Below are 71813 nucleotides of genomic sequence, written 5' to 3'. Positions count from 1 at the left end.
AAATTCTCTCTCTCTCTACCTCTCTCTCACTCTCTCTTTAAAAAAAAAAAAAAAAAAAAAAAAAAAAGAATTTTTGCATCTGAGGTCATCAGGGATATTGGTCTGTAATATTCTTTCCTTGATGTGTCCATAAGGCAGTATTTTTAAAATTTAATATACACAAATTCAGGGCTGGAGTTGTGGCTCAGATGTAGGGCACTCACATAGCATGTGCGAGGCCCTGGATCAATCCTCAGCACCACATAAAAATAAATAAAAAAATAAAGGTATAAAAAATATAGTTACATCTTTAAAAATACACACACACACACACACACATACACATTCTATGATACAGCAATTCCATCTCTATGCATTTGCCCAAGAGCAATGAAAATATGTGTCCACCAAAAGACATAAAAGAATACTCACAGCTGATTTTTTTCATATTCATATTTGAAATAATAGTCCAGGACTGGAAACAACCCACTTGTCAATCAGTAGAATAGGGTTCTATTAATAGAATAGAACACTACTCAGAAGTTGTTTTTTTTTTTTTTTTTTTTAAAGGAACAAACTATTGATACAGGCTGCCACATGAATGAATCTCAAAACACTATGCTGAGCAAAAGAATCCAGGCACAGGGTAGAACTTACCTGTGTGGCTCTGTTTGTATGAAGTTCAAGAACAGACAAACTACCCTACTGTGTAGACTGCCTCATGGACTGGGAGGGGCACAAGAAAGCTTTCAGATTTGATACAAATGTCATCTGTTTTGATTTGGGTGACGGTGGCATGAGTGAGTTTCATTTGTCGAAACTCATCAATCTGTACATTTAAGATCTGTTCGTTTTACTCTATAGGAAATAAACTTTTTTTTTTTAATGAGAGAAATGGCTATGACTATTTAAGATCATAACCCACACCTTTTACATGTGCCACTAAATGGAAAATACAAGAAGAGGCATTAACGGTGTTCCGTTTGTCTCCTTGTTCAACTCTTCAAGAATGCACTCAAATCAAAATAATTGTGTTTCCCATCTTGTTCTGGCCCCCCGTGGAGGTAATCTGAGAAAGCATGGAGTTCATTAAAGGCACTACGCTTTCAAGAAGTTTATCAAAATGCAGAAGAAATAAGAAATGGAAGAGGTGCATTTTTTAAGGAAAAATATTTTCTTTGTGCCATATGTCCTCTAGAATATTTTTCATGGTTTTAAGTATACAGAATCTTGGAGATACCGAATTATAAATTGGGAATTTTGGTGTATTCTAAAATCCCTCCCTGAACTCTGAACTCTCATTTTTCTAAGAACATACTTTGTTCTTAAGGATTTAAAAAAAGAGAGAGGCTTGGGTCCTTCTCATACCTTATACTTAAATGGCCCTCAACGGCCCTGAGACTGTAGCACTGGATTTCTGTGGGACAGTGTGTCCAGAACTGAGAGGTCTTGTGATGTGTTCACCCTAATAAAACCTAGAGGTGCTGGGGGGTGCTCAAGTCCACCACACCCTGCTATTAAGTCCTCAAGATTGATGCAAAGTCAAAGGAACTGCTTTGAAGTTCTTGCTGAGGTCTCCACCCTCAGCTCCAAAACCTACCACCTAACCAAGGATGTGCCCAGGTCCTCCCATTTCAGATCAGACCAACCTTCCGCCAGCTCCACCATCGTGGATCAAGGCAGAAGGGGCCCAAGTCCTCTGCACAAGACCTCCCCCAGCTCCAGCAGCAGCAGCAGAGGGGGCACTGCCCGGTCCTGTGCATGGCAAGGCCTGCGCCTCTTGTGCCCTCAACATTCAGGATCTGACCACCACCTCTGCTTTGACCTCAGCAATCTCATCCCACTAGTTAGCCAGAAATCTAGCTTTCCCGATGTTCTCACATCCTCTTAAATATAATTTGAAGCAGTTCCGGACATTTCCTTTTATTCCTCCCTCACTCAACCCTCCCTGACTTCTGAAATGCTTCCTCTGTGCCTTCTGACATTTACACCCACAAGATGTTCACCATCCTCATCCTTCTCTTTCTTCCCACTAAAACCTGATTCTCTCTGAGGACACTGCTTCCTCTGTGACCCTCCTGCTCACCCCACACGACTGGACTTGGTGAGGTGCAAGACGGGATTCCTTGGTTGCTGCTCTCCCTCCACACACACCCAGCTTGGAATCTCATGCCACTGGACTCCAACACTCACGGCATCGTGTGTCCCCAGGCTCACTCCTCTGCACTCTTTGGAGATGCCAGCTCCTGGCTCTCCATCGCTGTTCGTTTGGTAATTCTTGGTTATCTTAACACCCACGTGGATGATGCTTCTCATACCCTGGCTTCTCAATCCACTGACCTCATTTCCTCAGAGCTCTTCTGCTGCACCTGGGCTGCCACTTAACACGGAGGTCATCCCCTGAGCAAAACTCCTTGAAAGAGTAGCTTCCTGGAGCTGCCTGCAACTCCTTGCCTTGTAATGTCTATTGAACTGGCTCTGATAAGGCTTTGCTCCCACCTCTCTATTGAAGCTGGTCTTGCCAATCTCCTTAGAGACACCATTGTGCTACAGCCTTTAGGCAATTTTCAGATCTTATCAGATCTTATCGAACTTGACCTCTCAGCAGTTTTCAAGGCAGTGGATGGCTGTGCCTCCTTGATACTCTTTCTTCTTTTGGCCTATGAGATCCACCCCCTGCTGGCTCTTGAATGCCCCACCGCCCTCACCTCCTGGAACTCTGGAACTCAGTCCTTAGTTTTCTCTGCACTCATCCATAGAGTGAGCACATCCAGTCCCATGGCTCTAAATGCCATTTATCTACCGGGTGGCTCCCAACGTCTCCAATCCCCGTCTGGTCATCTCGGTTCCAGACCCATAGATCCAGAAGACTGCGGGAGATCTCCAAATTTAGTAAGAACAATACCGAGAGCTTGATCCTGCCCACAAGCTGCTTCTTCAAGGAATTTCAACCCAGTTTATAGGAAATCCATGCTTCCAGTTACTCAGGCCCAAAATCTTAGAGTCACCCTCATTTTTTTTTTTCTGTCACACCCACATTTAGCCCATGAGCAAACCATCTTACAGCCTCCACTGATTTCTCACTGGGGTGACTGCCGTAGCCTCCAGACTGGTTTTTGTGTTTCAGTCATGTCCCCTGTGGTCTATGATCCCATAAAACGTCCATCCAATTGTAGCAGTCCTCTGCCGAAAACTGACAGTGGCCTTCCATCACAATCAGTAAGAAAAGCCAAAGTCCTTACAGTGGCCAACCAGGCCTGTCTGGTCCGGTCCCTCTACCTCTCAGAGAGCATATTTTACTGTTGGCTCATTCCTTCACTCTGGTCCAGCCACACTGTCCTTCTTGCTGTTTCTCAAACTCTCCAGGCTCGCATCATCCCCAGGGCTTTGAACTGACTGTTCGACCCACGGAATGCTCTACACTAGGCAGGCAGAGTGCTTGCCTAGCAGGTCTAAGCCCCTGGGTTCCATCCCCAGCACCAGGAGGTAAATAAATACATAGAGGGACAGCCTTGTCCACCCACACCCTCCTTCCCTGCTTTATTTTTCTCCACAGCACTTACCACCATCTGTGATGGGTTGAAAAACTTGGGCCACAATATTTTGCAGCTACTCCTATCAATCTGGACTGGCTTCATGAATGACAGAGAAAATATGGCAGAAGTAGCCATGTGTCAGCTCCACAGCCCAGACCTCAGGAGATTCCTTGGCTTCTGCCTTCACCCTCTTGGAAAACTGCCCTGAGGCTACGGTGCTTTGAGGAAGACTGTGAGGAAGGGCCACGGGAGAAGTTCCCTAATTGAATGGAGTTCTGCCTTTTCTTTAGCGTAGCCCATGCCGAGACTGGCCTTCTCTTATGGCCTCTGCTGCGTATGAGAATAAGGCTTTCTTTTCTTCACTATAACCAGATGATCTAATACTACTATTATTAAATATTAATTTAAATATTTATTAAAATATTTTCTTAATATAACTCCTTCCCCCACCATGTCAGGGAACATCTAGCTGGGGGCTGCTGGCAGCTGGAAGTTATAGTAGAAATACGGGATCAGAAATTAGTAAAAAACAAACTGAAAGAGTGTTAAGTAAATTGTTAGAGGAAGGAGGCATCTCAGTAAAATCAAGAACAATCAGGGCATACGTTGATACAACACAAAAATGTAGCCCATGGCTTTTTAAGGAGGAGTTGTTAAATATATCACAATGGAACCATCATGGTGAAGATTTAAAAAGAATAGAAAAGAAAAGCCCAGGGACTCTGCCAGATGGCACATTGCCATTGTGGACGTTCATATCTTGTTTGCTTAGTCCAAAGCCTTCAGTTCAGACAATGGTAGAGGAAGGAGAAGACATAATGATTCAAGTAAAAGAGAAGGTCTCTCAAGTTAGTCAGACAGAGGAAAAGATTCAAGTAAAAGAGAAGGCCTCTCAAGCTAGTCAGACAGAGAAAGAAAGTGTAAAACAGAAAAAGCCATCAGGGGGAAAGTTACAACAGGAGACATTGGGCTAATGAATGCCGTTCTCAAACCACCATAGAGGGTACTCCATTATCAAAAAACGAACAAGGACCAGGTGTTTATCCACGATATCGTGGAGAAAGGCATCGGGCTCCATTGCCAAAAAATGGACAGGGGGGCCCAATGCTCCGGGGCCCAAAACCACAAATATACGGAGCACTGGAGGAACCCAGCAACCCCATCAGGGTAGTGCCCAGGACACATTGTCCATCAGATCCCTCATCAGACAAACCAGAGGGAGCGCAGGGTTGGACATCTGCGCCTCCGCCAGAGCAGTACTAACTCCAGAGATGGGAGTTCAAATCATTCCCACAGGGGTGAAAGGACCTCTTCCCAAAGGAACAGTAGGCTTATTATTGGGACGCAGCTCTTCTACTCTAAAAGGACTTATGATAAGTCCTGGGGTAATTGATCCCAATTATGAAGGTGAAATAAAAATTATAGCCAGTTCTCCAAAGGGTATATCAGTAATTTCACCAGGAGATAGAATAGCACAGTTACTAATAATACCCAGCCTACATGATAAATTTTCCAGTCATACTGTAGAAAGAGGTTCCAAGGGATTAGGCTCCACAGGTAGATTGGGCTATGCTTTCTTTAAATTTAGATTCTCGCCCCATGCTAAAACTAAATATTCAAGGACATGAATTTAATGGACTACTGGATACAGGTGCAGACCTTAGCATCATCTCTCGTCAAGAATGGCCAAAACATTGGCCATTACAACAAGCCACTCAAACGCTTCGAGGCCTAGGAGTGGCGACTAATCCCCATAGAAGTGCAATGGTATTAGATTGGAAGGATCCTGAAGGATGTGAAGGAACTATACAGCCATATGTATTGGATCATCTTCCCGTAAATTTATGGGGACGAGATGTCCTAGATCAATTAGGTTTGACATTAACAAATAACATCAACCAAAATGCACCCACTATTATGACTAGACAAGGTTTTAGGAAAGGAAAAAGATTAGAAAAACAAGAACAAGGTATAGCAGCACCAATACAAATAGATCAAGGAACAGACAGACATGGGTTGGATTTTCAGAAAGGGCCACTGAGACAATAAAAATTACTTGGAAATCAGAAAGACCAGTATGGGTTCCTCAGTGGCCCCTGACTAAAGAAAAGATACAAGCAGCCCATGACCTGGTCAAACAACAATTAGCGGAAGGACATATACAACCTTCTGTATCTCCCCATAATACTCCCATTTTTGTCATCAAAAAGAAATCTGGTAAATGGAGATTATTGCAAGATTTAAGAGCCATTAATAATGAGATGGTTATTATGGGACCTGCTCAATCAGGGATTCCTCAGTTGTCTGCTTTGCCAAAAACCTGGTATGTTTTAGTTATAGATATTAAAGATTGTTTTTTTTTCAATTCCAATTCATCCTGAGGATAGTCCACGTTTTGCATTTACTATCCCTGCACTGAATCATGAAGGTCCTGATCAGAGATATGAATGGAAAGTACTCCCTCAAGGGATGGCTAACAGCCCAACTATGTGTCAAATTTATGTTAACAAAGTAATCCAAACACTTAGAAATCAAAATCCTGAACTACAAATATTTCACTATATGGATGATGTATTATTAGCACACAAAGATAAAAACACATTGCTAGAATGTTATGCCACACTTACAAACTTATTAAAAAATTATAATCTAGAAATAGCAATAGATAAAGTACAATTAAATTTTCCTGCCGCAGTCTGGCTGGGCACAATCAGGAGCCACTTGTCAAAAGAAACTAACTTTATTTTTAGAACCACACACGCCAAACAAAACAGCCTCTCAGGAAAAACCCTCAGAGCCTCAACTGCCACCACCGGCTTCCCACAAGCCTCTCTCTCCCACACAAGCTTCTCTCCACCTCCCACAATCCTCCTGCTCTTGAGGCCGATTGGCTGGGTCACGTGGGCGGAGCCAAAAAAGTCCCCCAATGAGCAGCTCCGTGGTCTGAAAGGGCAGGGAAACAGCCCAATGAGCATCACCGCAGAGGAGCCAATCAGCTAGATGTTGCTGGGGCCGAGGAGCCAATCAGCTAGATGTTGCTGGGGCCGCTGTGAGCCAATCATCAGCCAGCAGCTGGAAGTTTGCTGGCAGCTGGAAGTTTGCTGGGGCCCCTTTGGCTGTGGCTCTCAACATTTTCCAATTAATTATTTAGGAGTTCTATTATCCTCAACCATGGTCCGTCCACCAAAAATTCAAATACGAGTAGATCAACTCAAATCACTTAATGACTTTCAAAAGTTATTAGGAGACATAAATTGGATAAGGCCTTATTTAGGTATACCAACAGGAGAGTTGGGACCTTTATTTGATATCCTAAAAGGTCTATCAGATCCAAATTCACCCCGAATGTTAACGCCTGAAGCAAGAAAGGCATTAAAAATCATTGAAACATATATGGAAAATATGCATTTGGATAGAATTGATATAAGTTTGCCTTTATTATTTATTGTACTACCAACAAAAAATATTCCTACAGGAGTATTTTGGCAAGAAGGTCCATTATTATGGATACATTTATCTTATTCTCCTAACACTATTCTTACTAGGTATCCTGAGGCTGTAGGACAATTAATACTCAAAGGAATAAAAGCAGCAAAGGGAGTGTTTGGAATTTCTCCCAATAAAATTATTACTCCATATACTATGAATCAAATTGATGAGTTAGCTAATGAGTTAAATACTTGGGCAATAATCATGTGCAAATCTAATGTTTCATTTGATAACCACTTACCATCTAATCCTTTATTGTCTTTTTGGTCATTGCATCCTGTAATTTTTCCAAAAATGACAAGAAAAACACCTATCATGAATGCTCCAAATATATTCACTGATGGGTCAAATAATGGTACAGCAGCAGTAGTTACCCCTGATCAAACTTTTACATTTTTAGTACCCAACAATCAGCTCAAAAGGTAGAGCTTAATGCAGTTTTACAAGCTTTTGTGATGTTTAAAGATTCTGTATTTAATTTATTTTCTGATAGTCAGTATGTAGTTAATGCTATAGTATCTCTTGAAGATGCTGGTAGGATTTCCCCTTCTTCTACTGTTTTCTCTTTGCTTTCCACTATACAAAGTCTAATCTAGGACAGAAAAGATCCATTCTTTATAGGACATATCAGGGCACATACAGGATTGCCTGGAGCCCTTAGTTTGGGCAATGATTTAGCAGATAAAACTACACATGACATACATATTTTCTCTACACTAGAAGAAGCTATAAATTTTCATAAAAACTTCCATGTCAATGCTAATACTTTACAAAAGCGTTTTAAAATAACTAAGGAACAAGCTAGACAAATAATAAAACAATGTCAAAATTGTGTGACCTTTTTACCACAAGTTAATCTTGGAGTCAATCCTAGAGGATTGATACCTAACCATATTTGGCAGATGGACGTCACACACTTGCCAGAATTTGGAAAATTAAAATATTTGCATGTTACAGTTGATACTTCTTCTGGATTTTTGATGGGCTCCCTTCATGCCGGAGAAAAAACTAAAGATGTTATAGCTCATTGCTTACAAAATTTTGCCACTGTGGGTGTTCCAAAACAGTTAAAAACAGATAATGCCCCTGGTTATACTTCTACCTCTTTTAAACAATTTTGCTCAACATTTGGCATTACTCATATAACAGGAATCCCATACAATCCACAGGGACAAGGCATAGTTGAAAGAGCTCATCAAACTATTAAAATGTACTTATTAAAGCAAAAAGAAGGAATTGGGAAGGGGTATATATTCCCCAAAGATAAACTTAAAATAACCCTTTTTACTCTAAACTTTTTAAATTTGGATTCATCAGGACTTAGTGCTGCGGAAAGGCATATGTGTCCAAAAAATGTACATAAGCCCAAGGTACTTTGGAAGGATATTCTAACAGGACAATGGAAAGGTCCTGACCCAGTAATTGTCTGGAGTCGGGGGTCTGTTTGTGTGTTTCCACAGGGAGAACAGCAGCCGATTTGGATTCCAGAGAGATTAACCAAGGTCCTGACCCAGTGATTGTCTGGAGTCGGGGGTCTGTTTATGTGTTTCCACAGGGAGAACAGCAGCCGATTTGGATTCCAGAAAGATTAACTAAAGCGATTTCTACAGACCAAAAAGAAGATGATTTGGCTCAAATCCATAACAACTGATATCCAAAACTCCAGTTTGGCTATTCTTACATCTGCAACAGAACCAGGATGCTTTTTTCAATATCTATTTTATTATTGCCCTTTGCCATATCATGAAGTTCTGTTTTGTTTTTTGAGCTCATACAGACCTAGGTTAATGTTTTGCTGATCAGTTCTATTTTTTGACTATAGAGTTTTTAAACATTGCAATGGAGATTTCACCTGTAAAAAGTTATAAGGCCTTTACTATAATGTTATGTGTTGTATGTATTATATTATGTGTATACACTTGTGTTTTGTGTTATATGTTTGAATGTATGTATGTCCATATATCGTATAAGATGAGCGCTCATGATAAAATGGATCCAAATATATTTTTTTCACGTGATTTATATGGTTTAATTTAAATTGGGTAAACAACTGTTGAGGATTGTTTTAATATGTAAACAAAAAAGAAGGTTAACAGATCTGTTTGTTTACTTTCACCTTTCCTTTTCATTATATTTAATAATTCTCTTAAAGATAATGTAAATTGTTAAGAAAATTGTTTTCTTTTAGTGCCTTCTGTAATGTTACATAATTTTTTCTTTAGCCATTATTGCCAGAATTCCTATCTTCATCCCAGTGCTGGTGAAGTCAAAGATAAAACCAATCTACAGCTTCTACAATAGCCATCACTGAACTGCTTGCAGAACTTGCCTGGACACATTGTGAGCTCACCTGTATGCATTGTGAACTATCTGTTGGTACAGCGAATTGTGGTAGTGCTGGAGTATTTTTGCTGATGGTGTCACCGGTGGTACAATTTTTCAAAGGAGCCCTCAATTGGCTTAATGTCATGGCATTTTGCATCCTCCTCTACTAGTGATGGTCTAAAATTTGGGGGCCAACAGAGGTGAGGCAAAGAACCTCACCCCCCCACAGGTGCAAAGGCCTATCCACAAGTATGGCTGTATGCTGGACCGGTAGTCAGTGACGGGTATGATCCAATTGCAGTGGTACCAACCTAAGACAGGAGGCTGACGCCTAGAGGTCAGTTCATCCGATGACGGGTAAGGACCATATGTTGAATTGGACTGCCTAACAGGCACGGTCCCTAAGCCACATGCTTGTTGTTTAAACAGAGAGGGGGAGATGTTGAGAGCCACAGCCAAAGGGGCCCCAGCAAACTTCCAGCTGCCAGCAAACTTCCAGCTGCTGGCTGATGATTGGCTCACAGTGGCCCCAGCAACATCTAGCTGATTGGCTCCTCTGCGGTGATGCTCATTGGGCTGTTTCCCTGCCCTTTCAGACCACGGAGCTGCTCATTGGGGGACTTTTTTGGCTCCGCCCACGTGACCCAGCCAATCGGCCTCAAGAGCAGGAGGATTGTGGGAGGTGGAGAGAAGCTTGTGTGGGAGAGAGAGGCTTGTGGAAAGCCAGTGGTGGCAGTTGAGGCTCTGAGGGTTTTTCCTGAGAGGCTGTTTTGTTTGGCGTGTGTGGTTCTAAAAATAAAGTTAGTTTCTTTTGACAAGTGGCTCCTGATTGTGCCCAGCCAGACTGCAGCAGGGGGCGACATGTTTAATTTGTTCATTGTTTGATTTTTTATTTTTATTTTCTTGCAGGGGTGGAGATGGGGCCCAGGGCCTTGAACATACTAGGCAAGTGCTCTACCACAGACATACACCCCAGTCCTTCATTTTTTCTTATAATTCCCTATTAACTCAATTATTTTTATTCTCCACCGCAGGTGGGAAGAAAATAAAAGCATTTTAGAAGCAGACTTGACCGAAATTTGTAGCAAACTCTTAATGCTTCTCCATGGAAGGATACAAAGTTGTGCTAGTCAGGTTTTTGTAAAAGTGACAAAATACCTGTCACAAACAACTTAAAACAGAGGAAAGATGTATTGATTTATTTTGGCTCACAGTTCAGAGGTTTGGGTCCAGGGTTGGCTGATTCCTTGGCCGTGGACCTGTGTGAGGCGGAGCATCATGGAGGAGAACGGCTGGGGTAGCAGGGCTGGTCACCTGGTAGCAGCCAGGAAAGGAAAGGAGGAGCCAAAGAGAGGACACAGGACACGCCCCCAGCGAGCCACTTCCTCCAGCAAGGCCCCGCCTCCTACAGTTTCCACCGCCTCCCAATAATGCTATCAAGTTATTAATCCATCAGAGGATTAATCCACCATCGAGGTCAGAGACCTCATGATCCAATTACTTCCCCAAAGCCCCACCTCTGAACATGGCTGCTACATTGGACACCAGTGAGGTTTGGGGGACATTCCAGATTCAAATCATAACAAAAATGTTTTATGTTCTACTAAAAATAACTTGGATTTTTATCCCCTCATTTCATTCTTCATAACCACAAAATATTTTCCCAGATAATTCCTACATCTGCCCCACAAATCAAATATATGTTTTATGGAATTTATTTTGCGTTTTCTTTGCTGAAATGGTGTTGTTTAGTGTCCTGTAATAAAATCTCTCATTTCCCACAGAAAGTCAGAATCTTTAAATCTCGTTGTGGGGACACAGGCAGTCCATTTACTTTTGTACATCAGCCACAACTCATTTCCAAGGTGACTCTCTATCAAGAAGTATCCTCCATTTTCTTCAAATGTACCAATTGCTCTTCTCCCTCAGCTATGGCAAGAAGAATACCCTGTGTTATTGGGTGTGGGCGCCATTCAACAATTAGACTCTTGTTTGGAGAGGAAGATGTTTATGTTGTGCTATCTAAGATCCCCAGGTTCCATATTTATGAATGTAATTTATGATAGGAATGAGACCCTTTAAGCAGATCCACAGATTTTTTTTTTAACCCCCTACTAAAACACAGGCAGGGGCTGGGGATGTGGCTCAGTGGTAGAGCGCTTGCCTAGCATGTGTGAGAACCTGGGTTCGATCCTCTGCACCCCATAAAAAAATAAAATAAAGGTATTGCATCCCAACTACAACTAAAAAATAAAATATTAAAAAAATAAATAAAACATGGGCAACTTCTACATTAAGTAGCCTCAAAAAGCAAAATTCCTCACCATGTATTCTTGGTATGACTTGTAAGGAAGGCCAGGCTTCCTGCTGATAAAAGGATTTTTTTCTTCAGCTGCACAGTCATCGTCTGACTGTTGACTAGAGGGGAGCTGAACTTGAGGCTTTGTGTCATCTGTGACACCATGCGAGACTTGGAACTAGGGATCTGCTGTTTTAATGGAAACAGCACAAGAACCATTTGTAAGTACAATTCCCATCTTCTTTCTGTGCCAGACTGGATTCTTTCACCTCCCAAGCTGCTCTGTGTCACACAGAGAACAGAGTGAAAATCGTACCCTGAGTTCCTAGTCCCAAAGTGGGACCCCAATCCCAAGTTCTAGTCCCAAAGTGAGACCCTGAGTTCCTATTCTAAGAATAGCACTTTTTTTTTTTCCCTGGTTTCAGGTTTAGGCAAGATAAACAATAAGGTCACAGGCTTTCTATTTAAGTCTGCAATTGCCTGGTAATGATTGGGATTAATAGAAAAATGCTTGATTTTTAACTGATGTTTCCCGAAAACTAGGACATCAGTTGCATCCTAATGGATGCTCCCATTGGACTTGGTACTGACCTCTGGGATGGCTTTAACCATGTTTTGTGGTTTTTACATTAAACTAGACTCTTTTGCCAGGCACAGTGGTACACACCTGTAATCCTAGTGGCTCGGCAAGATCACAAGTTCAAAGTCAGCCTCAGCAACTTAGCAAGACCTTGTCTCTAATAAAATATAAAAAGGGCTGGGGTTGTGGCTCAATGATTAAGCATCCTTACGTTCAATCCCCTGTACCAAAAGACAAAAACAAAACAACACAAAACAAAAACTGAGCTCTCAAACACACACAGCCCTTGTCCCCGGCCATCTCTGCTCTCTTGTTAGGACCTGAGACTTGCCCTTCACCCTCCAGCCTGTCCTTCCCCTGTGCCCTGAAGGCCCCTCCCGCAGTCTTCTCTGGAACCTGTGTGGTTTTTCTCTTATATTTTTACCCTGCCCTCCACACTGCATCCTCTTAACATGCAGAGAGTCAGACCAGCAATTTTTCTCCTCTCCCCACATCCCTCCAGCTGCCACCTCTTCAAGCCAGCGCTCTGCCCACAGCCTATGTGTCCGCATCTTCCCGCCTCCCTGCACAGGCTCCAGTCAGGCTTAGGAGCCACGATGACACCCAAAGTGTTCCTCTCCAGAACCTCATGATTTCCATCTCAGCCCATCGATGTCATTTCTTTATTTTATTTTATTTTTAAATCACACAATGCCTTTACTTTATTTATTTTTATGTGGTGCTGAGGATCGAACCCAGTGCCTCACGTGTGCTAGGCGGGTGCTCTACTGCTGAGCTCCAGCCCCAACCCTATTAGTGTCATTTCTTTGTTCTCATCTCAGGGACAGGCTTCTTGGCTCTCTCCTTCCCAGCTTCTCTCCCACTTCTCTGGCCATTTCTTTTCAGTCTCCCGGGCTCCTTCCCTCCGTGACTGCTGAATGTAGAAGTTCTTCAAGGTTCCTTTCTTGTCCCACCTCATCCGTCTCTGGGTTTTAATACTTACATCAATTATTACTCACGCCACTGCCCCTGGTAGAGGTGAGCCTCCTCCAGACCTCCTCTCTGAAGTCCAGGTCTGTATATCCAGCTGCCTACCCAACAGCTCCACTTGGATGCTTCAGGCACCCCAAACTCCACGTGCCCCAAACTGAAGACAAACCAAGCCTTCTTCGAGATTTCCCTTCTCTTGGTGAATGAGACGACCATCTTCCAGTGCCTCCAAGCTCCAATCCTGTCCCCAGAGCTTATCTCCCTTGTCCTGAGCCTCCAAGTCACAGCTCCTCCCATTTTGCCCTCTGAATGGTTTCAGAATCTTCTGCGGCCATCTCTGTCACCTAAGCAGCTGCAGCTGGATGTGCGGCTGCCCATCACGCAGCAGCCACAGGGTCCTTCTGAAATACAAATATAACCATGCTGTGTGGCTGAACACTCCTTGTTCTTAGCAGAGGGATGGGTCCTTTAAAGGGTAGTTTGGTGCATGATGACATGGGAGTTGCACTGGTCAGATCCTCTTTGTGCCACGATACTTTCTCTGACGGTGGCCCTCTCTGATCTCTGTCCCTGGGCTCACCCCATGCAAGCTCTCAAGTGACCTTTCCCAACCAGATCCGGCCAGTGGAGACAGGTGAGAGGGCATCTCTCCCTCTCTCTGCGTCCTGTGGTGTCTCTGGGGGAGGCTGCCTCTCCTCCGCTATTTCTGCTCCCACCAACAGCCTCTCTTCTGTGGTCCCAGGTCCTACCGGACAGCCCCTATGTGCCTTCCCTGTGGCTGCCATGATGAATCTCCAGAGTGGGTGGCCCGGAAAACTGAAAGTTATTCTCTCACAGTTCAACACCCGCAGCCCCACATAGAGGCGTCAGCAGGGTGAGTCCCTCTGCAGGTCTGAGGGTGACTGACCTGTGTGCCCTGCCTAGCGGCCTGGCCTGCTGAACACCCTGGAGTTCTTTGGTCTATGGCAGCATCACCCCAATCTCTGCCTCTGTCTTCATGGGGCATTTTTCCCCCCTGTGTCTCCTCTGAGTCTCTGTTTCCAATCTGTCCTTTTTTCTCATAAAGACACCATCCCTTGAATTTAGGAGCCACTCTAGTCCAGGGTGACTTCGTCTTAACTTGATGACATCTGCAATGTCTCTGTTTCCAATTAAGGTCACACCTTCATAGGGACCAAAGATTAAGACTTGAACACAAGTCTGCCTGCTGCAGCTCCTGCTGTGGTTCCATGGTCCACTGACATGGCCAGTGGACTCCTCTTTCTCTGTGTCCCTCCAGCCATGGAGTGGGAACCCCTTTCTGCTAGAGCTAACTTCTGGGCTGCTTTGTCAAGGCCTGTTCGGTTCCGCAGCAGATCTAACAAGGTGTGCAAATACTTCCCCATGTCCGACTTCCTCTGTTGAATTAGCTGGTATTTCTGACAAGACTTTTGGGGATGTAGTTCTGATATACTACATATATGTGTATTTTTTTCTTTGCCAGGCAAGGTGGTGCACACCTGTATTCCTGATGACTGAGGAAGGCTGAGGCAGGAGGATCACAAGTTCAAAGCTAGCCTCAGCAACTTAATGAGGCCCTAAGCAAAAAAAAAAAAAAAAAAATGAAAGAGTAGGGATGTAGCACCATGGGGTTTAATTTCCAGTACCAAAAATAAAATAATAAAATATATAATTTTAAAATGCATTTTAAGATATAAACTTGTTATACATTTATATATTGTTCATTACTTTTTAACTATTCTATTTTCATTATATTTGCTTAAGAATCTAGAATAGGAAGTATAGCTTGGTGTGGTGGTGCATGCCTGTAATCCCAGCAGCTTGGGAGGCAGGGGCAGGAGGATCTCAAGTTTAAGGCCAGCCTCAAGTGAGGCCTTAAGTAACTTAGTGAGACCCTTTCTCAAAATAAAAAATAAAAAAGGCTGGGGATGTGGCTCATTGATAGAGCGCTTGCCTATCATGGGTGAGGCACTGGGTTCGATTCTCAGCACCACATATAAACAAATAAGTGAATAAAGATCCATCAATAACTAATAAAAATTTTAAAAAAATAAATAAATAAAATAAAAAAGGCTGGAGATGTGGCTCAGTGCTTGGATTTGGGGTCCAATCTCTGGTGCCAATTACAAATCTAGCCTTACTGATTTGTTTGAACAATTAACCTTAGGATGTATTTTAAAGTAAAAAATCCCTAGGAAAAAAGCAAATCCAGCCTGCCCTCTGACTAATCATTAACCTAAAACATTTTTTTATGTTTATTGTGTTTTCAAATGTTGTGTTATATTACAGCATTTTAAAATTATGAACGTGATATCATAAAATAAGCTTTTAAAATTTTTTTTATAGTTGTAGGTGGACAGCATGCCTTTATTTGTTTAGTTTTTTATGTGGTGCTGAAGGTCGAACTCAGTGCCTCACACATGCTAGGCAAGCACTCTGCCACTGAGCTACAGCCCCAGCCCCATAAAATAAGCTTTAAATGAGGCAAAATGGAATGGAAGATCTGAGCAAAGAGAACTTTTTTCCCTTTTCTCCAGGTTATAAAATTGGTCATAAAAATAATAACATATTATTTTTGCCTTCTACTATTATAAAAGTTATGATTTCCATTCAAAATGAAATATTTCCTGTTTTCATATGAGTTGAGTCTTCTTTTTATGGTAGAATGCAGTAAAACATTTAACTGCAATAGTTTGTGGTTTCAAATCTTGCATGTCATTCAGTTAATCTAATCTTCCTATTTTGCAGCTCCATGGACACCAATTATTTGTATCAAACACTATTTTGGCACTGAATTATCTAAAGAGCTTACCTAAAAAAAAATAAAACCAACATTTATTATTTCTATTTTACTTATAATGAGATTGAAACTCAGAGAAGTTAAATAACTTGCTGAAGAGCACACAGCTAAGAGCCAGGATCCCTCCCAAGCAGTGCTGGACTTAGTACTCATTACTGTCCCACCGTATTTCCAAACCAAATTTCTTGTACTTTTCCCCACTTAGGAATCCTATAGTTGTCTCTGCTTCTAAGATAAGAATTTAGTGCCTTTCTTTAATTGGACCTAGAATTTTTGTTTCATTGAGTTGGGAAAAGCACCAGGTCCTGTTGTTAGCCATCACATAAATTATTCCATCTTGTATATACCTCCCTATGATATCAGATAGGTCAAACTTTAAAAATAATGATGTTGCACTCAAAATTACCTGTAGGCATCATACTGTCATTTCATAACTTCTACATTTTGTGCCAAATACTATTTAAACTCTTGCCTCATTGGTCAGATAATTTATTTAATTAATTAGTTTATTATTTTGGTACCAGGGGTTGATCTCAGGGGCACTCAACCACTGAGCCACACCCCTGTCCTTTTTTGTATTTTATTTAGAGACAGGGTCTCACTGGGTTCTTTAGGGACTCGTTGAATTACTGAGGCTGGCTTTGAACTCTTGCCTCCGCCTCCCAAGCTGCTGGGATTACAAGCGTGCACCACCACGACTGGGCCTGAATATAAATTATTAAAGTTAATTTCACCTGTTTGTTTTTATTGTTTTAACGTGGCTACTAGAAAATTTTAAACTACATTTGTGGCTTCTTATAACTCTTTTGGACAGTGCTAGATTAAGTGATTACTCAGACATTAAAAGGTAATAAACTAGTATGGGTGGAATCCAGCGGTTCCTAGTATATACGTTCATCAGGGAAGGCAGCCCCCCCCCCAGTGATAAGGTTAAATATCTGTGGTGACAATTCTACCGTTTTCTCAAAGTTCATCCGTCGGGAAAGGCGCTTTGTCATCAGAAGAAATTCTCAGTCTGATTTTTCACTACCCAGAAATGTGGACCCAGGGCAACATGTCAAGAGCAAGGAAGGGCCAGGGTTTCTTGTGTGTGTTTCTGAGCAGACGGCATAATCAGAGCCATGGTCACCCATGCCGATCATCCGTCCCTGCAATAGAGGCGATCACTTACAAGCGCAGCGTGCAAAGCCAAAGGGCACCCACGAGTTCATTACATAATTCTCGGGAGCATGAGGCCAGTTGTGTGTCTGCCCTGGGAATGGTCGGAGGCTGACAGGAGGGCCAAGGCAGTGACGATGTTTTGACAGTGTGTGTGCTAGAGATTGTTTGTTTGGAAAAAGACTGACCCTCCTCTAGTCTCTCTCTCTCTCTCTCTCTCTCTCTCTCTCTCTCTCTCTCTCTCTCTCTCTGTTTCTCATCTTCCATGTAAACACATAATACCAAGTGACTTTGTTTCTAAGCTGCCTTAGCCTTGCTTTGCAAAGAAAAACCCTGAGTATTCTTCCCTGTAAGACACAGTTGTTATTTTTAGATTGCAGGTTCTTAGCCTGATCTCTGTCGACATCAATCTCTGTTCCTCCTGAGGTCGCAGCCAGTGACAGCTCAGCCTGGTGTGTCCTCCATGGAGGACAGCTCCCTTGCTTCCTAAGGCAAAGATGCGGTGGGACCCCTGAAACTTCACTGCTCAGGCATCTGCAGGAAGACTCCTTGGCATGCGGAGTCCACTGGTGTGACTGTCTGTGGGCCAGTCCCTACCGCAAGCCATGAAGCTGCTGTCTGTCTTTGGGGTCATAGAAAATTCTTGTTCACTCAGAGCCCGTACTCCCAGCAGACTCCAGCTCTCTATTTCAGGAATGTGGCTTTTTCTGCTTATGTCACTTAATGGTATGTTTGGGGTCAAGATGATCCTCCTCCAACCCCCTTGTTACACAAGGTTTGTCAGGTCACCAACTCTTGGGAGCTAATAACCAAGCTATAGCTGGAGAATTCCTGCAGGCTACTCAGGGTGCATCTGGTATACCCCAAGATCCACAACTTGAGTCCCAAGACCTCTGGGAACATGTCTGAGGACCCAAAGCTCCCAGCATTCCCTTCTGTACCCTTTTCTTCATGTCAGGCTGTGAGACACCTGGAGGAACCCTCTGCAAGGCTGCTCCGGGAGTGCCCAGCCGGGGCCTGGTGGGAGATGATGTTGTAACTTTAGCAATCATTCTCAACACTGCAGCTCTCAGGATAAGAAATGAGATGCCACCTGACTACTACTCACTGCTTTTGGAGGCTGGTAGCTGAATGTGGGGGGCACAGGGTGTGTGAAGGGCCCATGGTAACTGGGCCAAGTGAGACCCGGCAGTGGGCAGCTGGCCCTTGCAGGTGTGGGCAGCTTTGGCCTTGTGGCTGGAGGGTGACCTGTCAGGTGGAGATCCCACGGCCAGCTATACATAGCCAGCCAAAGCTTCTTACTGGAGGAACGACTTTCTGCCTCCTCTGCGGGTCCCACCCGAGGCCAGAAGGCTGCCCGTAAATCCCCTGGAAGTCAGTTAGCCCCAGAAAGCAACCGAGTGTGGCGGCCACAGACCCGACAGTCCCCGAGCTGCCCTGCGTCCTTCCTCGGCTGTCCCCGACAGCGGGAGCGCCCTGCCTCAGCCATGGACATGGGGGGCCTGGACAACCTGATCGCCAACACCGCCTACCTGCAGGCCAGGAAGACGGACTCGGACAGCCGCGAGCTGCAGCGGCGCCGTCGGAGCCTGGTGCTGCCCGGGCCGCAGGGCTGTGCCGAGCTGCGCCAGTCGCTGTCCCCGCACTTCCACAGCCTGTGCGAGCAGCAGCCCATCGGCCGCCGCCTCTTCCGAGACTTCCTCGCCACCGTGCCCAAGTACAGCGAGGCCGTGGCCTTCCTGGAGGACGTGCAGAACTGGGAGCTGGCCGAGGAGGGGCCCGCCAAGACCAGCACGCTGCAGCAGCTGGTGGCCACTTGTGCGCGTGACCCGAGCCCACAGTCCTTCCTCAGCCAGGACCTGGCCACCAAGTGCCGAGCCGCTGCCACGGATGAAGAGCGCAAGACCCTGGTGGAGCAGGCCAAGGCGGAGACCATGAGCTTCCTGCAAGAGCAGCCGTTCCAGGACTTCCTGGCCAGCCCCTTCTACGACAGGTTTCTGCAGTGGAAACTCTTCGAGATGCAGCCCGTGTCCGACAAGTACTTCACCGAGTTCCGAGTGCTTGGGAAGGGCGGCTTCGGGGAGGTGAGTGTCTCCAATACCAGGCTGCAGGGGGGTGGGGGGTACAGAGGATGGAGAGGCCGGTGGGGTGGGGTGGGGTTTTGCTATATATATATATATATATATATATATATATATATATATATGGCAAAATATTTATTTATTTATTTATATTTATTTATTTAGAGCTAATTTGGTGCCAGGTGGGGAGGTTTCCCAACCCCCTCCCCCCTCCCCTTCTTTGATGGCCCTATGACACAAATACAAACTCGAAAGAGAGAATACCCAAGAGTGGACTTGACCAAGAACCTCGATCATGGTGGCTACACTGGAAAATGACAGCCACATGACAGGGGGGCCTCCTTCCCCTCAGTTGTGATGATGGACCTAATTTGAGAAGAATGGATATCTAAGCACCCAAAGGCCTTCAAGTCAAGTCCAGAACCTGCTTTGCACCACTGCCGGGCCCTTCTTTTTAAAATAGAAAACCTTTTTTTTTTTTTGGAAGAAATGTCCTTAAAAAAAAAATCTTTATTTAGTTTTATGTGGTGCTAAGGATCCAACCCAGTGCCTCACTCACACGTGCTAGGCAAGAGCTCTGCCACTGAGCCACAACCCCACCATTTTTGATGTAAAATTCACATAGCATAAAATTAACCCATTTTAAAGTGGACGTTTGGTGGCATTTAGTGTATTCACCATCTTTAGCGACAATTCCCCTGGCCAGTTCCAGGACATTTGCATTATTCCTGTACCCATCAACTGCCCCTACCCCACCTCCTCCAGCCCTGGAAACTCACTCTGCTGCCTTCAGGGACTTGCCTGCTCTGGACATTCCAGATAGTATGTGATCCTATCTGCCTTTTCATTCAGCATACCATTCTGGAGGTTACTTTGCATTGCCGCTTGTAGCAATTCTGGCGGAATAACATTTCATTTCATGGATATACCATGTCATGTATCCTTTCATCTGTTGGTGGATACTTGGGTGGCTTCCACCGTTTGGCTATTGTGCGCAGTGCTAGAATGTCCAAGTATCAGCCTGAGGATCTGTCTTAGTGTGTCATGGGTATATGCCTTGGAGGAGAATCCGGGTCATGCAGGGATTCTGTGTTTAACCTTTCCAGGAATCAGCAAACTCCTTCCCACATTTTACAGTCCCACCCATATTGTTCATTGCTCCAGGGTTACTATTTCTTCACATCCTGCCACAGCTTGTCATTTCTTCATTTTTTTTTTTTTTTTAGTCTGGCTGACCTGCCCAGGTGTGGTGGCGCACACCTGTAATCCCAGCAACTTCGGAGGCTGAGGCAGGAGGATTGCAAGTTCAAAGTCAGCCTCAACAACTTAGTGAGGCCCTAAACAACTTAGCAAGACCCTGTCACCAAATAAAATAATAAAATGGGCTGGGGATGTGACTCAGTGGTTGAGAACCCCTGGGTTCAATTCCTGGTACCCCTCACCACCAAAAAAGTATGGGTGACCTAGCCAGGTGAAGTAGGGCCTCCCTATAGTACCCTCGCCATCTTGAGAAGCCTCTTCCTTAAAGCTTCCCTCTTCTCAGAAGCCTGCCATCCAGGTCCTCCACGGCCCTTTGAGGTCCCCTCTCCAGTGCCACCGGCTTTTACGTCTTCCCCTCCCCTTCTCTCTCAGGTGTGTGCCGTCCAGGTGAAGAACACGGGTAAGATGTACGCCTGCAAGAAACTGGACAAGAAGCGGCTGAAGAAGAAGGGTGGGGAGAAGATGGCTCTCCTGGAGAAGGAGATCCTGGAGAAGGTGAACAGCCCTTTCATCGTCTCTCTGGCCTACGCCTTCGAGAGCAAGACCCACCTCTGCCTGGTCATGAGCCTGATGAACGGGGGAGACCTCAAGTTCCACATCTACAACGTGGGCACGCGCGGCCTGGCCATGAGCCGGGTGATCTTCTACACGGCCCAGATGACCTGCGGGGTGCTGCATCTGCATGGCCTCGGCATTGTCTACCGGGACCTGAAGCCCGAGAACGTGCTCCTGGATGACCTCGGCAACTGCAGGCTGTCTGACCTGGGGCTGGCCGTCGAGGTCCAGGATGACAAGCCCATCACCCAGAGGGTGAGTGGCCACCGCGTCCCAGAGGAGGGGAGAGGGCTGTTCTGCCCCTGGGGCTAACGGAGCCGAGGACTTAATTCTTCTGATTTCCTTTGGGTGGTCACCTTGGATGGAGTGAGTAGAGTAAGAGAATGAGCTTAGCGGCTCTTTGGGGGCAGGGGAGCCTCCTTTGCAAGCTGGGGATGATCCAGGTCTCCATGGTAAGATGAAAAGAGCCGAATCGGCAAAGTCCAGGTGTGTGCCATCAAGAACCACCCCACGGTGCCAGCAGGGCCTCGCTTTCCTTCCCAGAAAATAAAGGGCCTGGAACCCTAAAACTCCACCATCCTAGTAGGTAGATTTTAATAGGGTGTTAAATAGAAGCAGCTCCTGACACCCAGTGTATTAAAAGTAAAATGTTCCTTTATTGTTACCGAGTGTGGAACAGGGTGATGTTCTACATGAGAAGAAGGTGGAATTTTAAGTGAAAATATATAGAATAGAACAAAGGCAACTAATGTATATTTTTGGTTTGGTTTTGTTTCCTTTTTCTGGTGCTAGGGATTGAAGCCAGGGTCACTCTACCACTGAGCTATGCCCTCTGGCCCTTTTATTTATTTTTTTAAATTTTGAGACAGGGTCTCACCAAGTTGTTTGAGGCTGGCCTCAAACTTGTGATCCTCTTACCTCAGCCTCCCTAGTAGCTGGGATTATAGGAATACATCACCACAGCCAGGCGACTGATGTCTATTTTGATTAATTTCAGTTGAGGTGACTTGTTGAGAATTCTTTGGTGAAGAGGGGAATTATAATTCAGTAATGAAACTGTGGTGTCTGTGTCAAACAATAGGATTGAAGAAGCAGGGGATATTAGAGATCCGATGAGATTCAGGGGCCTACTGGGTATGAGGGTGAGGGGAGAGGAGGCTCTTGTGCTCTAGTGAGCAGCAGGAACAGAACGGTAGGTAGACTGGCGTGTTTGGTTGTGATCCTTTTGTCTCTGAGGCACCCGTAGCTTGGTGGCTGGAGATGTTCAGGGACACTGAGACCTGTAGATCTGGTGCTGTAGAGAAAGACCTGGGTAGACACGGGGTCATCGTGGGAAGCAGCAGTCACCACAGTCACTTGAGAAACAGGTGGGGAGGAGGACCAGGGACATAAGTTGAGGAACATGTAAGGGCTGTGGAAGAAGAGCAGCCATAGTGGGTTTCAGCTGTGTATCATAGGAAACCCAGTGGCACACACAAGCCAGGTTTATTTTTCTTATGGAACAACTTGTAGAGATAAGAAGTTTCCGGCATTAATTCAGCAACTGCAGGATGATCGAATCCCTATCTCTAGAATTCTGGCCTCTTCCACGTGTTGCAAGATGGCTGCTCTAGCCCCAGCCAGCAGGACCATCTTCCAGGCAGGAGAAAGGAACAAAGGTCAGAAGTAAACGGGCATGCACACACCAGCGGAGTGTGCCCTCTCTTAAGGAGCTTTCTTTGAAGCCCATCCAACAGCTTCCACTTTGATCGCATTGGCTAGGACTGTTACCTGACAACCCCTATCTGCAGGGGAAGCCAATAAATAACATTTGGAGGGGCTTGAGGGGGGTGGTTCTAGTTACTAAGGAAGAAGAGGGGCAGGATGTTAGCCTCCTTGGGACCTGAACGTGTCCCTGAACATCTCCAGCCACCAGGCCACAGGTGCCTCAGAGACAAGAGGATCACAACCAAACACGCCAGTCTATCTACCACGGAAATGGGAATGTCATGAGTCTACATCAATCGATGCATGAAAACGGAAGTGTATTCACTCATGGTTTTGAATTTGCAGTGTCAGTTTTAGGGAGTAGAAACTCCTTTTGAGTGTTCCGGACACAGGTCATGCTAAGTGTTGCTCTATCTCTACCTTACTGGAAGATTGGGACACACACACACACACACACACACACGGCTTTGTCCTTATAAATCCCTTCTCAGTCTTCCTTGGGCTCTGTGCTGGGCCGAGAGAGCATTTAAGAATGGTTCTTTCACCGCCTGTCTGTCAAGCTCTCTGGCTCTTTTGGAACCTGAAGGAAGCTGTGTGCCCTTCAGCACTATCTGCCTTAACCAGTGAGCTCAGTGGAGAGGGGTACAGCCCCGAGACCTCTGCCCCTTTCCCTCTGCTGCCCTTCTGCCCCATGAAACCAAGGAGTTTCATGCTCTAGTCCCCAGGTCTGCCACAGAAGCCCAGGGGGCCATGGATAGCAAGATTGGAATAGGAAAGTGTGGCCTCTTCCCTGTTCACCCCTCCACAGAGCTAAGTAAACCTCCTGAGTTCCAAAGTATTGCAGCTCCCAAGGGGATTTTAGGGTCTTTTTAAAAATACACCTTTATTTTTATTCATTCATTTTTATGTGGTGCTGAGGATTGAACCCAGGGCCTCGTACGTGCTATGTGAGCGCTCTATCACTGAGCCACAACCCTAGCCCCTTAGGGTCTTTATATTCAGAATATTTCACAGACAAAATGAAAAATGACGCATTTTCAGGGTGTCTGTAGTCACATACACTGAGCTGTGACGTCAGGATTCTATGTGGAGGACTGGGTGGTGGCTGCTGGCTCTCCAGGTGACAGGCTCACATGGGAGGAAGTGTGCCTGGCCATGGCGGTCAGCATGTACCTTGACTCTGCAGTCCTTCCAGAAAAGGAAGGGCTTTGTGGCTTAGGGAGCTGGCTAGCTCCTTCCCATTCAGGGGTTCGGTCAGCATGTAAGTTGGGATCTCTTCTGCCACGTGACACAAGACTAGAGTCTGGTATGGAAACTCAGTGACTTCAGGGACAAGCTCTGTAAAGGTCCCTTGGCCTTTTCCTTGTCACAAGGTGGCTTCCAACTCCCAACACTGAGGCCAACTGATCCGTTGATGTTAAAGGACTTGTCCGGGTGGGACCAACACCAACCACACCACAGGAGTCCTTCCAGTACGGGTCCAGAGGTCAGAGATAGCGAAAGTCAGAAACTTAAGGCATGAGGGGCTGGCTTCAAAGATGGATGGGGCACATGGCAAGGAGGGCAGGTGGTCCCGGGGGCTGAGTGCTGCCTCTGCTAACAGCCAGCAAGGACATCACAGTGACAGCCATCACTGTGTGAGCCTGGGGGAGGCTCTTGAACTCCAGATGGGATTACAGCCTGACCGACATCTCAATTTCAGCCTTGTGAGACCCTCACCAAAGAGTCCTGCCCTGCGGCGCCCGAGCTTCTGACGTTCAGAACAGAAAGCTAATAGATGGATGCTGTCCTGAGTTACTAAATTCGTGGCAATTTGTTGCACAGCAATAGAAAATTCATATGAATAATTAACTTAAGGAAGGTAGCCAGGGGAGAGAGATTTTTGTATGCTAGCAATCAAAATTAGTGATGAATATACCAAGGTGCCGGACAGGGCGAGGGGATGTTCTCCTTTCCTATAGGATCAGAACTCATGCCATCTACTGTAATAGGACTGGGGGTTAGAATAGGATGTGGAACTCTGGACCTGACTCTTACAAGCTGGAGAGTCTGCCCCAGATATGAGCTAGACCTCCTGCAGGGACACAGACCATTCCAAGCTTGTGGGGATAAAGTGGTTTGGCTATCAATCAGTCTGTAGGCAGTGGGGAGGCACAGAGATGTTTTAATAGGCAAGTGGCACAACCAGAGTGAGTCTGCCTGCTGCTGCCTGAGGAGAAAGAGATGGGTTGAGAGAAAGGCAATCCAGCAAGAGTCACCGTAATGGTCCACCTGTGAGGTAATGGGGAGCTGACGTCAGGCCCTGGTCTCTGAACTGTCGGTGTCCCCTGGCTTCTCACCTGGGCTCCATCAAGACCCAGATCTTTACTTACTTCTCTTAAAATGTGATTGTCCTCAACAGCGTTCGGGGTGCATGGACCACCCTTTTTTTAAATATTTATTTTTTAGAAGTAGTTGGACACAATTCCTTTATTTATTTATTTATTTATTATGTGGTGCTGAGGATCCAACCCAAGGCCTCACAGGTGCTAGACGAGTGCTCTACCACTGAGCCACAACCCCAGCCCCTGGACCACTCTTCAGATTATGTTGTTTTCTGCCACGTGGGGTTCCTTGGCTGCTGGTGGGTGGACACTAACACAGGGAAGTACTTCCACTGAAAAAGGGGCCAGGAAGCTCTGTCCAGGCCTGAGAAAGACTAGGGCCAACTTGCAAGGGGAAGGCCGGTGCTCGAGGTAGCCTTGGAATTGAAGTCCTTGGAGGAAAAACTTGTAAAGTCAAAAGATTAACATGTGGAATAAGTTCCTATGATTTAATGTATTACCAGTCGGGGTTCTTACGGCGTAAAACTAAGTCACTTAAGAAAACGAAGCTAATGCACTAAGAAGCCCAGAGGCTTAGCCCGTTCCCCGTGTCTGAGCAGTGTCCCTAGGAATCCCCAGCCCGATTCCCAGATCCAACTCTCTGTATTGGCCTCACTCCCAGGCAGACCCTCCCCCAGGGGGCCACCAGCAGCTCTGTCCTCCCCACTGAGCAACCCCGCTGGAGAGAAGGCACTTCTTTGGGCAGCTCGGTCAACCGCCCAACTTCAGTGTCCAGAACTGCCCTGCCTGTCCCTGGAGCCAGAGGAAGGATCTGTCCTACCTCAATCTCATGGATTGAGAGCACAGTAAATGTATTCTTCAAAGAGAATCAGGATGGGAAGATGAAGAAAGGGGCGCCCAGGAACACAAACGGTGACTGCCCCCAGGGACTAATGACACTAAATGGTCTGAAAAGTTTAGAAATGTCTGACTCCTTAATCAAGGGATGATGGGGTCTAGGACCTTTGCAGAGAGGCTCTGAGTGAAGTACTGCTATGAGGCCTGTCTTACAGGCAGGGAAATTGAGATTTAGCCAAGAGACTCACCCACTGCTATTATGGGATAGGAGTCCAGGTGCCTCAGATTCAGAAGTGCTTCCTTTCCACTGTACTGAGTTCATGCACCAAGGCAGAAGTGGCCTGTGATCTCGATGCTATAAAAGGCTGGCCACTGGGGGAAACTCAGGCAGAGGCCCTGTTGGCCTTAGCACCATCTTCTCAGAAACCTCTGAGCCAAGAGAAGCAAGTGAAAGAAGAAGTAAATGCACAGGCCAAAGTGCAAAAGAAGAAAGATAAAGCAGAGGTCCAAAGAAACTTCTAGACTCATGCCCATGGAGGCCAAAGGAGCAGAAGTAAGGAATTCAGGAGGCTGGAGGCTAGAGGCTGGAGGCTGGGAGGCTTGGAGGCTGGGAGGCTGGGAGGCTGGCGCAAGGCTTGGACTGCATGCCCCCGTCCACAGCCTGTCTTTAGCAGATCTCGAACTTCACTGCCATCCATCACTGAGACCACCTCTGAGAGACCCACCTCGTTCACACCAGAACAGTCCCTGTTGGTCCTTGGCCCTGGCCCTGTGACTTTCTGGACTAGTTCTCTTCTTGGCTGTGGCCGAGTATAACACATGTACAATAGATTATCTGCTATTTTAGCTAAAGAGTGTCTTTAAAAAAAAAAAAAAATCTCATTATCAAGCCAGGCGCAGTGGCTTAGGAGGCTGAGGTAGGAGGAGTGTGTGTTCAAAACAACTTAGCGAGGCCCTAAGCAACTCAGTGAGACACTGTCTCTAAATAAAATAGAAAAAACGAAGCCGGGGTGTGGTGGCTGGAGATGTGACTCAGTGGTTGAGTGCCCTTGGGTTTAATCCTCAGTACCAAAAAGAAAACCAAACCTCATTAGCATATTGTCCCAGTCTGGCCTGATATGGACACTAACCGAAAGCGTAACTGAACCTCTGGCAAAGAAAGATTTGAGAAATGAATGTATCTAGGGCAGGATGGGGACAGGTGACTTAGTTTTACGCCGTAAGAACCCCGACTGGTAATACATTAAATCATAGGAACTTATTCCACATGAGAGCCAGGCTCCCCTCTCCCCAGGCACAGCGTAATTAAACGTGGTCCCAGCCACTGTCTACACCCACTTGCATGAAACCTGATTAAGTGCTTCTGCTCATGTTAAGCTGACATCTGCACACATACAGTAAAACTGGCTCATCAGTTTTTAGAGATTCTAGGCAAATAAAATAGGAAATTGGGTGGTGGGACTCATTTTGGAACTTTTCAAATTCAGCATTCTATTTAGAGCACCGTGACCTTCAGATTTCATGCACTGTGAGTCATTAAAATTTGCTATTTTGTAAAGGATAGGAAGGAGGCCCAGTGCAGTGTGGTGCACGCCCATAATCCCAGTGGCTCAGGAAGCCGAGGCAAAAGGATCATGAGTTCAAAGCCAGCCTTAGCAACAGCAAGGCGCTAAGCAACTCAGTGAGACCCTGTCTCTAAATAAAATACAAAATAGGGCTGGGGATGTGGCTCAGTGGTAGAGTGCCCCTGAGTTCAATTTCTGGTACATCCCCCTCAAAAAAAAAAAAAAAAAAGAATGGGAATGAAGTTAGAACAGTGACCCCAAAACTGCTGGCACACATCTATAATGCCAGCAACTCAGGAGGCTGAGGCAGGTGGGTCACAAGTTCAAGGCCAGCCTCAGCAATTTAGTGAGGCCCTCAGCAACTCAGACTCTTTCTCAAAATAAAAAATAAAAAGAACTGGGGATGTGGCTCAGTGGTAGGGCACCCTGGGTTCAATCCCATACCAAAAAAAAAAAAAAAAAGCAAGCAAAACAAAACACCTCATTATGTGTTTTGTTACCTTGCCCTGTCTTAAAACCTCTGACCAACTCTTCATGTTCAGAGGATAAAGAGACACAGAGGTCAAGTATTACATTTATGTTGAAGCCTCTTTTGTGCCAAATAAAATGCTAAAGACATAGTGAGTAAGTGATCTCTAAGAAAAAAAATCTCTGAATGTGTTTCCTCGAAAGTTAACGTCTACATTCAACACAAACATCATGACTGTGCTAGTCAGTTTTCTTTTGCTGTGACAAAATGCCTGAGAAAAGTCTTGAAAGGAGGAATGGTTTATTTTGGTCATGGTTGCAGAGGTTTGAGCCCATAGTTGCTGGGCCCTGTTGCTCTGGGCCTGTGGCAGCACAATGAATCCTGGTGGCAGGAGTGTGTGGTGCAGGAAGACTGCTCACCTCATGGGGGTTGAGAAGCAAAGAAAGAGAGGAGAGGCAGCCCGAGATCCACTTCAAGGGCACGCCCTCAGTGACCTAACTTCCTTCCACTAGGCATCACTTCCTAAAGGTTCCACCTACTCCTGATAATGCCAGAGGCTGGGGACTACATCTTCAGATATGGACCCTTGAGGGACATTTAAGATTCAAGATATAACAATGAACCTGCCCTGAGATTTTTTTCCTCCTTGAGAATTTACTTTTGAGAACCAGTTTAAAAGCCACACAGGAGAGGAATTCTGATTACTTCATAACCTTTTGATCTCACCAAAATAATTACCAAAATCATCAATCAAATTTAACTTATACTATTGAACCCAAGGCCTTGTGCATGCTAGGCAAGTGCTGTACCACTGAGCTATACACCCACCCCAATTCTTAGTAATTTCAACCGCTACAAAAATTTCAAATGTATTCTTATCATATTTACCATCATAGGAAGGTATGGTGGTATATTCCTGTAGTTCCAGCTATTTGGGAGGCTGAAGAAAGAGGAGCATTGGAGCTCAAAAGTTCGAGGCTAGCCCGAGCAACACACTGAGATCTTATTTTCTAAAAAAAAAAAAAAGGGGTGGGGGGGGTAATTTCACAATTAAGGGCATTCACAAGTATTTATCACAAAGGCTGGTGTGTAGCTCAGTGACAGAGCACTTGCCTAGCAAGCACTAGGCCCTGGATTCAATCCCCAACACCACATACACACATACACACAAATTACTAGTCTCAGAATATTTTGCTGTTGCAGCACTGGGGACCAAACCCAGGGCCTCAACAAGGCAAGTGCTCTACCACTGTGCTACATCCCAGCCCTCAGAATTATTGTTAACATTCTTTCATTCAAAATGCCTTCATTCACTCATTTGCTCACCATTCATTTGAGTATTTATCACTTGACAGAACAATAAGAAAAATAGTAGACATGATTCCTGCCCTCAGGGAGCTTACCGTCTAGTGGGGGAGATGGAACTGAATAATCATTCAAATGAATGCAAAGTGTCAGTTCTGATACAGGCTAGGGAGACGGGATACGTGGGATTCTCTGAGGAGGAGTTGATTTCATAGGTGAGGCTCAGAAAGTTAACCACATGGGAAATACTTGCCATCAGAAGGACAGAAGGGATTCCATTCAGCAGTGTCGTTGGATGGGAGCTCAGAGTGGGTTCCCTGGATCAGACAGATTTCCACAGGGAAGGTTTATTGGAGAGCCGTTGCATGAAGCGCATCCATGAGGAAGGCCAGGCTGGGCAGAGGGAGAAGCTGAACCCCAACGAGGGAGAACCAAGACCTTAACCAATCCTCAGTGAACGCTGGAGTTGGGGCAGCCCTTCAGAGTTGCCTCAAATCAAGGTGGGGTCCAGGGTTTGGTATCCCCACAGGAGTCCATCACTGGTCTTGAGGCCCTGAAAGGGCTGGAGCCTTGGGAGACAGGTCCCTGCTGCAGAGGGCAGTTCCCAGGAGGGTACAGCTGTGAGCCCTGAGTATTCAATGGCCCTGGCCAGGCCTGGTGACAAAATTTGCAGAGCTGAGTGCGAAACAAAACTGCGGTGTCACTCATCTGATCCTCAGGAGAGAGCTCTCTTCCCGGATTGGCAAGCAGCCATGGTGTCTCTCATTTGCTGTCTCTCCTCATACTCCTGCAAGCTGGGGCGTAGCTGAGCAGGTAGAGACCATCACAGTTGCCCCAGTCCCACTCCACAGCTGGATCTGAGGAAGCAGGTGCCTGCCCTCAACCCGCTGCATGCAATCCAGTCCCCACTGGGTCAAAGCAGGCAGCAGTCCCTGGGCTAGGGCTGGGGAGGTGGGGAAGCAGATGGCCAAGAACCAGCCCTGGGAGCCCAGGAGCTGGTGGGAGGTGGCGGGACTGTGTGTGAGCCATGGTGCCCAGTTCTGGCACATGCTCCATCATCTCAATGGACTTTAAAAAAAAGCACAAGTTCAAGGATAAATTAGTACAGACGTCAAGACCACCAGTGCACAGCTTTGAGCCCCAGCGTAGAGATGCGTGTGAGCACAGGGCCCCCCTTCCAGGACTCTGGAAGCTGGCCTGGTCCAGCAGCTGGCTGTTAGGGGCTGAGAACCGGAAGAGGGGATATGGGCAGAGCAGCCACTACCAGCAGGGCAGAGCTTCTCAGGCCCTGGGAACAGCCAGCACAACTGTCTGATGTTCTGGGGAAAAGAAAGGAAGCCAAGAGGTGAAGGACTGGTTTGGAACAGGAGGCAGCGGGGCTGCCAAGGCGCTGGAGAGGTGGCAGGGCCAGGCGGAGCGGGCGGAACAGGCCCTGGTAAGGTGCGCTGCCAGCCTTCAAAAGGATTTAACCAAGGGGGTAACATGCTTAGAATTTTGTTTTGAAAAGATTACCCCAGCTGAAGTGAGAACAGATTAGAGGGGATTTAGGTGGATTGTGGTCATCTGTAATCCGGGGGAGAGAGGGTGGCAGCCTGGCCACAGAGGAGCAGTGGAGACAGAGCACAGTGTTCGCATTTGGGAAAGATTTCAGAATGAGTGGCCTCCATGGTGGTCTAGATATGGGGTTAGGGGAGAGAGGGTGTCAAAATTTGCAGAGCTGAGTGCGAGGCCACGTCACAGGCATAGGCCGTGAGTACCCAATAGGGAGCCAGGCAAACAGATCCATGGGACTTCGTGAAGTTCCAGGAGAGCTAAGAGACTGACAAGCACGTGGGCAGAGACAATATAGTGTGGTCAGGGTCGTCTGGGTGGGAATATAGGAAGGTCACTCGGCCCATGTGACATGGAGTCACAGGATCAGGAAGGGCTTACAGGGGGAAATGACAACCGAATGCAGATGCAGAGGGCAAGGAAGAGCTAGATAGATGATGAGAAAAGAGAAGAGTGGTAAAGGGCTCAGTCACAGTACAGAACAGAATGGTTCTGCAGCTGCCTTGAATGCAGGGTTTTTCCCTTCCACACCAAGTAAGCCATCGATTCTTCAGTGGGCATTAGCTGGTATCCCCTAATTAAATTGTTCTGACAATTTCTACTTGATAATAATATCCCATGGGATCTGGCTCAGCCCCAGGACTGCCGGTCCACCTGCAGATGCCAATCACAAACCTCAGGTTGCTTGGCGGTGCTTCTGAGCAAACCACTAGAAATTTGAGTCCCCAGACAGGTCTCGCTGGGTCCCTATCCAGTCTGTCCAGGAAGCACAGTTACTGGTTTGTTATAGAGGACATTCCAAAGGATACAGATAAAGAGATGCATAGGGTAAAGTATGGGCAGAGGGACCAAGAGCTTCTGGGTCATATCAGGGCATGCCACCTTCAGGAATCTGCACGTGTATTCAGCTATCAGGAAGCTCTCTGAACTCTGTCGTTTTGGGTTTTTATGGAGACTTCATTGCACCAGCGTGATTGAAGCATGGAAGACCACAGTGAAATGTGATTGGACAGATAGACTGGGGAGGGACCCAGCGAGACCTGTCTGTCCAGATTCTTCAGCATTCCTTCCTCATAAGTACAGGGCAGGATCCTTTTTGAAATGAATGACATTTTTTATCACCTACTATCAGAAAAGGTGGGTCAGAGGTTGTTGGGTTTTCTTTATTTTTGCGGGGGGTGGGGGTGGGCGGGGGGTGAATTGGGCCTTATGTATGCTAGGCAAGTATTCTAACACATCTCCAGCCCTAAAGAATTTCATAGTGATCAGCAGCACTAAGGCAGGGATGGGAGAAGATGAGAGTTTCTGTGACCTTCCTTAAGGAAGAAGTTTTGAATCCCCAAACAGGACAAAAACCAAAGCAAGACAAAAATCATCCTTGAAGGACAATCAGAAAGAGGGAGTTAGGATGAGGTTAAAAATCAGGGGAGTGAAGCAGAGGCTCTTGGAGCTGGGTAGGCAGGCATGTCGTTCCATGACGCTGCAGGAGTAAGAAGAGATTGAGCCAGGAAGCCCGCAGGGTGCAGAAGGAAGAAGCAGTCATGTAAGAACACAGGCCAGGGACCAAAAGTTAATTCATCATCAAATCTGCTACAGACACACGTTGAAACTCAGAGTCCATTTCAATTACTGGCCATGAATGGAATATGGTCCTTGGGGTCAATGAGATAGAAAGAGCCTGAGGTTCTGCCACTTTCTGTGGCTGCTGTATCCAGATTCTGATGTGCAGGCCTGTCCCTCACATGGGGCACCAGACCAGGGAGGTGGGGTTCTGCAGGATGGCTGACATCCAGCTGGGGCTCTGTGCACCAAGCCATTCAGAGTGAGTGCCTTCTAATCAGCACGGACATGCCCAGCATGCGCCAGGCAAGTCAGCACATCTTGAGCCTGGTGAATCCTTACTGTCTGTTAGGGTTGATGAGGATGAAGAAAGAAGGTAGGGCCAGGGGTTCGGCTCAGTGGTAGAGCCCTTGCCTAGCATGCTCCAGGCCCTGCAAAATGACTGCACAAGAAACCACGTTCTAGACGCTCAATCGCAGTCTCTGCTGTTACAATCCTTTATCTCACTGTGGCTGCTCAGGACTTTGCTCCTGTGCCTTGTTCTCTGACAGGCACAGGGAGCCAACAGGATCCTGGGGCTGCAGCTGAGTGGGTAGCTGGTGAGGGAACCTCCAGGCGGAACTCAGGCATGGCAGTTGTCTTGTGTCCTCACGGCTACGGCTACTGGCTACTACGTGGGTTTTCATTTGTGGTTTAGGAAAATATGCGTCAGCCTGCTGCTGGGTAGAACATCCATACCCGGCAGAACACACAAGGGCAAGAATAGTTGCTATCCCTGATCTCAGAGATACGCCAGGCCCTCTCTTTCAAGCTGATGGAGTCAAAGCCTTCTGGGTTTTCTGTCTTGTGTCCCTGCCCTGCCTAGAGCCACCAGAATGGAGGCTTGGGGACAATGTGGCTAACACCTGTAGCACACCATGGGCCAGGACTTGGGAAGGCACCGATCACTCTAATGTTCATCACAATCCTTTGAGGTAAGGGAGGCTAAGGCTCACGGAGGTTGAGTGACAGGCTAGGGGCACCAGCTAATAATTGGCAGAGCCAGTGCCAGAGCATTTCACCCGGAAGGGTTGGGGAGGGGGAGTGGGCTGGAATCACTGCAGAAAGCATTACTGCAGGCACCCCTTTGGGGCTCTCTGAAACAGTGTCCTCCCAGGGTGTCAGAGATGACAGGAAGCCCCTCTGGCCCGCAAGTGCTCCCGGCCCAGGAAGTGGCTGGCAGAAGACAGATCGTCAGGAGCAGAGTGCGAGCCCCCGGGGTCTGGGAAGCCTGGGGCTGAGCACGCGGGCGGAGCCTCGAGCTAAGTCCCCTGGAGTCCAGGGCAGCATTCCTCCGAGGTCTGCAAAGGCCACCGCTTAAAGGCGCAGAGGAGCAGCTGGGAACGAGAACAAAGCGGCCAGGCCCCCCTCGGAGGAAGGAAGGAGCGAGCCCCAGGAAACAGCTGAGAGCGCTAAGCTCAGCTTGTTTTTTTCCTCTGCTCAACAGTTCTCCTGCCACGGCAAACAAAAGATGTACATTCTGATTCCCTCTTCTGTTTGGATTGTGCTGTCGACTGGATCTGCTTTGTGATGAGCCGAGGGGAAGAGGCATCCGCGGGCGACTTCTTGCTCCGTTGGCCAGTGCCGGCTGCCCGCGTGGCGCAGAGCTGCCTCCTCGGCCTCTCCCTGTCCCTGCCCATCGGTGTCGTCCGAGCCAAGCCGGCCTGGCCGCACCGGAGGCCCCCTACACGGGGCATTTCTTTTACTGATGGAATCTCAAGTTGCCCATGTTTCAGGTTGAGAGCTGGAGGTTGACTCGTGACCTTGACCTTGAAGGACGCGGACACACGCGCACGCGCACTTTTTCATGGATGTATAAAACTGTTAAGATGTGAACTGTGCCCTCTGGGCGCCACCGAGGCCCCTCCCTGTTCCTTCAATGCCGAGGTCCACGGGTCCTCTGGTTCAGAGCCACACTGGGGCTGTGCAGAGTGCAGAGTCCACCCAGCCTGGGCACTGCCACTTAGCTCCCAGCTGAGAGTGGCAACAGACCGTGGAAGCCAGCGGTCACAGCAATGGAGGCTTTATCTGTGCAGTTGCCTCTAGAATAGCATTTTTTTTTTTTAATAACTGGTGCTGAGGATCAAGCCCAGTGCCTACACATGCTAGGCAAGGGCTCCACCACTGAGCCCCAGCCCCCAGAATTGCAATTTTAATCCCACCTAAGGTATGCATCTTTCTCAAAAAGGCAGGACACCTGTGACAGGAGTCCCAGATGGAACTAAGCAATGCACTTAAAATTCTGACCTAGAGGGACTTCTGGCCACCCCATGGGCGGTGGGGGTGTGGGGGTGGGATCCTGAAAGAAGGACATAGACATTGCCAGGCTTTCTAAACCCTGTGAGTTCTGAGGCTGGATGTACTCTATTTTGCCTGTCCAGGTGTTGACCATGTGGGGCTGCCAAAAGGCACACCATAAAACCAAAAGCAAAACAAAAACGAAGCAAAGGAAAAAAAGAAGCAGATAAACCCCACAGACAAAGTCCTCCACTAAGAGGTCTGTGGTGGCTGACTCGTGGGTGATCCCTACAGTCCTGATAAGGGCAGTTCTGGTCACATGGGCTGAAAGAGACTGTTTTGGTGTCACAAAGACTGATGTGCAGGGCCCTTTGTCACTCCAGGGGTTAAACTGAGCAGGGAGAGGTCAGCGTGGTTGGACCTGCCCCATGCTGCCTGGCGCGCTCTCCTCCCACCCCACTCGGAGGAGGCAGTTCACAGGCCGAAGACAAATGGCATAAAGGGCAGGCAATTAATTTTTTCAGCTGGAGGCTGAGATGGAATGTGGGTGCTTAGCGTCTGGCATGCGCCTCTAATTCCATTCTCCTCAGTGAAATACCTCCGCTCTTCAAGGAGGTGGTGCCCTTCAAAATTCCATGGCTGACATTTTCTGTCTTTAGGACCAAGAGGTAAATTTAGTCCCGAAAATTATTTGGAATGAATCTAAAGCTTCTCTGCATATTGTCTCATGCTCTTTCCACTACGGCATCAGGGGACCCGAGTGCTGTACAGATGGCCAGCCAAGTCCTGTATTTCCTTGGGGAAGGAGGAGCCTTGTCCCAGAACATGGCTTACTGTCTGGTCCCCATGTCCCAGAAACCTCGGTCGGGTGGAACAGTCCTGCCAACCTGAAGAGTATAGAGACTTCACAGGGGCAAGGGGCAGGGAAGCACTTTAAGCAAGTGCTAAGGACTTAGTACTTGGCAGACAGGGAAAGGGAAGGAGTGGTCACTAAGAGGGAAAAAGTAAATCCTGAAAGAAACTTGGAGGGAGAAGAAAAAGCCACTTCACCTTCTTCCACAGAGGCAGTATAATGTAGTGGCTAAAAGAGCACATCGATTGGGGCTAGGGATACAGCTCAGTGTTAAAACACGTGGTTAGTAGGGGCTGGGGTTGTGGCTCAGTGGTAAAGCACCTGCCTAGCATGTGTGAGGCACTAGGTTTGATTCTCAGAACCGCATATAAGTAAATGAATAAAGGTCCATCAACATTTAAAAAAATATGTGATTAGTATACACAAGGCATTGAGTTGGATCCCCACCATCGCAAGAAAAAAAAAATTAAAAAGGAAATTGCACACCTGTGTTTGAAACTTAGGTGGGTGACCTTGGACAAGATTTAACATTTCTTGGTTCATTTTTCTAATCTGCAGAATGGGGAATAAAATACTTGTTATCATATAGGACTTGTTATGAAAATTAAAAGAGAAATTCACATAAAGCACTTGAAAAGATTTAGCACGGGACAAGCACTCAGCAGTGCTGTCCATCATCATCTCTAACTTTTCCCTTAGCATGTTGTGCAATCCTTGGTTCTTGACAAGGTATGTGGTCCACTTTCACCCTATACCTCCTACTGAGCATCCGATGTTTATCTGGTATCCTTGTTGGTGATTTTAACCCTGAGTCACCCTTACTTCTGAAATTTGCTGTCTGCAAGAGGCCCATACACAGAGTAAGTTCACACTGAATGTTGCCAGGAAGCACTTCCCCATGGCTACCATTGTAACTTCATTTGGATGTTGTTAGAGTCTTTCTTCTTGTCTTTCTGACCCCAGCAGAAGAGAAGGAACCCCAGAGAAGCTTTACCCAGAATGTGAAGTCCAACTGAGAGCTGTGAGGTGTGAAAGACCATGTACACGAATGTCCTTGGCTCCTCCCGGTCCCAGTTCCCCAGCAGAGGGCAGGCAGGCTGGTATTTTCAACTGTGAGTCTAACAGAAGAGGTCTAGGGATGCTCACAGGAGAGGCGCCTCTGTGAGATGGTTTGGCAGGCTCACCAGAAAGGAGCCCAGTTGCCAAGCTGGGTCCTCATCTAGCTTCTAATCAGGTTTTTGGAGTTTCACTCTCACATGTGAACAAAGAGTCAAAAGATCATTTTTAAAAGACCTCCAAAATGAAAGACAGTACTAAAATAGAAGAAAGGAACTTCATAGAAAAGAGGAATAATCCAAGGGTAAAAAGAGAACATTTTTTAAAAAAACCTGTAGCTAATGTCTTTTGAGGGTTAAAAGAAGTTCTAGCATTCATGAAAGAAGAACAAGTATACAGGGCTGGGGCTGGGGCTCAGTGGTAGAGTGCTCGCCTAGCATGCATGAGGTCCTGGGTTTGATTCCCGGCACCACCTAAAAATGAAATGAAGATATTGTGTCCACCTACAACTAAAATATAAATTAAAAAAAAATACAATAAAACAAGAACAATTCAAGGAAGAACAACAAAGACATTTAGAAATAAAAAATGTACCAAAATGTTTGCAGAACAACATGGACAAATCTCAAAAATACTATGTTAAACAAAAGAAGAAAGAGTACCTACCATAAAATTCCATTTGTATGAATTCCAAGAACAGCCGCCTGCTTCCTGATTGTCATGTCCCGAGCTGCTGTCCTCCGCCACACCCTTCTGCCATGATGTTCTGCCTTACCTCAGGCCCAGCTAAGAGCTGAACCTCTGAGACCACGAGCCAAAACAAACTTTTCCCCCTCTGCATTGCTCACTAGGTCTTTTGGTCACAGTGATGCAAAGCTGACTGCAACAGAAACTGGTACTGAGAAGTGGGGTTGTTGCTGTGACTAACTTGACCATATGATTGACCGATAGAGCTGGTTTGCAGGAGGGGATGGATTTTGAACAGTTTAGTGATTCCAGCTAGAAAAGCTTCAGGCTGTTGTAAGTGGAGCTTACTTAATGGGTGATTCTGGTGGGAGCTCAGAAGAACAGAATGCCAATAGGACTGTGGACAGCGGACTGTGTTTTGTTGGTGGCAGACCTTGGCATTAACCACATGCTGCTGGTTCTGCAGGAATGCAGAATGCTGGAGTTAGGGAATCATGGAGGCTTCTACCAAGATTTTAAAGGGAAGCTTGGAAGACCAGGCAAAGTGTAGCAGGGTCAGCGTGGTCTCATGAGGTTTCAGAGGAGGACCCTTTTAGAAATTGGATGACAAGACATTCATGTTATATTCTGGCAAAGAAATGTTCTACATTTTCCCCAGGCCTTTCTTTGAGGCTCAATTTAAATGTGTTGGACTAATTAACCTGACGGAGGAAATTTTAAGGAATTAGAGCATTCAGGGGGTGGCATGGATATTGTTGGTGACTTTTAGCCATGTTTACTGTGATAATCAGGAGTAGAAAGCAGAATGGAAAGATTTGAGAAACTTGCAGTTTGGCCAGAAATGTGGAAGTAAAAACAGGGCTAAGCAGGGTGTGTTTACTAAAGATATTATGGTTACTAAAGAGATGCAGAGTACTTTACTGAGTGATAATAAAAAAGATGACTTGAGGACATCTCAGGAACTGGCAAGACCACACCTATCTCAGGCTCAAAGGTGTCAAAGTGAAAATTCCTTTGAGAAGGAATTTTTTTTTTTTCAAGCAGAGAAACCCTGCTTGAACAGCAGGAAGGAGGGCCTAGGAAGATGTTTCACTCTACTCAGCCACACAGGCACTTAGAGGCTGCTACAGCCATGGTCCCCGGAGGCTTGGTTACTGCTTGAGATGGTGGCAGACCTTGTAATTAATCATGTGATGCTGATTCTGCAGGAATGCAGGATGTTGAAATTAGGGAGTCATGGAGATTTCCACAAGATGTAAAAGAAAAGCCTAGAAATCCAGGTAAAGGGTAGCACGGTCAAGAGGGTGATGCATAAACATGTGAGAAAGAAACTGAAACTGCACTGGAGCCCCTGGAGATTTAGAGACACCAGTAACATGGGGGTATCTGCCAAGAAAAGCTACAGGAATTGAGCAGAAACAAGTCAAGGGAAAGGCCATGTGGGGCAGAGCTACATAGTCCTTTGGAGAGAACATCACAATGCCATGCGCCCCAGATGCTGGATGTGGAGTTACAGAACTTCTTTGCCTAGCTGGATTTCAGTCTTGCTTTGGTCCCATACCTTCTTTCTATTCCCCCACTTCTCCCTTTTGGAATGAAAATGTTCACTCTGTGCCATCACATATTGGATTTATGTAACTTACTTTTGATTGTTATAGGGGAAAATATGTGCAAGTTTGCCTTGAGTCTCAGGTGAGATTTTGGACTTGGACTTTTGGGAGATGTTAAGATGATGGGAACTCTTCAAAATGGCCTACGTGTATTTCATATTATGAGCTTTCGAGGGCCAGGGGTAGAATGTTATGTTGAATATGTGGTGTAGTCCAAAAGCTCATGTATAGGATAATGTGAGAATTTTCAGAGGTGAAATGATTAGATTATGAGAAGTGGAATGGGATCCTTGGATTAATTGGGTGGTAACTCTAGGCAGGCAGGGTGTGGCTAGAGAAAGTAAGTCACTGGTGGGCATAACTTTGGGGTTTATAATTTGTCCTTGGGCAGCAGAGCTCTCTCTGTTTCCTGATTGTCACGTCCTGAGCTGCTCTCCTCTGCCACACCCTTCAGCCATGATGTTCTGCCTCACCTTGTACCCAGAGTTGCGCAGTTGACCAACCATGGACTTGAAACTCTGAGCCCTGGGAGGGAAGGTGGGGAGGAAATCCAAGAACATACAAAACTAATCAACTAGTCTATGGTAACAGAAACCAGAAAGCGATTGCCTGAAATGTGGGGAGGAGAATTGAATGGAAAGAGACAAAGGGGAACTTTCTAGGTGAATGGAGATGTTTTATAACTGATTTAGGTCTTACTTATAAGAGCATATTCAATTTTCAAAACATTGAAGTGAATGTAAGATCTATACATATTATTGTGTTAGTTATGGGTCAGTAAAAACAATATTTGCAAAAGTCAAAAGTTCAGTGAAGGATTAAACCTCTAGGTCTAGCTATCAATTTACAGGAAATGCAAAGAACAGAGGAACATATTAAATAACATCACAAGGATGCAGTCAGCAAAATCTGACTGTGAAATTCTATAGTTCCCGCAATTATTTTTTCAGCAAAGACTTGCCAGGGGATGGGTAGAGGAGACAAAGAAAGAACCTATATATTGAAAGAGTCTTAAGATCTATATGCACCACATGTGATGGTGTAAACCTGTAATTCTGGCTACTTTGGAGGCTAAGGTAGAAGGATCACAAATTTGGGGCCATCCTCAGCAACTTAGTGAGCCCCTATCTCAGCATTAAAAAAAAATTTGCCATGTATGTATAATATGTCAAAATACACTCTACTGCTACACATGGTGGTGCAACTCCTATAATCCCAGTGACTAAGGAGGCTGAGACAGGAGGATCGAGAGTTCAAAGCCAGCCTCAGCAAAAGGAAGGCAAGCAACTCAGTGAGACCCTGTCTCTAAATAAAATACAAAATAGGGATGGGGATGTGGTTGAGTGTCCCTGAGTTCAATCCCCAGTAAACCGCCCCCTCAAAAAAAAAATACACTCTACTGTCATGTATATCTAAAAAGAATAACATTTTAAAAGGAAAAAAAAAGAAGAAAAAAAATAAAATAAAAATTTATTGAGGTTCAAAAAAATTTTTGAAGGGCTGGATATATAGTTTTGTAATAAAGCAGCCCTGGGTTCAATCCCTAGTACCCCACCCCCAAAATGGAGGAATCCCACCACCACCACCAAAAAAAAAAAAAGAAAATATAAAATTGGAACAAATGATAATAAACTTAAAGAATAAGTTCAGGGTTTCCAAAAAAAAGGTGAAAAGATAAAATGAAAGGAAGAAAATGATAGGAGAAATAATGTGAGACAATTTTTCAGTGCAGACAGCCATTCGTTTCTGCGTGGAGGGCCAGCTCATAGCCAGTACCACAGATGAAAAGAGCACACACCAGTCTGACTGGGACATCTCAGGACGCTGGGGTTCTGGGCCCCAAGCCTCATGCTCCTCCCAGTGCCCCCCCTCCTGCCTCCTCTCTTCCCTTGAGCTCCCTGTGGGCAGTGCATCCAGGCCGAGCTGAGCCTCCACTTTCAGAGTCAGATGAAACACCACGAACATCACGCTGTGGAGGGTGGACCCTGATTTCCTGGTCAGCTGCTAATTGTTGAAAGATGTGGACCAACAAACACAAAGTTAGCGGGGCTGGGGATGTGGCTCAAGTGGTAGCGCGCTTGCTCGCCTGGCATGCGTGGGGCCCGGGTTCGATCCTCAGCACCACATACAAAGATGTTGTGTCTGCCAAATGCTAAAAAGTAAGTATTATTTAAAAAAAAAAAAACACACAAAGTTAGCTCTCCTTGACTGATGGAGAGTAGAGATGGAGAGTAGAGATGGAGGACTGGACCCTCTCCCGTGGCTCCTCCTTGTGTCCCTTCCAGAAGAGTTCCTTAGGCCCCAGCCACCTGCCTGGCATCCCATCCCTCACCCCTTACTCCTATTTCCCCCTCTACATTCTATTATAAAAGCTTCCAAGCATTCAGCAAAGTTGAAAAAAATCGCACTGGAGCAAGTGCCTGTGAAATACCCACTATCTAGAATGTGTCACTGACATTTTCAGTACCTTTATTGGACTATAATTTAATATCATCAAATCCACCTTTTAAAATCGGCTGGTGTTAGTTACATTCACAGAGGTGCACAAACATTGCTGGCATCAATTAGGACATTTTCTTCACCCCCCAAAGACACCATATTCCCTTTAGCAGTTACTCCTATTCTTCCCCTCCCCTCTTCTATCCCTAAGCAAAACACTTAGTCTTTCTGTCTCTGTGGAATTGTCTATTTTAAACATTTGATATAAATGAAAACCATACTCTATATGGTCATCTGAGACTGGCTCATCATTTGGAAGGTTTATCTCTACTGTGGCATGTCTCAGTGCATCAGTCCTTTGTATGGCCAGACAATTTTCCACTGTATACCAGCAACGTTTTACTAGGTTTGCTTTGTCACATGTCTGTCCGTGGATTCATCTTCTACCCATCCACTGGATCCATCTTCTGTCTGTTCTGTGTTTTCCCTCCTCACCAACCCTCAGCAACTTCAGCTTGCAGTCCTCTCAACTCAAGCTCATGTCACACAATTACCAGAAGGGCAAAGGGGTGAGGAGCTGGTGTCTTTAACCATCTGGTTTTCTAGTAGATGAAGGCAAGGAAAAAGGGATATTGAGGTGGATATTGCTCCCATGGCATTTAAAATGTCCCCATCTCATCCCATCTCTCCCTCCAGTCCCCACTCCCATCATGGCATCCCACAGATCTCACATTTAAGAAATGCAAATTCCTTTAAGTTCCCTGAACACCCCAGTGTTCCTGACTACATCTCTTGCAAATGATAATTACTTGGATAAACTTCTAGGTAGAACAGCTTCCTCCTCTGTGATTCAGCTTTTCAGTGAACCATCCTACACACACACACACACACACACACACACACACACACACACCCTCCCCATACCTACTCCATCTACCATTCACTCTACTTGAGTGAATTGACCTTGTGACCTGTCTCCACCAGTCTCTGAATCCTCTGGGCAGGGGCCAGGCCTTCTATGACTTGGTATCCCTGGAACTCATTGCAGGATGCACGTTAATACATGTTTGCAGGAGAGGGACTGGGTATTTTCTAGTCATTATCTTTACAGTTGTTTATTTAACAAATGTATCATTGGGCATGCAACAAGTGGCCCTGTGAGTGCCTGGGTTTGGAGCCAAAGATTCGAATGAGACTACCCCGAGCCTCACAGACGCCTCCGGGACTCTTTTGTCTGGACAAATGCAAAACCAGACAAGATGCCAGGACAACAGATGTAAACCGGAACACATGGTCACCCAAATTATATACCAGCTTTGATGAAAACAGCAGGGCCACGCTGACTCACACCCGGCCTGTTAGACCCCAGTCGCTTCCAGAACTTTCTTCTGTTTAGAGGCAAGCGCTCTACCACTGAGCTGCATCTGCAACCCTCAGAACTTTCTTGCTCAGGCCAATTGCTCATCAGTGCTTGGATCATTTGTGTTTTCCTTGTTATCCACATAGAAATTTTGCATGAAATTTCATATTGCTGAATTATTGCTTTTAAGTACACACAGAAAAACATAAGCAATAACACAGCAAGTCACTTAATGAACAGTTGAAACACTGTTGACCTCTTCTGATGTACCTTCTGATATGCATAGTTGAAACCAGTGGGTTAGGACTGTGACCTATGTAAATTTGTTAATAGACTGGTTTTCCATATTTATTGGTGGGTCTTTGGGTGTTTCCAGCTTCTGACCATTTTGAATAATGAAACCATGAACATCTCAATATAGATTCCTTACTCTTTTCTCTTAAGTTGTTTCTTTGAGGTACATACTCTAAAGTTCAATAACCTGGTTGGAGAACAGGAAGTTGATGCCTTTCACTTCCTGTTGCTCTATGTCATGTTGACTCCCAAAAGTCTGAGTCAATTTGCAGAGCACATTTATCTGTTTTTCACAATCTCTGCCAGTAATCCGAATTAATATTTTTATGTATTAATAGGAACTGATAGTCATTTTAGGGTGTTCTTTGCATTTTTAATTGCTACAGGAGTTATTCATTGTACTTTAACCAGAAGCAATTGCGTTTTTGTGAAAACATTTTATAATATAAACATATACTTTATATTTCTTTGTATTTACAAGGCATATTATAGGTATTCATTAAATATTTATTAAATTAATGAATGTATTAAAATCACATGTAGGGGCTGGGGCTACAGCTCAGTTGGTAGAGTGCTTGCCTTGCATGCACACAAGGCCCTGGGTTCAATCCCCAGCACCACACACACACACACATGGTCACCCAAATGCAGTCACAAAAAGATAAAGACCACTTGATGCCACTTATGTGAGGTTCCTAGAGTTCCTTCATAGAGACAGGAAGTAAAAAGGTGGTCGCAGGGGTGGGGAGAATAGCACCGGGGAGTTAGTGTTTAATGGCTATAGAGTTTCAGTTTTTTAAGATAAAAAGAGTCCCAGAGATTGGTCACACAACAACATGAACATGTTCAAATACTACTAAAAAATTTTGCATATGTCTTATTGCAAGTGTGTGTGTATGTGTGTGTGTGCGTGTGCGTGTGCGTGTGTGTGTGTGTGTGTGTTTGATACCAGGGATTGAACCCAAGGGTGCTTAATCATTAAGCCCCAGCCCCAGCCCTTTTTATATTTTATTTAGAGAGGATCTTGCTAAGTTGCTTAGGGTCTCACTAAGTTGTTGAGGCTGGCTTTGAACTTGCAATCTTCCTGCCTCAGCCTCCCGAGCTGCTGGGATTACAGATGAGCACCACTGCACCTGGCAGCAAATGTATGTGTGTGTGTGTATCACACATTGTGTTTAATGGCTACAGAATTTCAGTTTTTTAAGATGAAAAGACTCATATATATATATATATATATATATATATATACACACACACACACATACACACACACATATATATATATTTTTCTCAGTGATCATTTGTCATAAATTGTCAGTAGAAGTGTGCCTACTGTACATACATGTGTACATACTACATATGCACACACGTATAGTCATACATGTTAAATGAAATTTCATGTGAAATCTTGACAGTGCTAATTTTTCAATGCAGAGATGTGTGATATTAATGTAATTGCACAGAAAAGAGAATAAGAAACATCCTACACTAGATAACATGGAACATTCAATATTAGAAAGTTCTTGGCCTTAAGGAAAAAAACATATGCATCTAGTTTCCCATTATATTGGAATTTTTTTAAAAAGGAAAGCTTAGGGAATCTTTCAGACAGCAAATTGAACTTTTCATCTTAAAGATGAGATCGTGAAGCTGAATACAGCGATACACAAGGGTAACTCCAGCAACTGGGGAGGCTGAGGCAGGAGGATAGCAAGTTCAAAGCCAGCCTCAGCAACTTAACAAGGCCCTAAGCAACTTAGTAAAACCCAGTCTTAAAATAGAAAGGTGTGTGGGGAGGGCTGAGGATATGGCTCAGTGGTTAAGCACTCCTGGGTTCAATCTCAGGCACCATAAAAAAACAATCAAAACAATATAAGATAATGAGTGGGTAGAGTGCTTGCCTAGCATGTGAGAGGCCTTGAGTTTGCTCCTCACTAGGGAGAAGGGGAGAGATAAGGAGAGGCCAACTGATTTTCTCACTTCAAGAGAAGCCACAACTTTCACTTCTATAATGACCCCAGCCAACAACTCCTTATGTCCCACTGGTCAGAGTGGACCGAATGGCCTTCCCTGGGCTGCCCCAGAGGCTGCTGGGAAGCAGGAGAAGAGCAGTTAGATGAATTGTCACCCCAAGGAAGTCAGGGAAAGTGGGTGCTGGGTGTCTGCTGCGCTCACCTCCGTGTCTCTGTTCTGCTGTTCTGGCGACAGGCTGGAACCAATGGCTACATGGCCCCTGAAATCCTGATGGACAAGGCGAGCTATTCCTACCCCGTGGACTGGTTTGCAATGGGATGCAGCATTTACGAAATGGTGGCTGGAAGGACACCATTCAAGGATTTCAAGGAAAAGGTCAGTAAAGAGGATCTAAAGGAAAGAACCATGAAAGATGAGGTCGCATTCCACCATGAGAACTTCACAGAGGAGACGAAAGACATCTGCAGACTCTTCTTGGCTAAGAAACCAGAGCAACGCTTAGGAAGCAGGTAAACTACCACGCCACAGAGGTACGCTGTGACATCCGCACTGCCCGAGCGATTCGGAAAATATTTCGAATTCTTGTCAAGTCCTGAAATTCTTATTATTTTTCTAATGTGATTTACACGTTTTATGATCAATTGTCTTCAATGCTTTCAAACAGTATAGCTCTTGATATGGAACTATCTCCAAGGTATGTTTTAATTGAAATGAGGTACAAAACAGCTTGCATTGTAAAAAAAAAAAAAAAAAAATCAAGTTGAGTGTGGTGGTGCACACCTGTAATCCCAGCAACTTGGGAGGCTGAGGCAAGAGGATCACAAGTTTGAGGCCAGTCTCAACAACTTAAAATAATATTTTTTAAAAGCAGATAATGTAGCTCAGTGGTGGAACACTTGTGTAGCATGTGCAACACCCCAAGTTCAATCCCCAATACTGGAAAAAACAAAAAAGAAAAATGGAAAAAAAGTAAAAAAGACAAGATCAGACCTTTGGCAGTGGAAAAAATAGAGGGGATTTAGATTCTACTATATATACTGGTCTTTTTGTACCAGACAATTACTTACTCTGAGTTTCAAGTTCTTCACAAATAAAATGGGGGTGGTGAGGGAGGGGTTGCAGGTACAATGGTTAATTTTATGTGTCAACTTGGCTAGGCCACAGTACCCAGAAATTTGATCAAACATTATTCTAGATATTTCTGTGCAGGTTTTTAGATGAGATTGAGACTTCAATCAGCCGACACTGAGTAAGGTAGACCATGCTCCATAATGTGGGTAGGCCTCATCCATTCAGTTGAAGACCTTAAGAGAAAAAGATGAACCTCCCTAGAGGACATGAGAATCTGGCAGCCCTTTTGGGTTCAGACTGCAACTCTTCCCCACAGGCTTTGGACCTGACAAGCCCTTCACAAATGCACGAGCCAACTGTAAAATAGTAAATTCCTCTCTGCCTCTGCGCCCCTCTCTCTCTCTCTCTCTCACACACACACACACACACACACACATGCATACACACAGAGAGAGAGTCAGGAAGGAAAAACTTCCTCTACCTTCTTAGGTTCAGTGCTTGGGGACCCACAAATGAAATCAGCAAAACACAGATTATCAAGGAAAAAGACAGATTTTTGTTCATTCAGGAGTTCACACTTTTTAAAAATGTGAGTAAGAGATCATTAGAATTTAAAGTATATATACCATCTTAATAGAAGAAGGGGAAAGGGAGAAACAGGGAAAACCAGTGACCTTTAGGGAAGACGGATGGCCCTTGGAAGGCTAGACGGGAGACATGATAGTTTGTGACCATTTCTGTTTAGGTAGGGCCCTGACTCCTCTGTTGCCTGCGATTAGTCAGTCTTTCCTGTTTGGAAAACTCTGGAGGAGGGGGCTTGGGACAGTGGCGTTATTTTGGAAGGCCCTGCTTGTAAACAGATGGGAGAATTCAGAACCTGCATCTCTTGACTCTCAAACCCTTTCAGCTCCAGATAATTGGGACAGTGGCACCTTCTGGACCCTCTGCCTCCTGTTGGCCCTGTCTCTTCGCAGAGCTCTGGGTTTCCGGTGGGGAGTGTGTTCAGAATTACTCAACAAGTGAGAGCGATTATTATTAATCATTACTCAATTGTTCTAAGAGAGATGTTAGATGATATTTTGAATTTCTTATATTACTTTAATGGAATTTTTAAGATCTAAGAATTATACAAACATCTGGGCTTGGGGTATAAATCAGTGTAGAGCCTTTAACTAGAATGCACAAGGCCCTGGGTTTGATCCCCAGACAGACAAACACACACACACACACACACACACACACACACACACACGGAAACCTACAACCACACGGTAGTATGACTGATTTTAATATAGTACCATGTTATGGTTTGGATCTGAATGTCCCCTAAAAGGTCAAGTGTTGAAGGCTTGGTCCCCAATACAGCAATATTCCGAGTTAGGGCTTCTTGGAAATGATTGTATCATGAGGGTTTTGATCTCACCAGTGGATTGATTCATTTGATGGATTAATAATTTGGATGGACTTCTGGGATATGATAGAGACTGTATGCAGGTGGGGCATAGTTGGAGACAGTAGGTCAACGGAGGCGTGCTCTCAGGGACTATATCTTGTCCCTGGCCCCATTCCGACTCTCTCTTTCTCTCTCTGTCTCTGCCTCTCTCTTTGCTCCTGGCTGCAGGAACTGAACAGCTTTCCTCCTCTGTGCCCTTTGCCAAGATGTCCAGCTACCCCTCAGGCCCAAAGCAAAGGAGCCATCTAACCATGGACTGAAAACTGGGAAGTGATGAGCCAAAGTCAACCTTTCCACTTTAAGTTGTTATTGTCAGGCATTTTGGCACAGTAATGAAAACACACCAGAACTCAGCAGCCAAATTCTAACTCCTCCAAGTGGTTGCTGGTGGAGTCTCTAAAACAAGATTGCCTTTGGTCAGAATATTTGAACATGGAGGCAAGCATTTAATTTTTGACCTGTTTTTGAATTTTATTTTATTTTTTTCAGAGCTGGGGATGAAACCCAGAACCTCACAAATGCTCGTGCTCCACCACTGAGCTATACCTGCAGCCCCAACCTGACTTGAAAAATAGCCAAACAATATAATATACCAATACAAAGGGAAAGAGTCCTTATCTTTGATTCTTGTTTAAAGTTGTTTTACTGTATTGTACAAAAATGAGTATATTTTGAACAATCAAAAAAACTTGTAAATTTTATCAACAAGAAATATTACTTGATTCTTAAAATTAATTTGCAGTAAAACTTTTTAAAAAATATTTATTTTTTTAGTTGTAGTTGGACACAATACCTTTATTCCATTCATTTATTTTTATATGGTGCTGAGGATTGAACCCAGGGCCCCACACATGCTAGGCAAGCGCTCTACCGCTGAGCCACAACCCTAGCCCTAACTTGCAGTAACTTTTAAAGCATGACCTATGATCAAAGTAACTAGTATTTTGAAATTAGACAGATTCTACATCATGTGGAAGTAAAATGTTGAGTTGATTTTCCCATGTAGGTTCCAGGGTTGTATTAGGTCAGTACAAGCCATGTTATGATAATAAGCAAATCCCAAAGTCTCAACAGCTTCCAATGAAAAAAATGATTTCCCATTCACCCGCAGCCCGATAGATACATAGCCCACTGCTCTCCAGGATGTCTCTCTTCCAAGCAGTGACTCAGAGATCCAGTGGAAATTGTTGTCCTTCCAGTCCCAGTGGCTGAACAGAAAGCAGAGAACTCAGAGAGCTATTCCAGCCTCCGCTGGGAAGTGACACGCTTCACACACCACTTCTGTCTCCCCCAGAACCTGTCTGCAGGTCCTGCGGAAGGGTGAGAGAGCTGGCTAGTGTTATCCTCTTTGTGCCCAGGAAGGAGAGGTGGTCCAAATATGGTGACCACTGACCATCACTGGTAGTCAGTGGCTGTCCTGACTCTCAAGGTCAGGGAGTCCCAGAGGGCACACAAACAAGGACAGTCAGAAGGCAGAGGGTGGGGAGACCCACAATTTCTCCAGATGACTTCGTTGAAGGGCTACCACCCGCTTCTGAGCCCACTTCAGTTTTATAAAATGAAATGTCAGCAAGCTTTTCCGGAAGATGCCACCTTCACCTACTGGATCATTGCTGGAAGCTGCTTCATTAAGCAAAGCCCTTCTCCAAAGACTCTGCTGTCGTGAGTGTTTTGATTAAAACCGTTGACGACACTAGAGAAGGGGCATGTCAGAAACATCTGTTCGGTGAAAGAGAAAGCCTTCCCACATTTTCATGCCAACTTTTTGTATTTCTAAGAGGTTCATTCAAATGAGATCATGTTTGCTCTAGGTAGTGGTGTCCTCCCCAGCGGAGGCAAAGGCCCAGACAGAGAGTGACCCAGTGGAGAGGCCCAGGGCCCCTCCCGCCTGCCTTCACAAGCATTCAAAATACATTAAGCCTCTCTCCTTCTTTAGCCTCCCCAAAGAGGATTTCCTTCTTTGCCTTGACAAGTCTGGAAGTTAATTTGACAAAGAAGTCAAAAGCTTTCCCAGGCGTTCACAGGGTCTCCAGACAGAGTCGACTGTGAGGTTTTGTGATAAAGTAAAAGGTGAAGACCACTTGAGATTTTTTTGCAGGTTTTGTTCTGATCCATCAGTGCAGCAGAACAAGAGCAAATAGCCATGTAAGCCGGTGGCTTCAGCGCTTCTTTACCGCAGAATTCCATGCCAGCAGCCCCGTCTTGGCAGGTCGGCAGGCCAAATCCCACGGTGTGGTCCTCGTGTACGGGCAAGTGAATCTCCGCTCCCTTGAGGGTTCTAAGAGTCCATTGTAATCTCTGTGTGGGGTGCAGCCACACAAGAGCCTCTGTTAATGCTCTGGAATATATTCCAATGCAACAACAAGTTTTTCCTGCACCTGCCTGTTTGGACTTTACCAAAAAACGCTGCTCCCTCGGCAGCCTCTCCTGTTTGTCCAAAGCGCCCTGCAAGGTGATGAGCCTAACAGCATCTCACAAAGCTGCCAGGGAACAAGTCTAGGGTCAAAGCCCCTTTCGTGCTATTTCCAAAGACAGTGCAGGGGTGAGAGTTGCTAATGCAGAAGACCAAAGTGATCAGCTTCGTGGCTGCCTCCACACCAGAGGGGGGAGAAGAAGCTTGGATCAGCGACACAGGAAGGCATAAGGCACAGGGTGTGCGTCCTGCCTCTAGGGACATTTAGTTGGGAGGAGAATGTACAGGTGATCTCAGAGTGGCTTGTGGTTCCCTTGTCTTGCCTAATTACTTGTCCAAAGGCTGCGGTCAGTCATCCCTGAAGGACACACCAAGGTCACCTGGACCGGTTCCCTGGACATGCTATTTGAGAGCTGTTCATCATGACCTGCGACCCTGGAGGTTTCCAAGCTCCTGGACACTCGCCATTTATCCACGTTAAAGCTGCTTAGAGTGAATTCCAAGGGCCATTGTGAGCCCAAGGACAGGGTGTTCATGCCTGCTGGAAGTTATGGAGGTAGTACATAACTTCCTGGTGGCACGTAGTCCTGTTTCCCTTTGAGACATGCAGGCCCGGCTTCAGTCCTGATCTACTTGGATGGAAGTCTAACTGCATCCTTCTGTCACATTTCAAATCCATCTGATAGATGAAGAGGTGAATGTTACTGTATAAATTACACCTCAATAAAACAACTTTTTATTTATTTTATTTTGAGATAGTGTTGTTTAGGGCCTCACTAAGTTGCCAAAGCTGGCCTCCAATTTGAGATCTTCCTGCCTCAGCCTCCCGAGTTGCTGGGTTACAAGCATGCACCACCACACCTGGAAACAAATACATAGATTTTTAAAAAATCTATCTTTGAAGTTTTGGTTTATCTCCATAACTCTCCCTCCGAGCTCTTATTATACACAATGTAAGTACACAGATACTGGGTGAATAAGTTCCAGAAGATAGCCAGCCTGCATTTTCCTATCTTTTGCTTGCCAGAGGCTTCGTGGCTTGTGGGAGAAGAGAGACACCTGGTAGCACTTCCTGATGCAGCACTGCAGACACCATGGGAAAACCCCAGAAGTCCTGATGGGCTCTGGATACAGTGAGGTCCAGAGTCACAGAACAGCAGCCCAAGGAATGGCTGCACATCAAAGCATCCAACTGAGTTTCTTTTTTCCACAATAAAATTTGATTGCAATTTTTTCTTCAAAACCTCCCCCTATTCTCTGGCAGTCTTCCGTGCACAGTTCTTTATGAGTGCAGAGCAAATAAAAAAGTTAAAAATAAAGGTGTTAAAACAAAGTCACCGTATGCCCACAAAGTGCAATAATGACAGTGACGAGCTTCACCTCGTGGAGTAATGCTGGTCCCCCTCGTCTTGTCTCTAGTCATCTCACTGGGCAGTCTACAGGACCTTGGGATCTGATGGGGGTGAGGGGCAGAGGGGTCTCAAGGAGATTCTAGAGAAGCCTTCAATTATTTCCCAAAAAGCCTTTTTTTGATATCCGGAATGGAAAATGTAAAAAAGAGAAACCATGAATGTGAGTAATTTCTACTAAGGTTGATTTATGGCAGAAATTGGCTTCTTCCAAATGGAAGTCATTACTTAATCAGACCAGGAAATGCACTCACATAAAAAAGAAAAAGAAAAAAATTATTCTGAATCCGATGCCATAAACAGTCCTCTTCTTATGTTGTTATAGCCTGGATTAAAGAGGAAGTAAGAGAAGTGTGGCAGGCAGCCCCTGAGAGTGTCCCCAAGGATCCCCCTCTGCTGCCTAATCCCTTCACCAAGAGAGGAGACTGAGCAAATAGAATGTGGTAGAAATGTCGAGATGCCAGTTGCAAGATTAGGTTACAATCTCCTGTTTGGGTGCCCCCTGTCTGTCTCTCTGTCTCTCCTTCCTTCCCTCCACCATGGAGACAGTCAACTGCAGTGTTACAGGCAGCTGTGGTGAGAGATGGAGTCTTGATCAACAACCACAGGGGACCCAACTTCAGTGGGACCTTCACATGAGACCACAGCCCTGGCCACCATCCTGCAACCTTGCAGGAAATCTTGAGCCAGAGACACCCAGCTAAGCCATGTCCACATTCTTTACTCACAGAAACCATGAAATAATAAATGTTGGTTGTTTTAAGCCACTAAATTTGGGGGCAGTTTATTTCACAGCAATACACAGCTAACACACACTTTTTCCTTTGTTCTAAGGCAAATACTGGAACCAGTTCTAGCATAGAGAAGAAGGTTTCATCATCATAACTATAGTCTCAAATTCCAAAAGTATCCTCATTCGCTGTATTGCAAATTGTTAATGGATTGGTATTTGGTTTTGGTTTTATTTTATTTTATTTTTACTTTGTTTGCTTGAGGTACTCGAGACTGAACCCAAAAGGGCTCTACCACTGAGGTACGATCACCCCATCCTCTTTATTTTTACTTATTGTTATTTTTAGTTTTTGTTGTATTAGGGATTGAACTTAGGGGGCATTCTACCACTGAGCCCTTTTATTTTTTTGAGACAAGGTCTTCCTAAGTTTGGCCCCAAACTTGTGATCCTCCTGCCTCAGCCTCCCTGATCAGGGGAGATGACAAGGTGGACCACTGATCCCAGCGCCACTTGAATTTTCCTGGTGCTCTATGAAATGCCAACAATCAAAGTCACTCCCAGTGCCCAACTCTTAAAAAAAAAAAAAGTCACATCTCCCCGTGCAGTTTGAAGGCCAACCATGGGAACGCTACTGTCTGTGCATACTGTGGAGTTCAGGGTGATTTTACGTTGTTATTTTTCAAGGTCATCCTTTAGGTCACTGAGTGGCCTTTTCAGTGTTGGGAGAGAAGAAGCCGGTGGCTCTGCCTTGGTGGGTCCAGGTCTCAGTCCCTTGTCTGCTGTCCCCCCAGGGAGAAGGCGGACGACCCTAGGAAGCACCCTTTCTTCCAGACGGTCAACTTCCCGCGCCTGGAGGCCGGCCTTGTGGAGCCCCCGTTCGTGCCCGACCCGTCGGTGGTTTATGCCAAGGACGTGGACGAGATCGACGACTTCTCCGAGGTCCGCGGGGTGGAATTCGACGACAAAGACAAGCAGTTCTTCCAAAGATTTTCCACAGGCGCTGTCCCCGTGGCGTGGCAGGAAGAAATCATAGAGACGGGATTGTTCGAGGAACTCAATGACCCCAACAGGCCGTCCGGGGACGGGAAGGGCGATTCCTCCAAGTCTGGGGTGTGCCTGTTGCTCTAGAGGGTTCCCCCCAGCAGCGGGGAGCAGCCTGGGCGCCTGGGACCCAGAACCTGCTGAACCAGGGCTGGTCAGTGGGAGGACACTGCCAACCAGGACTGGTCAGGACAGGCGGGCTCGAGGCTGAGACGTGGGGTCCCCCTGTCTCTGTCCCCCTGACCCCCATGAAAATCAGCAGAGCCCCAGTTTTCACTGAGGTCTGGGGAAAGGAACCCTCAGGTTTGTTTTGCTAAAACTACAAGCCTGAGCCCTTCCCCATCACGTCTGTGTGAATGACGCAAAGTCCCAGGGTGAGAGAATGGAACTTTGTGGTGGACCCAGCAAATGAGCATTTGCAATTCTTAGTAAATAATCATTTTAGTTTTTCCTCTGTTTATATTCTTTCTTCTCCTCATCCTTCAGCATTTTGTCTGCTTCTGTGCTTACAAAAAGGATTTTTGAAGCTGGGAATCAGGGTCCCTGATGCTCTCTCCCTAAACAGAAATGGATTGTTAATATTTTGGCAAGAGTTCGGATCACAGAATCATTTTTAATTTCACTGACAGTTTTACATTTTTTAAAAATAATTTATTATGATAATGTTCAAGCATTTTTTTTTTTTTTTAGTTATAGGTGGACACAACATCTCCATCTCGTTTATTTATTTTTATGTGGTGCTGAGGATCAAAATGGTGCCTCACACAGGCGAGGCAAGTGCTCTGCCATGGAGCCACAACCCCAGCCCATGTTCAAGCATTTTTATTGTAAATCTCTATAAGAAGTATTCTGTAAGTTTAGTTGAGGCTTTTAATTAATAGATTATAAATTGCTTATACTTGCAATTTTATCTTCCATCAGTTCCCAAACTTTACTGAAATTTGGAATTGCCTAAGGATCTTTTCAAAATCGATGCCTCTTACCCCCACACATTCTGATTTCCACTCCTAGGTATGAAATACAACCTGAGCATTTAGAGTTTCAAAAATCCCCAGATGATTCTAATGTAGAGCAAATTTTGATAGATGAGCTGGGCATGGTGGCTGATGCCTGTAGTCCCAGCTGCTCCGGAGGTTCAGGCAGAAGGATCACAAGTTGGAGGATAGCCTGGGCAATTTAGTGAGACCGTGTCTCAAAATGAAAGTGTAAAAAGAGCTCAGGATATAGGTAGAGTGCTTGCCGAGCATATGCAAGGCCCTGGGTTCTCCCCAGTATAACACGCACACACTATGTTCATTTGGTAGATGCACTATGTATATGTACATATTATTACATATAGGTTTTGTGTTAGTGAGCTTTGTGATACTATAATAAAATGCCTGAGATTATCAATTTAAGAAGAGAAAAGGCTTATTTGGGTTCTTGGTTTTGAAAGTTTCTGTTCATGGTTGGTTGGTCCAGTTGCTTTGGGGTCTGAGGCAAGAGAGCACAACATAGTGGGAGTCCATGATAGTGGAAGAAGCAGCAGGAAAGCGAGGGAGAGGAGAAAGATGGGCCCAGGTCCTGCCAACCCCTTCCAGTGCATGTTTCCAGTGCCCTGAATTACATTCACTGTGGGCCCCAGCACCTAAAGATCCCAGCCACCCAATAGCACCAGGCTTTAGACCAATCTTTCAACACATGGGCTCTTGAAGGATGCTTGTCCAAACCACAGCAGGTCCTTATTCTGGTTATTCCAAACCTCAGTCATACATTGGACAGCCACTTTCCAAACGTCAAGACCATGTCATTTTGACAACTGCAGTGTAAATCAAACAGAAGATAAATGGTATTTGTCTTACAGAGTCTCTTCTCCTTGCACCTTGATCTCACATATCTTGGAAGGACCATCTCTTGGCTTGTAAAGGCCTCAGGAGACACATGGGTAGAAAGTGAGTTGGATAAATGGGGGCCTCATTTCAGGTGCCCAGCTAGTGCTGTGTTGTAGTGTTTGTACTTCCTAAAAGCCCAGCAGAAGTGAGAAGACCAAGGCTAAAAAGAACATTTGAATCACAAATATAAATCTGGGTGATATATTTAAACAAAAAGAAGAAGGAGGAGGAAGAGGAGGAGGAGGAGGAGGAGGAGGAGATAGATAGATAGATGTGTGCACAAGGAAATCTCACTTGTCCCAATGGTGAAACATTTGGTTGAAGTCAGTTTCCAAGTTTTGTCTCTTGAGGACCCAATCCAAGCTTGTAAAGTACAGGCCAAAAAAAAAAAAAAAAATTGGTTAGCTGGGTCTGGGTGACAGTAATCCCCAAGTGCAAGACAGCATTAACTGTATCTGGAATGAAAAAGAAGAAACTTGCTGGGAGCAGAATCCTGGCTCAGTGCACATGCTGAACCTCAGCATGCTTCCTGCTTCTCTGAAGCCTCACCTGGACACACTGCAGAGTCCAGAGTCACCAAGGTAGGATTCAGGGGTGTCCAGCAGAACCTTCCTAAGGCAAGAAAGTAGATTGTAGTTTCTTTTTCTTTTCTTTTCTTTTCTTTTTTTTTCTTTTTTTTTTTTTTGTACCAGGAATTGAACCCAGAGGCACTCAACCACTGAGCCATATCCCCAGCCCATTTTTTACTTTTTATTTTCAGATAGGGTCTCGATAAATTGCTTAGGGCCTCACTAAATTGCTGAGGCTGACTTTGAACTTGTGATCCGTCCTTCTTATATATCTACAAGCCACCTGGGATTAAAAACATGCACCACCATGCCCAGCTAAAATTTCTAACAAGTCTATTTAACAACAACAAAAAAATGGACTAGAAATCTGATTATCCAGAGCAATTCAATAGTAGAGTTCAAAGGATTTGGCTTTACAAACATTAGATATTTTTTAAAAATAACGTCTTGCTGGGCATGGTGGCACATGTCTGTAATCCCAGACTTAGGAGGGCTAAAAGTTTGAGGCCAGACTTGGTATTTAGCAAGACCCTGTTTCAAAATAAAAAAATAAAAAGGGGTGGTGATGTAGCTAGTGTGATACAGTGCCCCTGGGTTAAATTCCCAGTAACACATATTCTCTCTCTCTCTCTCTCTCTCTCTCTCTCTCTCTCTCTCTCTCTCTCTCACACACACACAGACACACACACACACACACACACACACTATTTAAAAAGGGACAAAACCAGTGAAACTCCACATGGGCAGCAAGCTGAGGTTACATGAGGCTTTTATAGGAAATTTGACATCCTCTCTGAGCCATTACAACTTTGGTGGGTTTGAATTCTTGGCCTGTGTGACCAAACACCATGCACAGGAATTCTCCTGATAGGCAATTCACAGAATGCCAAACAAAAATGTGAAACACCCGCATGTGACATTGCAAATGAAGTGGCCTTCACCACAGGCAGCAGTGACTCAAGATAACTGAAGCTTACCTCCCTAAGAATTATTAAAAACAAAACAACAACAAAAAAACACCTAGCATAGAAATGCTACTATTTAAACAACACTCTAAAGATACCAGTAATTAAGTATCGCTTAAGTAACACTCTTCCCCTCTTTACAACGATCAAATCTATACAGTAATATTTCCCTCTTCATAACTACTTCATTAAAATAGATAAATAAATAAAAATGGACAAAGGACTTCAAGAAAGGCAAAACAAAGGTAAAATTTTAAAAAGTAATATATGGTTGCATTGGGTCCTTAATGTAAATATTCACTGCTTTTGATAAACTTTAAATACAAATCTGTTTCATTTATTAGAACTAACACAGGAAAATAATTAAATAAGTCACAAATAACTGTAGAAGTGTTAAATAGCCATGACCTAGGAAGTTTGTGTTGAAATCTAATTATACGTTGAGCCCTATCCTAGGTGGTGCTGGGGATGCCATAGAGAAACAAGATGACCATCTAAAAAAGGCCCCTTGTGTGATGTCAGATGCAGATCCCAGTTGGTGTTATCATTCCCATTTGAAATGAGGAAACTGAGGCTTTACAACTCTCCCAAGTCATATTTTTTCAGAGTTGGTGTAAAGATTGGCAATGACTGGATGTAAAGCACATGGAACAGGCCTGAGGTATAGTGGGGGCATGGTCATCTGAAGACAGTGGTCAGCAGGTAGCCTTGGGTTGAAAGGGAACAATTCGAGGTCAGAGGTCAAAACAATTCAGGGCTGAAGCAGCCCCCCCTCATGAAAGGTTCCGGAGGAAGTGAGAAAAGGAAGATAGCTGGGTTCCTGGGAGTGGCTGGGAAGGAAATTTTCCGTGTGCAATGAAAGAAAAGTTCTAAAGAACTCACATGAGGCCAAGGCAGAGGGAAGGAGGCATGCACCCCCCTGGGCAGGCCAGGGGAGGAGAAATGCTGGAAAGGGTGAAGATGCAAAGAGGTTGCAGGCGAGTCACAAGTGGAGACTTAACTAAGATGAAGCCTGAGGCCTCCTCAAAGGAAGGAAGCGATTATTGAGAAGGGATGATACGTGCTTGTTTTTCAAACATTAAAATGAGCTTGTGTGGGGTTTTGTTTTTTTTTTCTTAAGAAAAGTTCAATAAACATCATGAGACATCAGAGTTAACTTAACGTGAGTTAAATATTTAGACAAAGAAGAACCAGGGAGAAGTCATTTTTATTCTTCCAGTTTGCCACATATGGGCTGGGGATATAGCTCAGTTGGTAGAGTGCTTGTCTCACATGCTCAAGGCCCTGGGTTCAATCCCCAGCACCACAAAGAAAAAGAAAAAAAAAAAAAGTCCCAGTTTGCCAGGAATTATTTTGAGGAAAAACAATTATTTATTTATTTATTTTGGTACTGGGGGTTGAATCCAAGGGTATTTAACCATTGACCCACATCCCCAGCCCTTTTTACTTTTTATTTCAAGACAGGGTCTTGTCAAATTCCTTAGGACCTTGCTAAATTGCTGAGGCTGGCCTCAAACTTGTGAACCTCTTTCATCAGCCTCCTGAATCGATGGGATTACAGGCACACATCTCAGCACTCGGCAAATGTTTGTTTCTTAAAGGAGAAGATGAATTTGGATTTTTTTTCCTTTTTGGGGGTGCTGAGGTTGAAAATCTAAACTTGTGCAGGCTAAGCACACAGCCTACCCCTGAGTTTTGTCCCCAGAAGATAGATAAATTACTTGGAGGGGCTTAGAATAACCCTGCAAAGCAGGGGGTATTTTCACAGGAAACAGTGATGAGTTATTGGTTTTAATGTGGAAAGCTACAATGGTTTAAAAATCACTCTCAGGTTTTTATTTGAAATATAAATGTTAAGATGCTTCTAATTTAGGGAACCAAGCATGAATGTGAAATAATTTAACAATTTAAGTCTGGCTTCTCAGGAATTGCTAGAGGCATGAATAATGAGATTGCACAGATCCACTTTTTAAAGACCATTATATTTTATGTCTCATCAGAACAGTTGAATAAGAAGTCGTAAACTATGTAAATTTTTGCACAGTAAAATGTAATGAAAACCAATTAATGAAAACAAAGACTCTTTGATTTTTTTCCTTTTATTTATTTATTTATTTATACAAATAGAGACTCTGATTTTTAATGGTTGTTTGGGGCACATATAAACCTTAAAGGGGGGAGGGATGATACGAGGAAAAAGATAAACATGAGAAATATTTTGTGCTTGAAAGATTTACCTTATTGGCCATTTTGATTATCAGAAAATAAAAATAAAAAGACTTGCCTAATTTTCTTGGATTATCTAGAGGGGAAAAATGCAGTTACTTAGATTTAGTTATCCTTTCAATAACTAGTTATGCCTGCCCCGTGACAGCCTCCATTTTGGCTTGGAGAGATACTGTGCATTCTGTTTCCTCAAGGCGATGATGATGGTGATGGTGATTATTTGGTACCAGGAACTGAACCCAGGGGCGCTCAACCACTGAGCTACATCCTCAGCCCTTTTTTTTTAAATGCATAAATTAAAATTTTATTTATGAATATATGAATCACACCACACATCTCTTTAAATAATTTCAAAAGCAAGTAATATATTTTGTTTAGTCAAACTGATGAACTATTATTAAAGTATTTTTGCAAAATGTTTGATCAAGATATGAGCATAAATTCAGAGGTCACAAATCTGTGTTTTTTATTTTGAGACAGGGTCTCCTAAATTGCTTAGGGCCTTACTATGTTGCTGAGGCTGGCTTTGAACTCACAATCCTCCCACCTCGGGCTCCCAAACCACTGGGATTACAGGCACGAGCCACTGCACCCGCCTCTTCAGGATTATTGGATTACAAAGTTTTTGTTTGTTTGTTTTGGTCCTGGAGACTGAATCCAGAGGTGCTCAACCGTTGAGCCACATCCCCAGTGAAAGAATTCCCCACGCAAAGACACTTCACCGGGAGAATTCCAATTTCATTGCAAAAAGCAGTGTGCTTATATAGAACTAAGGGGGAGATGGTAGGGCTTAGATAAATGGCAGGCAACCCGTTTATTGGCAAGTTCTTTCAGATATCAGCTCCGGAGCCCAGGAATTAGTTCTCATTGGGGCTAAGGTTTCCCGCCAGCAAGATTTGAAATTGGCGCCGGCGGGAGAGTTCACACAGGCGGGAACTTTTCGCGCCACTGCAGAAAAGAAGAAGGTAAGAAGAAGAGGTGCTTAGGCGCCATGTTGGGTTTTTTTCCCTGGGGTATGGCTGCCGTTTTTACTTTTCCCAACATTCCTCCCTTTTTGTTTTCTTAGGAAGTGGAGCGTCGTTGGTCAGATCCAGCTGCTTCCTGCTGTGTGGGGGCGCTGTGGGGCCTAGAAAGGGAAGTGGAGGAATGCTCAGGGGGGCAGGTCTGGGGATATCATGGCAGCCAGAAATAAAACCCAGTGGCTATAGACAGCTACTTCCTTAGGGGTGAAGTCTGTGAAAGTTCCCTGAAGCCACAAGTTGTCGATGGCATGGAACCAGTCCTGGATGGAGGAGATTGTTGGTATCAGCCACTGGTCCTGTAACAGAGACTCTAGGAAATACTGGAAGCGTTGCCTGGACATGGCGTCACCAGCACCTGAAGAAGATCAGAGCAAATAAAAACAGAATGAAGATAAAAATTAAAGCAAAGGTCAATTTTTGGCAGAAGTTCCATGTTGGGGGACTGACAGAGAAGAGGCCAAGGGCCATGAGGAAGCTTAGAAGGACATAAAGACTCATGAATCCAGGATGGCAGATTAAGAGGTTCTCCAAGCTCGTTGTCTCCCGCTGTCTGATGTCCGTTGCATTCCATCGTGCCTGGTAGTGAGCTTCAGCACTGAGTGAACTGTTCTCTTGGAGATGTTGGGGGTTCATCGGTCATCAGAGGCTGGTAGTGCCTAAGCAGAAGCTGGTTGAAAGTTTGATTAGAAATTTTCTGCAATTGGGTTTGAAGGAACTTCATTATGCAGGGCAAGAGAGCACAAAAAAGGAGCATCCCAATAAGGGGCCCCAAGATAGGTAGTAAGTACGTGGCAAGAGAGGATTGGAAGAACCCCGTTATGGGATTAGAGGAAGTGGGTTTGAGCAGTTGGGTCGATAATTCCTGCAATTTAACAACATTTTTTTCTATTAGCCCAGACTCATTAACATAGTAGCAACATTCCTCTCTGAGGAACAGGCATGTACCCCCTTTTGCTGCAGTGAGAAGATCAATCGCCCTTCGGTTTTGTAAAGCCACTTGTGCCAATGAAGTAACCTGCCGCTGCAAGGAGCCCAGAGACTCACCAGTGGTATCAAGTGCTTCCTGCAGTTTTTGTTGCAGGTCATTGGATGTCCATAGAGCATGACCTATAGCTCCACCAGAGAGTCCGAGACTCACCACTGAGGTTCTTAAAGTGAGGCCTACCAGAACCGGCAGAAAGACTGCCCTACGGGTGCGGGAAGGTAGGGCCAGCTGCCGGAATTCGGTGGGAGTATACAAAGACAGCTGAGGAACTACAGTAACCAAGAAACAGGTGCCAGAGACATTGATCGTTGAGGTACTTAAAGACCCATTACACCAGAGGAAATGTCCAGGTTGCATAAACGCAGGGCTCGATGGGGTGCTATAGCTCAAGGAACAAATGGGTAAAGGATTCATTGTTGGCAGGTGGAAACAGATGAAAGGAAATGAAGTATTGGTGGAATAACTTTCCCACAGTGGGATACGTGTCACATGTAGGGGTTGTCCTTTCTTAGAGAAATTGTAGGTTTTTGCTGAAATATTTCCTGCCACTAATGGGACCGCTGCTAGAAGTGGACGACTAAGTGAAGCACAGAGAAAGCACTGAGAAGTAGGCACAGAAAGAGGGGTGGAGTTTAATAATCGAAGAGTTTGGTGTAGCAAATTGAGCCATGTGGGAGGGGGACCTGAGGGGGTTGAAGGCTCTGAATCCTCTTTGGATGAGCTATGGATAAGATCTCGAAGTTTTGATTCTGACTCCTTGATGTGTTCGACTACCTGGATGGTTGCCTTAGGTGGCGTAATCAGGGTGTGGCCAACAGTCATCCACCCTGTGGGTCTGGCTGAGGTTGTCCGAGCATAGACAGCAAACTCAACATAGTCCCAATGTTTGGCCTTGGGGTCAGGTATATCTAAAGTATACCATCCATTGTTATCGGATGAAGAGCCTTTATGCCACTTTAGGTAACTAGAAGTCCACCCTTCAGGGTAACCAAGTGAGTGATAAGAATAGCTACCACGTTCATCATGGAACCTGCATGACCAGTAGGGGCACCCATTATAGATCTCAGGCCACCAATGACAATAGTCTTTGGTTTGATCAAAAAGGAAGCAAATGAAAGGCCAGTTCCAGCTACCAGGGACGAAGGTCCTTGAAGGTGACAATTTTAGGGAAATAGAGGTGCAGTTGTGGATGAAGCAAGTAGTTGCATCCACTGCGCGGACCTTCTGCATGCCATGTTCTGAGTATCGTTCCTGAAGAGTGAATAAATACATGGTAGGAGAGGAGGGTAAAGGCCAGTCCCGACAGAGCACAGAAAATAAGCAGAGCACAAAAAACAAGCAGAGAGAGAAGACTAGGGTGTTGGGAGAGCTCATTGTGCCTTCTTTAAGAGGAATTGGGCTGTGGAGAACACCGTGTGAGCCGCAACTTAAAGGGGTGAGATGGGTGTGGGGAGCAGGAGTAAAGGGGAGGTTCAGGAGGTGATTCTTGGAGTTCCTCTAGGGTGGTCCTGTCGTCAGCAGGTGGGGCCTCCTGGTGATATGGCTTCAACCTAGAAATGTGAAGCCAGGGAGTGAGACGGTTGTCTGATAAGGAGAGTTTGGCGGCGGTGGGGGTACAGAGAAGGACAGGATAGGGGCCTTCCCATTTTGGGGCAAGAGGCCCTTTCTCCTCTGGGGTATTATAATAGACTAGACTCCCAGGTGTTAAGGGAGGAGTGTTTGGAGAGGAGACTGGGTCCGGAAGAAGCCAGTCCTGGTATTTCCAGAGTTCCGAGCGGAGATGAAACAAGAGAGGCAAAGACAAATCTCGGGTGAGAGGTCCTTGTGAAACGACCAGCCCAGGGGGTATAAGAGGTCTTCCATACATTATCTCAAAGGGAGACAGTAAAGATGGTTTCTTAGGGAGAGCTCTGATTCGAAGCAAAGCCAAGGGAAGGAGTTTGACCCAGTCTAAGTTTAATTCCATTGTCAATTTGGTAAGGACTTCCTTTAGAGTACGATTTACCCTTTCCACTTTCCCTGAAGCCTGGGAGCGATATGGACAGTGGAAATGCCACTTGAAGGAGAGGGCTTGAGAGACCTTTTGTGTGATCCTAGAAATAAACTCAGGGCCATTGTCAGATTGTAAGGAAGTGGGCATACCAAACCTGGGGATGATGTCTGTCAGTAAGATTGAAGCTACAGTGGAAGCCTTTTTATTGGAAGTGGGAAATGCCTCAACCCAACCAGAGAAAGTGTCCACAAAGACAAGGAGGTATTTAGTGTGCCGTACTGTGGGCATGTTGGTGAAGTCTACCTGCCAGTCAGCAGCAGGAATGTGTCCCCGGGCTTGGTGGGAAGGGAAAGGTTTGGGCCTTAAAGGAGTATGAGGGTTAGTCCGCTGACAGATCTGACAATTAGAGGCTATATTTTGTAGCATGGCTTTGTTAGAGGGGGTGAGGGAGAAGAAGCTCTGTAAAAAGAGGGTTAAAGACTGAGAATTGGAATGGAATAGAGTATGAAGGAACTTGAAAAGATCCTTGTTCTTACTGGAAGAAGTAGGGGCTTCAGATGAGCTGTCTAAAGTGGCCATTATATGTCCCCCAGGGGGGCCATAATTGGAAGTGGTAGCAGCCATTCGTGCCGCCTGGTCAGCTTTGGCATTGCCCTCGGTGATAAGAGAGCCGTCCTTCTGATGGGACCTACAATGGACAACTCCCAACTGGGTGGGTAAGTGGGAGGCCTCTATGAGATTGGTTATAAGAGCCGAATTAGTGATCGCATTACCTTTGGTGGTAAGTAGGCCTCGCTCCTTCCATATTGCAGCATGGGATAGTAAGATATGGAAGACGTATTTTGAGTCAGTATAAAGGGTGAGGGATTTGCCTTGTGCTAGAAGGCAGGCACGAGTGGCTGCTATAAGTTCAGCCTGCTGGTTGGTAGTTCCTGAAGGCAGAGCTTTGGCCTCTATAATCTCAGTGGCTGAAACTACAGCGTATCCAGAGTAATGAGTGCCGTTCTGCCTAAAGGAACTGCCGTCAGTGAACCAGATAAGGTCAGGCTTGGTGAGTGGTCCCTCAGAAATGGAAGAATGACAGGGGAGGAAATCATCTAAGGTTTCCAAGCAATTATGAGTTGGTGTGTTAGACGTGGGAGTCATTGGGAGCAGTGAGGCAGGGTTCAGTGCAGAGCAGGGGAGGAAAGTAATATTAGGGTTTTCCAGAAAGGAAGTGGGAGCGACAGAACTCTGGATGGAGGAAGGGTTTGAAGGCCCTTATAAGCTAAAAGATCCTTCAAGTGATGTGGGGAGTGGATAGTTAAAGGGGCCCCAAAAGTCAGCTTAGAGGCTTCTTTGTGTAAAATTTGTCCAGCAGCCAGAGCTCTTAAGCAAGGGGCCCACCCACGGATGGTAGGGTCTAGTTGCTTGGACAAATATGCCACAGGTGCAAATGTAGGCCCATAGTTTTGACCTAAGACCCCAAGTGCTTGCCCCCCTTTTTCATGGACATATAGGTGAAATGGTCTTGAAAGATCAGGAAGGTGAAGGGCAGGTGCCTTTAAGAGGAGTTGCTGAAGCCTGCGGAAGTGGTAGTTGGGGGAGGAGGCAAGAGATTCACTAGGGGGTCCCTTTGCTAGGTCATACAGGGGTTTCTGGGTCGAGGTTTGTGTACTGTTGAAGGGCCTTGGTTAGTCTATCCAGGAATTCTGAAGGTGTTTCCTCCTTCCTTTGAATGACCTCCTGCACCTTTTGAAAGTTAACAGCCTTGCGGGTGGCCTTTTTCAGGCCCGCCAAGAGGCAGGATGTAAAAAGGTCACGAGACTGTAAGCCTTCAGGGGTGTTGTAATCCCATAGGGGATCCTGCTCTGGGACAGCATGAGGGCCCGTGGGATGGTTGGGATTGGTCCTATGACTTTCATCAGCATGGGCTTGGGCTAGCTCCCAGACCCGTCGCCTTTCCTCGGGGAGAGGTGTATTGGCCAAGAGCATGTAGATGTCATGATGAGTGAGGCTATATGCTTGCAGGACCCATTGAAACTCCCAAATGTAAGTGGTGGGGTGCCACAGTCTGGCTGGGCACAAATGCCGCAGTCTGGCTGGGCACACAATCACGAGCCACCACACAGCTTGTAGATTCAAACAGCAACTCTTTATTCCCGAACTCACACCAGCCGTCTACAATCACGTTCTGGGGAAATCCACGTTCTCTGCCCAAATCCACGTTCTCTGCCCAAATCCACCTCCACTGGGCATCTGTCTCCCAAAAAATACTGTCTAAATCCCTCGAGAACTCAAGGGGAACTCAGGCAGCAGGATACGCCCTATTCCCAGGAGGAATAATCTTAAACCTGGAACGCCCCAAACCCAATTATCTTAAACCGGGAACACCCTAATCCGCCTTGGTCCTTGAGCAAGGTCACCTACATTCAATGTCACTGCAAATGTCAGCAACATGGGGTACGCTGGCAAGGAAATTGTCATACCTACTTGGCTAATGGCTCCCAGCAGTGGGGTCAGTGGTGAATGAGCCTAACTTCCTCTCTAGCTGAGTAATGTCCGACATGGAGAAGGGCATGTGGACTCTGATGACACCCTCGGGACCAGCTACCTCACGAAGGGGTGCGATTGTCTTGGGGGTGGGAAGGAGTCCCCTAGACCTGGTAACAGGAGGACTGAAAGAGGCAGGCGGCGGACAGGAAGGAGAGGGAGGGGAAGGGAGTGTCTCTGTGGAGGAGGAGGAGGTGGAGCAGGCAGAAGAGGGCGGAGAGGAGGGGGATGAAACGGAAGGCTGAGGATCCGTGGAATCAGGCAGAGGAAGAGGAGGGTATAGCGGGAGAGAAGGGGCAGATGGGGCTGGGGGATAAGGTGGGGGTTCATCTGCTGGGTCGAATGAGGAAGAATCTGCGAAGTCAGGAGTAGAAGTAGGGGAAGAGAGGGGTTTGCAAGCAAGGAGGACCTGAGAGGGAGGGTAGGAGGAGCAGAGAGCAGGGTGCTGTGCGAGAAGACTAAAACCTTCAACGCAGGGAATCTCCCCAACACCCAGCCCTTTTTATTTTTTATTTTGAGACAGGGTCTCACTAAACTGATGAATCTGTTATGGCAAGATTGCAATAAATCATCGAGTTGATCTTAAAGCAGGAGATGGAACCTTTATTCACCAGTTGGCGGTCTGGATCCATCAGCTGGTGGGCCAAGGGCCAGCTGCAAGTCTACACCCTTCGACCCCCTCCTGAGGTTTGAGTACACCTTTTATAGTCTAAAACCATGTTAATCATATGTGGCTGTTGCTATGATTCAAAACAATAAACAATTATCATGAGATCTAAATTCACAAGTAGAAGGGGCAGTGGGTTAAAATGTCCCTAGTTGAGTACAAGTTAGAGAATGGTTACTAACTTCTAGACAATCAATCTCTGATAGGGTACATTGTCCAAGAAAAATAGTAACCAAAGAAAGAACAATTTTACATTGTATAAGAATTGCCATTTTGTGTTGCCAAACATGCTATGCTAAGCAACTGTTGATGGGTTCAGAGCTGGGGCTTTCCCAGGGGAGAAGTAGTTTTTACATGACATGGAGTCTCAGGGCATATTGTAGTCTGTTTGGTCATTGCCCATATAGCCTGGACCATAACAAGTCTGACCTTGAATTTGGGATTCTCCTGCCTCAGCCTCCGGAGTCGCTGGGATTACAGGTGTGCCCCATTTTGCCCAGCTAGGAAAGAGTTTTTCTTTTATTTCCCCTGTGCATCAGTACATCTTCATCTCTCTCTGCATGGAGATGGAGTCTGTATTTGAAATCAGGGGGGGAAATATTATTTAATGCAGAATGAAACCCTTCATGACTGGAGAGGGGGATAAGACACATGTGCAGACTGACTCTGGTCATAACCAGCCCCTCAGGACCCTGCTCTCTCCCCCAGAGGCATCAGCCTACACACTGGGAATAAGGCCAAGGCTCCAGGTCCAAGACAGCTGGTGACTGAAGTGGGGCTAGATCAGGACCCTACAACCCAGGCTGAGTACTGTCTGTTCAGGGGTATTGTTTCACTATACAAAATCAGAGAATTTAGAGAAAGGACAAAGCAGAAAACCTTCATGTACTTCTAAATATCCTCCTTTTAGCTGGGCACGGTGGCACAAGCCTGTAATCCTAGCAACTCAGGGGGCTGATGCAGGAGGATTCCAAGTTTGAGGCCAGCTTCAGCCACTTAGCAGGACCCTGTCTCAAAGTAAAAAATAAAAAGGGCTGAAGATGTAGCTCAGGGTTCAATCTCCAGGACCGCTAAATACATACAAGCATAAATAAATAAAATATCCTCTTTCAAAGTAGTTGATATTTAACAAAGTAAACATTGGAGACCCTATGGCTATCCCTCAAGGGTTTTTGGTTTTGTTTTTACTGACCTATGAAGCCTCAAAATCTGGGAATCCTTGGGCTGAATCACCTTGAATCAAGTTTTGATCTATCGTAGAGAAACATTTGTGCTTTAATAGAAAAGCAAGCATTGTCTAGAGAAGGCTTTACATATTTTTTCTATAAAAGACCAGATAGCAGTTATTTCAGATTTGCACAGACGACAGCTGCTTCTCTCTTCCTTCATGGGTGTGTTCCAATAAAACTTTATATTAGCAACAAGAAGCAGTGGTGCCAGGCTCAGACCACAGCACTAGTTTACTGATCCTATCCTAAAGTAACTCATATCAAACTGGATCACCTGCTGCAGTGGAAGACACTCTACAACTCTATAAATGATACATAACTAATGTAAAGTAAGTCCCAGCCATAAGAATGGGAACAGCCCTTGCCTCTGAAGTGGCTTGGGCTGCCATAACAAAGTGCCAGACTAGATGGCTTCAACAAGCAGAATCTGGGAGCTGAGGATGTAGCTCAGGGGTTGAGCCCTTGCCTGGCATGCACAAACCCTGGGTTTGATTCCCAGCCCTACAAAAAAGAAGAAACAAACAAATTAAAAACCTGAAAGTGTCTTTTTTTCAGTTCTGGAGTCTTAAAGATTGAGTTCAAGAGCTGATTTCTTCTGAGTCATGGCTCCTGACTTGTGGGCTGCCCAGTCCCTGCGTCCTAATCTTCTTTTCCCATAAGAGAACCAATTGGATTGGATTAGGGCCCACCTCAATGACCTCATTTTAACTTAATTACCTCTTTAAAGATCCTATCTCCAAACAGAGTTGTGAAGTGTTGGGGGTTAGGACTTCAGCACCTGAATTTGGGGCCCAGGATTCTGCCCACACACTCCCCAAGCCAGCTTTATGTCCATCTGCTCATTCATTCCAATGTCCCTTGCTCCACCTGCCCTTGTGCTTTCTTTGTTTCAATAATTATAACACCAGGTTCCTCCTTGCTGAGTTCAATCAAATCTTTTGTGTTCATTTTTATTTCTGTATGACAGTCAGGATCATTCTTTTATTTGAGGACTCTCCATTATCCCAACTCAGAATGTCACCGGGGATCAGCAAAAGCTTCACCCGAGGCATCAGCAAAAGCTTTTAGAAAGAGCCCAATCTCCTTTTGTTGTCGTATGAAACATACAGTAGGGAGAAGATCCCCTAAAATGAAGGGCTGGGGTGAGGGTGGCAACCCCAAAAGGTAGCTAGCATTCCCCCCAGGGTCCGGTTGAGGTTCACGGGCCAACCGACCACAGTTTATTTTTAAACCAATGTACCCCACCCTGCCTCTCCCATCTGCATTGCCAGCTGTCTTGCCTATCCCTGCATCCAGCCCTAGCATGCAGTGGGAAAAGCTGTTGGGGCAGAGAGAAGCAGGGAGGAGAAAGCCAAAAGCCAAAGCACCAAGAAAGACTTCAGCAGTACATCTGCTAATCTGCTGAGTGCTGAGCCCTGGGGCCATCCTTGCCATGAACATTCCAGAGCCGCACCCAATGCAGGCAATATTTTTGAGTTCCTGATCCAGCAACTCCCCTTCCCCTGGTTGACAGATAAAATGCAGGATGCCAGTTAAATCTGAGTTGCATAGAAGCAATAAATGTTTTTTTTTTTTCTGGTATAAATATGTCCCAATTGTTGCATGGGACATATTTAGAGAAAAAAAAAAGAAATTATCCAGTGGGATGCAGGGGTGCATGCCTATAATCCTAGCTACTTGGGAGGCTGAGGAAGAAGGATTTCAAGTTTGAGGTCAGTCTGGGCACTTAGTCTCAAAATAAGATCTTTAAAAAGGGGATCTGGAGTTGTAGCTCAGTGGTGGGGTACTCAGCTCCCATGTGTGAGGCCCTGGGTTCAATCCTTAGTACCAAAAAATTATCTGTAGTCCTTGAGCACAGGTAACTGACTACTGTATGGCCAGGATTCATTTAATGTAGGGAACTCCTAGCATAATCATATTCCACTTGAGTTGCTGGAGTCTGAATTTGCTGTGAATCTGGCAGATGAGTCCTTGGGTAGAGTTTTTGAGTTTTTTTTTTTTTTAAATTTAGTTTATAGTTGTAGAGGGGCAGAATGCCTTTATTTGCTTATTTTTATGTGATTCTAAGAATAGACCCAATGCCTCACACATGCTAGGCAAGCACTGTGCTCTGCCACTGAGCCACAACCCCAGCCCAGGTTCTGAGTTTGATTGTTTGTTTGTTTGTTTGTTTTCAGCAAGCTCTCTCCTAAAAAATATTTACCTGGGGCCAGGTGTGGCACCTGCAGATCCAGAGGCTGAGGCAGGAGAATCATGAGTTCAAAGCCAGCCTCAGCAACTTAGCGAGGCCCTAAAACAACTCAGTGAGACTCTGGCTCTAAATAAAATACAAATAGGGCTTAGGATGTGGCTCAGTGGTTAAGCACCTCTGGGTTCAATCCCTGGTACCAAAAAAGAAAGAAAGAAAGAGAAAAGAAAGTAATAACCAGGTCAGTACCGGTGACATCACCACCACTACCATCAATAATAACAACACAATGAATGCTTCCACTTACGGAGTACATGTGATGTGCTAGATGCTGGGCACGTTTTCATGTACTGCTTCCAAAGCTCATAGTCATCCTGTGAAGTAGGTAAATCTGAATTTTACAGATGAAAGGGAAACTCTAGAGGTTAACTAACCTGCCCCAGGACACAGAAAGCCCTGAGTTAACCCAGGACTATCTGACACCACTTAGCAGTAAGATCACCAGTGGCTCAAAGTAGGAACTGCCTCAGTCCTAAAATGTCTCCTATGGCCTTAGAGCTGAGAGTCAGTGGAATACGCTCAAAAAAGAAATAATTTCTAAAATATATTTCATAGTCCCTAAATGGACTAGCAGGCTGAAGTGAGAGTGAGCCACCTAGGACACAGATATTGAAGGTGACATTCTTTGTCATGTATAGTATGGACAATTACAAAAACTGGACAGTGAGTGTCTCCTTAAATCTTGCTCCAGGCTTGGTTCGTGCCACTCACCTACTTCCAGTCCTGTGGACCAGACTGCTCAGGGATGGAAAGAAAAATCCCATTTATTTATTTACTTATTTGGGGGGTACTGGGGATTGAACCCAGGGACATTTTATTACTGAGCTACATCCCCGGGCCTTTTAAAATATTTTTCAAAATTTGAGGCAGAGTCTCAATAAGTTGCCCAGGCTTGCCTCAGCCTCCAGAGTAGCTGAGATTACAGTCAGGTACCCCCCTGCCCAGCTACATCAATGTCTATGTTCATTCATCCAACAAATACTAACTCAGGGCTTACCTGCATGGACCCTGAATTAGCATCTTATTGCAGGAAATGGGAATACAGCCCAGAATAGACCATGACTATCTCCCCATCTGGGCGACTGGATGTTTTACATTTTACTCTTTTGCAGATATCAATATAATACCACTGGTTATAAGTGACTTGTTCTGCTCCCTCATACACTGAAGTATAACAGTAGAGAAGCACACTAAGGTAAGCATATAAAGCAGGGTTCATTTAAAAAGGGGTAACAGATTTCTCCCGGGAGGGAGAAAGGAGCCACAGCTGGTATCCTGGTATCCCCAGAAGTGAGGGTGTTCTGCCTTTTTTTTATATGTCCTAGACTTCCTTTGTTATCTCTCTCCTTCTACATTTGTGACTAGGCCCAGGAGATGCTCGGTGGGATGGCCAAAAGGTGGGAAACAGGTGGGCTGGAGGGGCTAGGGAAGAGTGATCCAAGCAAGAAGGGAGCATCATCAACTACTTTTATAACTCTCTATAGACAATCCCTGGGACAGGTTACCTTAGCCACAGGATGGAGAAAGGGCTTGGAAGAAATTAACATTTCAATCCCTCTATTTTTCTGGACCTGACTCTTGCCCATCTGCCTGTCTAATTCTGGCTTCACCTATTAAACAATGTGGACCTATAATTTTTCCTGTTTCTATTGTGTCAAAGGACAAAATGATAACAATTTAATAATCTCAATCTTTAAATTCTGGAATTGGGCAACCCTTCATTCCATAAAATAGAGTAAGTGCTCCAGGGAGCCCAGCAGAAGAGGTGGGGTTTTATAGCCCAGAAAAGGACAGGAGAAAGCCAGCCCAAAGAACAAAAGGCAGATTGGTCATTTCAGAGCTACTTTTATTGTTAAGGCTGGGGCAGGAGACAGAACAACAGAAAGGTCTCTGATTTGTAAACATCAGGTTACTTCAGGTTGCCAACCCCCTAAGGATTAGGCAGAGGGAACTTCATTATCATGCCAATTAAAAGGGAAATGTGGTTATTACCCCTCTAATCCCTAATTGCTCACAAGGTTGAATAAAGTTTAGTTTTACCTTGATGACCTGGAACTTAGGGTGAGCACCTCCATTTTGATTTTTAGCCTGGTCTGTTAAGGCCTAAGGCAGGAGTTTCGTCCCAAACCAAGGCCTCCTGTAATTTTTATTTAATTCTTACTGCTTTTTAGTTGATGCCAAATCTGTTTTCCTTTCTTTCTCTCATTCTTAAGAGAATTTCTTCCGGGTTTATGCTTTAGAAGACTTGTTTTCCAAAAGCTGGGAAGTTAGGACTTGTAAACCCTTATTACATCTCCCTGAAAGTGGAAAATCCCAGCCAGGCCAACAGACACAGCCAGACTGGCTCTTGGAGTGTTGTTTTAACGAATACCGGTAGACTGCGGGGCGAAGGCTGATCTGGCACGTGTCATAACCAGTAACACAGTGGACAATGGTGAAAGAACAGCTCACCCGAACACACATTCCATGCCCTGTCTGCACTTGGCT

The 71813-nt window shown here is 45.4% G+C and overlaps 1 protein-coding gene across 1 annotated transcript; it reads left to right on the top strand.

Moving 5' to 3' along the window:
* The first annotated feature begins 18499 nt into the window (after positions 1–18499).
* On the top strand, positions 18500–53106 carry Grk7 (G protein-coupled receptor kinase 7). Its single transcript, XM_046431300.2, has 4 exons — positions 18500–19219; positions 20849–21286; positions 45134–45408; positions 52770–53106. Exons 1-4 carry the CDS (start codon positions 18623–18625, stop codon positions 53104–53106), a joined length of 1647 nt encoding a protein of 548 aa, XP_046287256.1. The 5' UTR covers positions 18500–18622.
* The last annotated feature ends 18707 nt before the right edge of the window (positions 53107–71813 follow it).

This window comes from Marmota monax, unplaced genomic scaffold, assembly GCF_021218885.2.
Source record: "Marmota monax isolate L192 unplaced genomic scaffold, Marmota_monax_Labrador192_F-V1.1 WCK01_AAM20220418_F8-fsc00022, whole genome shotgun sequence".
NCBI lineage: Eukaryota > Metazoa > Chordata > Mammalia > Rodentia > Sciuridae > Marmota > Marmota monax.
This window is presented reverse-complemented; position numbering and strand designations above follow the sequence as displayed.

What these genes read in the sequence shown, in the direction of transcription:
- Grk7 (XM_046431300.2), top strand. Translation starts at nt 18,623, where the DNA reads ATGGACATGGGGGGCCTGGACAACCTGATCGCCAACACCGCCTACCTG. An exon ending in GGAAGGGCGGCTTCGGGGAG is followed by an intron (nt 19,220 to 20,848) that starts GTGAGTGTCTCC and finishes CTTCTCTCTCAG; the next exon opens with GTGTGTGCCGTCCAGGTGAA. An exon ending in GAGCAACGCTTAGGAAGCAG is followed by an intron (nt 45,409 to 52,769) that starts GTAAACTACCAC and finishes CTGTCCCCCCAG; the next exon opens with GGAGAAGGCGGACGACCCTA.